This window comes from Phodopus roborovskii, unplaced genomic scaffold (assembly GCF_943737965.1).
Source record: "Phodopus roborovskii unplaced genomic scaffold, PHOROB, whole genome shotgun sequence".
Lineage (NCBI taxonomy): Eukaryota > Metazoa > Chordata > Mammalia > Rodentia > Cricetidae > Phodopus > Phodopus roborovskii.
In genome coordinates this window covers 10,758,844-10,830,932 of record NW_026126567.1, presented here as the reverse complement: position 1 = coordinate 10,830,932, position 72,089 = coordinate 10,758,844, and positions in this window count along the sequence as shown.

Here is a 72,089-nt window from a genome sequence, read left to right as displayed (position 1 = left end):
TGTTAGACCAGCATCCTGCACCTGGCTCCCTGCCTTGTGATTATTCTTGCTCCTGTCAAAGCTGCATGAAGGTCACTTGCTATGTAAATTCTGAATTCCCATGGTCATCTTTCTGATAGAAAGTTGTCCTCAAGCTCAACTAGAGGAAGCAAAGGATGATTGGCTTTTGAGTAACCCTGTCCACATTGGTGTTTTCTAAAATAGTAATGCTATATAAAATAGAAATAGTAAGACAATATATTCCATTAGAAGACGTCATGGTGTCCGGAAATAATATTTCAGAGGTTAGGGAAGTTAGGGAAGTGCCTCACTTTGTAAAATGCTTGCCTTACAGGCATGAAGACCTGCATTTAGTACCTAGAACCTACAAAAAAAAAAAAAAAGCTGAATGTGGTGGCATACACTTGTAATCTCAGCGCTAGAGAAGTACACACAGGTGGCTTCCTGAGGCTCACTAATGAACAGCCTAGACTGCTTGATATAAAAAACGATAAGAGGACAATATAGAAACATGAATGGTGCCTGAAAAACCATGCCAGAGATTGTTTTCTAACCTCCACACACATGGGCACACAACGGCCCTTACACTTACACGTGAACACATATGAGTATTTGCACACACACACACACACACACACACACACACACACACACACATTTCAGAAGGATTTAACTTTCTTAGAGGCATTGCAAGATGTCCTGTAGTTCCCAAATAGGGATGGTGTAACTGTATCTTAATACTGGAAGGCTGAAGAAAAAACATGAGTCAATGATTTGGAAGGAATGAAGTGAATGAGGTGTGTAAGAAGGGGAGAAGTGATTAGACATTAAACTCCATTTCTTTTTTCTCCCAAATCATCATAACACACTAATTTTTATTTTATTTTAATGTAAAATTTCTAATTTTTCCTTTAAGCTTGTCGTTTTGTTATTACTATTTGAACCAACTCCTCAAATACCTTTGTTTAAAAATATTTTATTTGTATAAAAGTATTATTTGTTCTTACCCCTTCCTTTTCAGAGCCAGTAATGGCAATTTCACTTTCAAGAGAAACAATCTTTTTCTCATTAAGTTGACTCAGGCCTCCACTGAAAATGCTAATACCCACGGGATCCCACTGACTGAGCATAAAGGAAGCAGGTGCCTGGCCCCACCAGCTGAAGGTCCAGGTTAATAAGCCATGGTTAAGGTTAATGCCTGTTCTTACCTGGTCATCAATCCTCTTTAGAAAAGGCCAGTGCAATGGGATTTACCACACCTGTCAGTCAGTTAGACTTCAGGCACCAACAAGGGGCAAGAACAAAAGCTAACACCAGAGAGAAGATAAAGGTCAGAGTAGTTTGACAGTTCAATGTACATGAGTCAGAATTCTGTATTAGCCCACATGAAGTCGCTGCTATTTTTCTTCCCATTCCTATGCGCATATCCACTGGAAGCATACTTCTTCCTGGCTTATGTTACAGCTATAATGAATTAGCTGTTATTAGAAGTTGATGTTATTACCCTTAATAAGGTATGTGTTAACACTAAATTAATACCAAAGTATTTCACATATTTTCATATATCCAAATAGTTCTCCTTACAGTGTCAACATAACAACCACTTTTAACATCATTATCATCTATGTGGATAATCTCCATCTCCAAACCAACCTCCCTTGCTCTTACTCATCCCATTCATATTTGGTGAGAACCTGTAATTGTACTCAACTCTTATCTGCCTAGTACTCTGCTAGACTCTGAGGACAAGACTAGCATTCAGTCTCAGGGAACTTAACTGAGTGGAAAGTGAGCCATGCACTTAAATGAGTGAGAAGCGAACCAAGCATATTGTTCTTTTATTTGTTTTAATCAACGCTATTAACAAACACAGAGCACTCAGAATAAAGTGCACAATGTGTGAAAGTTGTAGAAAACATTGAAAGCATTAAAAAGACGTCTAGATCTTTTCAGTAGGAAGCCAGGCATGATTCAGTCACCCTTTCTAGGTTAATGTGATTGAGTTGAGTATTTCATGGCCTCTATGTCATTATATAACTGTCAGTTGTAGTTATAACTGATAGCAATACAAATGGTGCTCTTCTACAGGAATGGAACTCATTTTTCTAGGGGAAATACAATGAATTCTTCCACACACATTCCATTCCCTGCTACTCAACCCTACCCACAAATCCTCTCATTCCCATGTTTCCTCACCAAGGCTTACGTTGTGTATTAGACTTCTTTTCAGCCTTTACTTGGCTCCCATGACCAATTTCCAGTGCCTTTTGTGTGCCAGATTGAAATATCTTACAGAGTCTATATCACCGTTATCTATTCTGTTTGTGCATGCATCATACAAATTCTTTCCACTTTAGGCTTTAAAGATTTTTTTTTCACACATTTGAAAGTTAGCTCAAACCTGGTTTTTTAACGAATATCTGCCTATTGTCTTAATTCAGATGAAATCTCTAGTTCTCTTGTCCCTGACTGTGAAGTCCCACTAGTCCACTATCCACCACACTGATGTATATGTGGCTATGTCTATGACATGTTAAGTATGAATTGAATGGTAAGCTACCAAGATACAAGACTTGTTCATTTTTTCATCTACATTACTGTCTTAGACACTGGCCCACAATGATGCCCTTACATGCTTATTATTGGTTGAAGGATTGAATGAATGAACTGCTAGCCTTCTTACCACCATAGTAATAGTTTTAACCCTCCATGTTCACTGAGCTCAACTAGTAGCCTGTGATACATAGTTTCTATTGGAAGTAAGACATCAGTAAGTGTAAGAATATAGAGTTCTGAGTACCATCAAGTAGAGGAGTAGCCAGTAATTTTTTAAAAAAGCTTAATATTTAAAAATAAACATGAAGTTCCAAGCTAGTGAACATTTGTTTTAGCTTTAAGATTAATTTTTAGATAAGTTGAGTAGAATGTTCAGATAGTAGTGACACTAGAAACATAATGTTATGTGTAATTTTCCAGCCCTGCCAACAATGGTGTTTTTAATCACTAGCATATTTGAGAATAGATGTATGTAGAATGAAGTAGATCACAAGTGTAAGAGATAACCCCCAAGTTTCCTGGCAATAGCTCGTTATGACCACTCTGATAATTAATATTTAAAGAAAATAATCATGGGTAGACTTATGCCTATAATGTTATCACTTAACAGGAAGAGTTATGCCATCTGTTGAGGTAACTGGTCTACATGGGGAGTTTCAGGCCACGTTGGACTATGTTGAGATATCAAAGACAAAAACAAAACATCTAATTAATTGAAGTGTTACTTCTTTATTATTTTGAATATAATTAATTGAATGAAGATGATGGCTTTCATCAAGTAAGGGGTAGATCTAATGAATAATTTAGTGCTTCTGTGTGTGTATACATCTGAGTTTTCAGAAAACATGATTCTCAACTACTTCCAAATCCATTAAGTAATTTTCATTACTGGCAATTATTCTCAACACAATTTTACCTGTATCTTAAAATTCTAGTTGATTTCTACAGTTTAAAAGCTGTTTGAGTTGCCAGGTGGTGGTGGCACATGTCTTTAATCCCAGAAAGGTAGAGACAGGTTGATCTCTGTGAGTTTGAAGCCAACCTGGTCTATAGAGTGAGTTTCAAGACAGCCTCCAAAGCTACAGAGAAATCATGTTTCTAAAATAAAACAAAACAAAACTAGAAAACATGGTTTGAGTTAAGAGGATACTGAAGATTCTTGATTTTAGTGTGGTTGTCAAGGTTTCTCAGAAAAGAAGACAGGAAAAATAAAGCAGAAACAAAGGAAAAGGAAAGAAACTTGAAATTCCTGAAAAAGAGGTGAACAGAAGCAGAAGCTCCCACACAGCTGAGGGGCTCTTTTGGCCTCCATTGGCATTGCTTGCCAACTTCCTTGGTGTTCATTATGTCTGATTTCATATATCTACAATAACAACAACATCCCAGGCACCTAAATGAAAAGAGAAGACTCTGGTTGACACTTAAAATCTACCACAGCTTCCTTGTTGAGTCACTGTCCAAATACCACTGAGGAAGAAGAGCAAGGAAAGAGGGAGCCAAGGAGGGAAGAAGTAAAAGGAGCAATGAAGAGTGAATATATGTGGGATTTAAGAAAAGAGTGAGCTGAGGGCTGGGGTTGGGATAGATGCTTTGTGAATTTCCAAGCTGATGGAGGAAGAGCCCAAGTCAGGTCAGGCTTCTCTTTCTTGGCATCCAGAATTAGCACAAACTTCATTCTAATTTGGTAGAAAGATCTTCCAGAAGGCTGCGGTTGCTATGAGCCACACTGCTCCCATGAGAAACTGAGTGTCTCTTTGGAAGCAGACACTCAGAATATGTAGATATTCCTCAAGAAGTTCCACAAACAGATTTAAAAAGTCCTACTGTATCTTAATTTATATAAAATTTACCCAAGGATCTCAATGAACTGATGACTCCAGGGCAGTGTAGACCTGAGTTCCAACTTTGAAAGCTCCCAGGTGGTGCGGATGCTACAGATGTCTGGATCACAGTTTGAGATTCAAGGCTCTTTAGACGAGCCTATGAATCCTGTCATGTCTTGTGTGACCAATGTAAAGATCAGGGCAAGTTTGATGTACACTTTGGGCTCTAAACATTACAATCTTACCCTTGGAGACTTTAATCAGACTGTAGACTGCAACGGTGATTATCTCCCCTCCAAACTCCTAGTTCTGTGCTGCTGGCTTCTTCGCACCAGTAATGAAGTTCTCTTCCTTTCACATCATCATAAATGTAAATCCTTATACAAATACCTCATCTTTGCTTTTCTGTCCTGACAGCTAGACTGCTTACCCAACAAGTTCAGTTTAAAGTTTTACTTTTCATCCCTTAAAAATAAAAAATTAAAAAAAAAAACCCATCCTCCCAGGATCTTATTCCTTTTTTTAGATCAGGAGACTGAAGAGGTTTCAGGGAAAATCCCTCCTCCTGAAAAGGCTTGTTTGAGATAGCTTCCTACCAGCCTCAGCCCGCAGCAGCTCTTCACGCTTTTGTTTTTTAGCCCACTTCAAAATATTGCCTTCCTTTACTCTGCTTCATATTCCCCAACTGGAATATAGGCAGCTTATGAAAAGGAAAGCACACTGCAATCAAGCCAAGCCTCCAAAGGGGGAAAAACCCACAAGTGTCTTAGTTCCTCTTCCATTGTTGTGAAATAACACCATGACCATGGCAACATAGAAAGAAAAGCATTTAATTGGGGCGTTGCTTATAGTTTCAGAGGGTGAGTGGGAAGCATAGTGGTGGGCAGGCTGGCACCATGGTGTAGTGGTAGCTGATTTGTAAGTTGCAGGTTGTGAGAGAGAGACAGAGTCTTGGCTGGTAGACCCTTTTAAAACCTTACCACCCTTCCCAGTGACATGACTCCTCTAACAATTTTTCCCAACCAGTTCCACTAACTGGAGAATAAGTATTCAAATATGTGAGGCTGTGGGTGCTATTCTCATTCAAATTGATACTCCAAGGAAGCAGGAAAATTAGGTCAATTGCCTTCCTAGTCCGCTAGGTGACATTAGCATCTGTAGATTATAAGCCATGGCTTTAGGACAACTATGGAGAACCTCTTGAGTGCCAAGAATTCCCACTTATTGTGTGCTTGTGAGTGATGCTTCTTTTTCCTCTTTAAAAGAGACTTCTAATACTATAATCTTAACCTCAAAGCACAGGGCTGTGAAAGGAAGAAAGAGCATAGGATTTCAAGTTAGATATAGCTGGCATTAAGTACCAAATCCATCACTTAGTGGCTCTGGCTGTGTCCTTAGACAAATGACTCAAACATTCTGTCTTCCATGGAGTCTGTATATCAGGAACAGTATGAAGTCTTACATCATAAAATGCTTAAAAAGATTGAAGTACCTAATGGTTAAGAAATATCTTACACACAATAGACATTTCATTGATGTTAGTTATTTCTTGCACTTTGATGTTAGGAAACAGAATGACTTTTCATGCTGGAAATCTCAAACACAGTGAATAGCTGATTTTTTTAAAGAGTAACAACTCCTTAAAGAATCAAATCACCTTCAGTCTTGCCATGAAATAAACACACTGCCCCCATATAGAGATTTAGTTTAACAGTTATATGGTTGTATAAAATTTTCCATAAAAGCTCTTATTTTTTTTCCATTTTGGTTGCTCCATTTATGCCTAGAAGACTTCATTTTCATTTTTACTATTTTTTCTATGATTGGCTTTTTAATTAGCAAAGTCTTTATTGTTCACAATGTAATAATACCTTGATATGGCACTTTGATAAAGTATTAGATTTAGATTTTTCTTTCATTTAGACTCATATCAATCATAGCAAGATACCAGATTAGATATCACATCCATTCCATGATGAAATATAGTATCCTTAAACTACCAAAGATTATATGAAAACAGTGGTTATCCTTGTATTCAGAGGTAGACTGACTTTTAGAAAAGTCAGAAACCTATGCAAAGACTGATGGACAGGTGTGCCTGGACAGCGATTTCAGAGATACCTTCTTTTAGAGCTCATATTTGCTTCCATGGTCACAATATGAGGGTTTTTTTTTTTCTGAAGATGCTTTATCTAGGACCACATTAGTGGGGGCATTTACATGTTACCTGGCTAAAAACCTTACACTTACAGCAGGTATATGGAATGAGAAAAGATATTTGCCATAATAATTTTAATTTTAGAAATTCAAATTGAGGTTTGGTTAGCAAACACCTGCTAAGACTGGGCTGCAAACTGTAGATGGAAGTCACAGTACCATGAAGAGCCTACATATGTTAACATTTTAAATACAACTCTCAAAGCTGAGAAAATAATCATATTCCTCACGCAGACATCTTTCTGTAGATGCTGCTACCTTGGAACATACGATTATTGGCCCCTAGAACTGTGATCTGGTATCTAAATGGCTTTAACTTGTAAACTGAACTTACTTCTCTTGGAGAAGCTCTTCTTATTTGCTAATGAATCAAAATAAATAAATAAGTAGAATCAGGGTAAAATAAAGATTATTTTAACAGTAGTGCCTGAGAACCTAACCTAACTAAAACAGGCAGCTTGCAAATTATTCCCAATCGATTGGATTTCCAGGGAGAGAGATGATAAAAAGACAATCAAGCCAGCCCCCTACCCTGGTCTAGCCAGTGGGACACATCTTTCATGTCTCAAACTCAGTACGTATTATTTATAAATAGTGCTGAACCCCATGATGCCAAATAAATCCTGTGCTATTTTTGTAGCATGTGAGGAGAACCAAGACAAATTTCAAGCCTAAAGTTTGCATTTGTGGTTTCCAAAAGCTCCCTGAGCATCATTCTCTAGCCTCCTAGCTGGCGACCTTAAGATAGTATTGGGGTGTGCTGGACCAATGACAGTTGCTAGAGACAAGCAAGCTGAGCAAGAATGCTGGGGAACCATAATGGATGTGTCAGATACAGATGCCCAGTCAGATCCACAACTTCAACGCTGTCGCTCACAGCAAAATGGAGAAGTAGAACTCCTTTGTTTGCAGCAGAGGGGTGAGGAGCAGAGCCCTACCTGATAAACCTGATATGGTTTATTATGATAGCCGTACATACTTAGTGTTGCAATCCAGGAAAAACCTGGTCCTGCCTCTCACCCATTTGCACATGGCAGGTGTATGTACCTCATCTCTTCAAAAGAAAAAGTTCACCCACTTCCGTTCTCTTTTTCTGGCTGCTCCTCTGGGGGACAGACAGGACTTTTCCTGTCTCCACCTCCCCTTCCCTTCTGTCCTCTCTCTGTCTCTTTACCCTGTTCTCTTACCCCCCTCAATAAAACGCTCAATCTGAGTCCTGTCTACAGGTCTCTGTTTCTCCATCCACCCCAACCCCTGCGTTCATCACCCGTTACACCCAGGGACCTCGCTGCTGGGACTGCCATCTAGAGTCTCAACCCTCAATGCTGTATTCCTAACACTTAGTGCAGAGTTTGATGTTGATGGAAGGCTATCCAGAGCAACAAAGAAAGGACTGTGCCAGGTAGTCCACTAAAGGGCACTTAATATGAGGCCCCTGGTTTTTAATATATTGAAATGGCTAAAATGCCAAATGAGATGTCACTCTGTTCATTTAGATCCCCAATAAAGCATATCAAAATGTGGCTGGCTGTTGAAGGGATGTCATATGGAGAGATATGTGAAGAATATAGCAAATGTAGAGAGCTAAAACATTTTGTGGGTCTGCTTGTGTGGTAGTTTAAAGGAAAATGCCCCCCAAAGGGACTGGCACTATTAGGAGGTGTGTGGTCTTTTTGGAGGAAGTGTGTCACTGTGGAGGTGGGTTGTGGGAGGTCGCATTGATATATATATATCATGTCCATGATACAGGACACATCCTGTTGCCTGTGCAAGATGTAGAACCATCTTCTACAGCACCATGTCTTCCTGCACACTGCCATGTCCCACCATGATGATAATGGACTGAACTTCTCAATTGTTATTTTTGGTTGTGAGCCTAGCCTTTAATGGTTTAGCCATCTCTCCAGCCCACACCTCTGAATTGTAAGCCACCCAATTTAATGTTTTCCTTTATACGAGCTGCCGTGGTCATGGTGTCTCTTTATACCAAATAGAAACCCTAACTAAGAGGAATGGGTATGAGACTTATGAAAAGTACTGGTCTCAGTTCTGAATTAACCAGGTGGAGTCCGGATCTAGTTTTCCCTGCCATAGTGAGAGCAGCCTCAGGGAAGACGGGCTTTTCAACGTCAAACATGTCCATGGAGTTATAAAGCAGCTGGGACCATCAGTCACTAGTAATGCTTGTAATTAGAGAACATCTACACAGCAGTCAGCCATAGCTTTCCCAGTGAGGAACCAGGAGATTAGAAGCAGCAAGAAGCCGCTACCATCTCCAGTACCTGGGACACAAGGGGGAGGAAAATGAGATTGTGGTGTCAGAGATGCCATTGCCATGCACATGCTTTTTGAAATGAGGAACATTGATTTCCAACTTTGCAAAGTCAAAGTGCAAAATTTGCAGCTCAGGGTCAGGTTAGCAGATTTAGGGGAAACTACCCTGTCTGCCAGTGCAGACCTTCATCAACTTGCTCTGAGCTCTGACTTGTATGTCATTGCAAGGGCATCAACAGAGCATGGGTTCTCCAGAGAAACTGGAAATGCACATGTGTGTATTGGGGCAGTGGAGAGGAATTGCTTCACACACTTTGAATTCTGGAAAGTCTTAGATCTGGCAAAGGAGCTGAAGAACCAGACGAGTTGATGATTAGTTTCAGTTGGTGTCTACACTTGTAGGGGCCAAGAGAACCCATGTTGTAGCTTCTCTTCTAACTTTGAGTATGTGAAAACAGGCAATGATTAATATTGCTACTCAATGATGGGGAGAAAAAGTCATCACTTATGTAACCTTTTCGACCTAGTTTCATTTCTGTTGTGATAGAATACACTGACAAAGCAACATATAGGAGAACACGTTTATTTGGCCTATAATTCCAGGTTTTAGTCCATCCTTACAGGGAAATAAAGGCAGAAACTTTAAACAGCTAGTCATATCACAAAGATTAGTATTCAAACATCTATACTGGTCTGTCCTTGGGGTTCTGACAGGATACACCCTCAGCTGCAGCCACTAAGAGCACCACCTGTGCACATTCACTATGTTCCCTATTCAAAAGGGCCCTGCCCACCTCCCATTCCCCTTGCCCTTCCTCTCTCTTCTATTCTGCCACTCCTGTACCCAGAGGCTGGTATCCCTCTTTTTTCTCACCTTTCCTATTCACTCCCCCCCCAAACACACACACACAAATCTTCTCTGTGGCATGGCATCTTTCTCTCACCTACTGCTTTTTAAAAATTACAACAACAACCACAGTCAATCACAGTCAATAACAGTGATACATTAATCCTTACATGCTCACTTTCTTGTGTTCAGTTTGATTTCTCTACTCTTGCACAGTTCAGGATGACTTGCCTTGGGAATTGTGCCACCCACAGTTGGCAGGATCTTCCCTGTGTCACTTAATGAGCAATGTCCCACAGACATACCAAAGGCCCACTCAATATAGACAATCCCTCATTGAGACTCTCCTGTCAGGTGGTTCTAGGTTGTGTGAACTTAACACAAAACCAACCATCATACTTTATCCTATTTGGGACATTGGCACATTGAAAAGGGCTCCACCCTCATCAGAGAAAGCTATCTTCGTCCCTCTGTTTACTCTTTTTAATTATTTATAAATCAAAAATGCAATTATAGGTGTACCCAAAAATAAAGTTTAACCAAGTATCAAACGGTGAAGTCAAATTGAGACATGAAATTAGCCTTCACAACATCGAGAATAATGAAAACAGCATCTGTCCACTACAAACTTCCTTTTCAAGTCACCGTTAAGTATTATATTTATATAATGTTGGTTCTATGTAGCCAGCATCTCTTCATGTTTTTGTTTTTGCCATCTTGGGACCATTTTCTAGTCGCCCCTCCACACCCTTGATCCTTCTTGTTGGTAATTTGTCATTGTCATTGATTCTTTACTGCCAGACAGGGTTTCTGAACCTCTACTGATTGACAAACTAGAATACTATCCAGGTCCTCCATTAAAACCCACCAAATTTCAGGAAAAAGATGTGTGTGAGTGACAAATTATCCAACAGGCTATTGTAAGTATTGGATATTGGCTGGGAAGTGGTCGATTGGTAAAGTGTTTGCCAAGCATTTGGAAGATGCTGAGTTCCATTGCCAATAGCACCACCATAAATAACGGATGCAAAAGATGTTCCCAAGTATGCAGAATCTTTACTGAGGCTGCCCACGTGTACAGCATATAAACAGTGCAAGCTTTGGTGTGATCTGAAGAGATTCTATCTCCCTCCACAAACTCTGACCAGCTCATGACATCTGCAAAGTAGATAAGGATATTTGGAAAGGACTCTGTCTTTAAGATGCTTTTAAATTTTAAGATTTTTGAAATCAAAATATAGTTACATAATTTCCCCCTTTCCTTTATTACCTCCAATCCCTCACTGTAATTTCCCTCTCTGTTTGAAATTCATAGACTCTTTTTATTTAATTCTTGTTGCATATGTGTGTATATGTATTCCTAAAACTATAACTACAGCCTGCTCAGTTTCAATGTACCCTGTATGTGTACAATTTCAGGACCACTTAATACTGGATGACCAACTGGGGTGCACTTCCCTGAGGGAAATTATTTCTCCTACTCTCAGCATTCCATAATTGCCTGGAGTTCTTGGTCTCAGGTTGAGGTTCCATGAGATTTCTCTCCTTCCACACATGTTAGTGTGTTTGTTGGTATTGTCCTTGTTCAGGTCTGATTTAGGCAGCCGTGTTGATGAGACTTCATGAGTGTAACTTCTCTGACATTTCTACAAAAATTATTCCAAAGCCAAATTCCTCTTCCTCTGGTTCTTGTTGTTTTTCTACCTCTCTTCTGAAATGATTCCTGAGTCTTAGGTGTAGGAGTTGTATTGTACATGTCCCAGTTTGGGCGGGGCCCCATACAATCCTTTGTTCTCTTTATCTAGACTAGTTATGATTTTCTGTAATGATCTCTGTCAGGAAGGCCTCTTTGGTAAGAGGTGAAAAATTCACTTACCTGTGGATATGAAGATAATATTTATGCTAGTTTAGTAAATCCGCAGTTGTGGATTCTCCTCTGAAATTCATGATTTCACTAATCCTGTTGGAGATTGTTTTAGTCTATTTAGGGGCTTATTACTTCTGGAAATATCCCTACAACTACCGCTTTGTTTCTAGTTCACTGTTTCCAGGACACAAATCAGCCACTGATTATCCAGAATTAAATCTTTCATCATTATCCATTTCTGAGGGGAAAAGCTTCCTTCCTTAGCCTTGCAATCAAGAGAACTCAAGTTTTTATCCATTGTTTTGTTCTCTTAAACTTCTAGACACACCTGGAAGCTGTTGTAATTGCTCAGTATTCCACACTCATTTGTTTTTTGATAAGATTTTCTTTTTGATTCTGTTCACCTACTTCAAATATAGTATCAGATGTCATCTCTTCTGGAAATCACTTTGAATTTCTGTAATAATCCTGATATACAGAATTTCTAATATGGAAAATTCATTTAATAATAATACAACAAAATTTTGAACATTGATTCACAGAATGAGTGGTGTGTGTGTGTGTGTGTGTGTGTGTGTGTGTGTGTGTGTGTGTGCATGAGTGCATATGTTCATTTAGTCAAGGCCTGAACCATCTCTGGATCTGGTGTCTCTCAAATCCAACTCATGCTCATTTACAAAGCCCCTAAACCTGCTAACTGTAGCTCATGTGTTTTCATCTTGGGATAGTTGCACCTGCATGAATGTATAAGTATTCATGGACACATGTGTATCTATTTATTATCAATTTATCTATCTTTATATGTAAGAATATGCAAATGTTCCATTTATATGCCATTGAGGTATATGAAAACTGTGTGACAGCATGCTTAGGAACACATAACCATTATTCTTAACTCTTATACAACTCACTATGTTGTGTGAGTATACCCATATGATATAAGTAGTTTGCCTCTTATGGCCTCTGTGAACCCTCACTCTGCCTTCCTGGGGTCACAAAAAGCTACAGATACGTAGCTTTGGTTTCCCTTGGATGCCCTGCAGTTCTCAATTTGATGTAAATTTAAATGAACTGAAATGGAGCATGAGATCAGGGCAGGATGGCTAAGATTCTGTCTCTACTCCCAGCTGGGCCACAAATGGAGCCCAGCAATTCATCCCTGCCTGCTCCCCAGGGCAGTTTTCAAGGTCTTTTCCCATTACCCTTTTTGGACACCCTTGCATGTTTTTTGAGGCTGTGGCCTTGCTTCCTGATGAGTTCGGCAACAATCGTTTGACAAGTGCAATCTTCAGGCTCTCCTACTGTATCACTCACATGAGGTCAGACAGAGAACATTCCTCTGGCTTCTCCCCCCTTGGAGGTACTCACATTTCCCTCTAATGGACTCTTATAAGTGACAAGCTTCCAGCTGTTGTCATGGTTTGTCTGGCAATGTAGTTTGAGGCACTGGAGCAGGTTTTGAGCTCAGAGGCTACGTATGAAGTGAACCCTGAATTCCACTGTCAACGCTTGTGTTGAGAACACTATTAATAGGCACCCCAGCGGTGAGGATTTAGCAGATGGATATTAAAACCACGGGTGAGATCTGAGTTCCTCTTGTTAATGTCTTCCTTACAAGTTAGGTGCTTGTGCTCTCTTACTGAGCATAATAGAGAAAAGTGAATCCAAGCCAAATAGTTCTCTTTGCTTTGAATCTCTGTTCCCATCTGGACTCCAATACGTTTCTCACTTGAAAGGGTTTGAGTCTGTTACTTCTGTGATCACATTGAGTGACTCACAGCTAATTTAGCCAGTGCACTACGCTCTGATGTCTGTCGTCTATGACAGTCCTCAACAAAGCATGTTTCCAGGCGCCATTCTTAGGACAATTTCTGTTTCTCCATACATAGTGCTCAGAGTGATGCATCAAAATTCAGGTCTGATCATGTCACTTTATTCTTAAAACTGTTCAATGTATTCCCATTGCCCCTCAAATTAAAGTTAAAAAAATCTAATTAATGCTTAACAGGTCCTATGTCCTGCCAGTGCCACAGTCTCAGCCTCATCTCATAGCGCACTCCTCCTGGACTCTCTTGCACGGGGACACACTGGTCCTCTTCCACTCTCCCTGATTTTCACTGCTCCAGTCCCTGCTCTCTCTTGTTTCTTCCATTCAGCAAATGAATACACGAATGATCAGACCTCAGCTCCGATCTCAAGTCCTAACTCTCAGCTCAGGCAGGTGTATCCTTTTATCAGATTTCCTCTTTGACCCATCCCCATTTCTAATTGAATGGATCTTCCAGTGGCTTCCTGAAAGTCCCCAGCACAACACAGCACCCACAGAAGGGAGCCTCAGTGCCATATTCTCGGTACTGAGTGTTGGTCATTGCTACGTAGTGGGCACTCGATACAAATCCTTGGATGAATAAAATTAATAATCTGCACACAGGTGCTTCACCCCAATTACAGCAGTGCCTGAACTTTGGTGTGTGAGCTGTGTCCAGTTCTAATGGCATGCACTAAAAATAACTACCTTCTAAGGGCTTATTTATGGTGCTTGGCTGAGCTGCTTTCCTGAGAAGGAAGAAAAATGCTCCCATAGCCTTCAAGCTGCCTTTCTGAGATAAGAGAACACTGCTTATGAGTCTTTCATAAGGTTTGGCTATTTTTGATTTAAATATTTACCATGACTTCAGTGATCACGTTTACCATGAATATGCAGTGCAAGGAATATGGTAATAAAGAGTATAATAGAACTCAGTGGTGCCATGAGAGCCCAAAAGGTGAGTAATGTCTAGTGAAGGAATCTGAACACAGACGTTTCCTACTGGGCTTTGAAGCTGAGTAGGGCATCGGGCTGTGGCCAGTCTGTTCACTTGACCAGCAGCTTGGCTAGTTCTCACCACCTCTACAGTTAAACTTAAACGTCACTTCCTTTAGTAACTTTCTCTGACAAGTCTCATGCTCTTAGGCCCCTTCCCCGCTCCCCATCATGTGTCCAGCTACCTTGAAACCCTCTAAGTACCCTAAAACGTAACACCAACGCTGCTTTCCTCACTAAAACAGAGCCTGCTTCGAGGCAATGTTTTGCTAAGTACCCAGTGACAGGTTGAGTGAATGATGAAAAATCCAGAGAACAGAAGTGGAAATGCTTAAAATTACTCTCAAAAAATAGATACCTAAAAAAAAATCTTTAGAAGAGAGGGAATAAAATGTGGAGACTTGAACACAGGTAGAGTGAACCAACATGAGAATACAAAAGGGGAAATAACCCTGAGTGCGCTGAGAGTACATAAGAGGAGAGTGTTTGGTGTGGTTAAATGCGCATTGCAAACAGGGGTTGTGATATAAAAGGGGCACTTAAAAGACTAGTGGGAACCAAGCTTTGAATAGCCTTGACTCATAATGGAGAGTTTGGACCTTTTTGTCATCAAGAGGAATTGCAAGGCAGGTAAGTAGGAGGAGGCTTGTAGCTTTGGGTTTGTACTTCATAAAAATCACTTCAGTTCCCAGGTAATGGGAAGTTTGTGGGAAGGGATGAGAATGGAGGGAAGTGTTTGGAACTTACTACAACTGGCATGGCTGACATTTAGAAGGGACACATTCTAATGTCGGTGGGTGGCTTTTCTATGCATTTGCAAAATGACTATCAGGGTGATCGATTGTTAGGCCGACAATGAGTCATCCACCAACACACCAAATGAAAGTGAATTAGGACAGTGAACAATTGTTTCTTCATTGTGCGGTCATGGACTTGGGTGCTCCAGAAGAGGCACGTTCAAAAGGTGTTGCTACCTATAAGCCGCAAGGTCAGCCACGGTGTACATATTGTCATCCATCATACTGGATTAACATTCAAGAAGTTACTGTATGCTCCCCTTTGGGAGAATTTCTTCTGTTCACAGTCTGTGACATTCTGGTCCCCATCACAGAATAGGGAAGGGATCGAGCCCAGCAGATACAGTAGGTGAAAGAAAGTTAACGGAGAAAGTCTGGAGGAGATAGAGAAGACTCAAAGATGTGTTCTGGCATTCCATTGTGCTTGAAGCTGTATGCTCCTAAGACTTTTCATTTTAATAAACCATGAATTTGTGTTCTTACTTAAGCCAGTTTGTTTTGTATTATTTGAAGGAGAATAGCACCCATCTAAAAAAAAAAAAAAAATCTAAGTGGCACCATTATATACCATGTAATGGGTACCTATTTGCAGTGTTCCTTCTATGGCTACAAACAGTCTTTAAAAAAACAAAAAACAAAAAAATCATCACTCTTCTCATTTTACATGACAATCCCAGTTGTCCCCTCCCTCCCCTCCACCTTCTCTCTTCACCTACCCCCACCCCACCCCCTAACAACTCCTCAGAGAGGGTAAGGCTTCCCATGGGAAGTCGAGGAAGTCTGGCACATCACTTTGAGGCAGGACCAAGGTCCTACCCCCACATCTAGGATGAAAAAGGTATGCCTCCAAAGAGAACGGGCTCCAAAAAGCCAGTTCATATACTAGGGATAAAACCTGGTCCCCCTGCTGGTGGCCCCACAGACTGCCCAAGCCACACTACTGTCATACATTCAGAGGGCCAAGTTTGGTCTTATGCAGGTTCCCCAGCAGACAGTCCAGAGACAGTGAGCTCCCACTTTCTCTGGTCAGCTGTTTCTGTGAGTTTCCCCAAAATGGTCTTGACACCTTTGCTCACGTTATCAATCCTCCCTCTCTTAGACTGAACTCTGGGAACTCAACCCAGTGCTTAGCTATGGATCTCTGCATCCACCTTCATCAGTTACTGGGTGAAGGTTTTATGATGATCACACAGGTAGTCATCACTCTGACTACAGGGGAAGGCCAGTTCACGTACCCTCTCCACTGATGCTTAGGGTCTTCTCTGGGATCATCCTTGTGGATTCCTGGGGATTAGCCTAGTGTCAGGTTTCTCACTCACCCTAGAAAGACCCCCTCTCTCCTTGCTCTCCCACTTTGTCCTCCCATTCTCTAATGTTGTCCCCTCTCCTCCCTTCCTCCTACTTTCCTTTCTCCCCCTCCCCCATGCTCCCAATTTTCTCAGAGATCTTGTATATTTCCCCTTCCCAGGGGCATGCCTGTATGTCTCTCTAGGGTTCTCCTTATTGCCTAGCTTCTCTGGGGTCATGGACTATAGCCTGGTTATCCTTTGCTCTACATCTACTATCTACTTATGAGAAAGTACACACCATTTGTCTGTCTAGGTCTGGGTTACCTCACTCAGGGTGGTTTTTTCCTAGTTCCATCTATTTGCCTGAAGATTTCATGGTGTCATGGTATTGTGTAAATTACTACATTTTCTTTATCCATTCTTTGTTTGAGGGACATCTAGATTGGTTCCTGGTTCTGGCTATTAAGAATGATGCTGCTATGGACACAGTTGAGCTGATGTCCTTGGCCCACAAAGCATTGTTTTGTCTATTCATAGATCAGACTTTCCCAGTACTTTTCATCAGTTCTTTTTGTATACCAAGTAATGAACCAGACACTCATGCAATGATAGAGAATGAACTTAACTGTGGTTGGCATGGGCTGTCATGCTTACCTGGTGGTTGGTATTGCAGATTGCACACAGGGAAGTTTAGTTTTTAATTTCTGCCAGATCAGTTAAATAAAAGCTTACTAGAGATAATACTAGTCAGATCTTTGTGTTCATTGAGGCACAGTGAGATTGCATAGGTTGTTTAATAATATACTACTTGTAAGAAACAAACGTAAGGTTGGATCCAGGCAGGGTCCAGATTTTACACTGCTCTCAACACATAAAGAACATTGTAACCTGGAAGCCACAGTAATAATAGCCTGGTGAATTTAATGTCACACCATTGGGGATGAGCTTAGATTGTTTTCAGAATTCATGGCTTTTTTTTTTTTTACCATCCTTGTTCTTATTTCATGAATTTTAAGCTCATATACATATGCCTTCCTCGTTTATAGGACGAACAGACTCTTTTTTTCTATCTAATGTGAATGAATTATTCTTTGCAGAAACCCCTGCCACCTCTCCAGTCTTTGTGTGTCCTTATCTGGCTGGAATTATACCTGTGCATTGCTGGGGATGGGTCTTTGCAGATCTCAGTGTAGTCACTTTAACTTAACCAGCTCTGCAGTGTCTCATAAATTGCACGACTTCTCTGATCCCCAGTGTCTCATATCTGATGTGAAAATCAGGTCTCCCTTATTATGCAGTTAGGAAGATTAAATTGAAATCCACTTTCAGCTCTTAGAATAGCACCTAAAATATAGAAGGCATTCAATTAGTGTTAACTATTGTTCTTGAGGTTTCCCTGGATTCATATCTATGCAATGTGGCCAATGCAGTAAGAAAATTTATAACTCTAATTAGAATACATGATGCTTTCTGTTGCTTATGACACCCCTGGCTTCAGTGGTCTCTTTGCTTTCACTTCCTCGTCAGTTTCTAAAAATAGCCGTGCAGTATAAACACTTTGATTATTCACATTTTGCAGATTAAAAAGAAAAAAGCAAAGAGATACCACTTAGCTATCCCAATAAATGGAGAAAGACTGGAACAAATATTAACATTGTTTGTACTAGATGTCTGACTTTTATAGTCACTGATGATTATGTTATTTAATTTAAACTTTGCAATAAGCTCGTTCTATGAATAAGAAAATGGAGGCTAAGATTCTATCAGTTGAATAGATATGTATAGAAACTTGGTCTGGGAGTTGAGATCTCGGTGGTTAAATGCATGAGTGTGCTTAAGCATCCTTTGCTTTGTTGATATCTAGTTTCTTCAGTTCTTTATGTACTTTGAAAATCAGCCCTCTGTCAGGTGTGGGGTTGGTGAGTTTCTTTTTGGCTGCATTTTTGTATTATTGATGATGTCCTTTGCCTTACAGAAGCTTCTCGATTTCATGAGGTCCCATTCATTAATTGTTGATCTTAGTGTCTGTGCTGTTGGTGTTTTGTTTCGGAAGTCGTCTCCTGTGCTGAGGAGTTTGAGATTATTTCCCATTCTCTCTTCTATCTTGTTCACATGAGGAAATTTGAAGGAAAAAGTGGATGGAACTAAAAATATCATCATCAGTGATGATGTAACCCAGACAAAGACAAGCATGGTGTGTACTCACTCATAAGTGGATATTAACTATAAAATGAAGGACAGTCATAATACAATCCACACACCCAGAGAGACTAGGAAATGAGAGTTCATGGGGGGATACTCAGCTCTCCCTGGGAAGGGGAAATGGAAGAGATTTTTATGAGTAGATTGAGGGCAGGTTGGGATGGGAAAATGAGCATTCATGTTATAGGAGGAGGGTACTGAAAGAGACTACTGGAAAAGCAGGGTACTTTAGGGCCAGGTAAAAATCTAGCACAAAGGAATGTTCCAGGAATCTACATGGATGACCATATCTAAGGCTCATATCAATAACAAATAAGTGGCCTCAACTGGCCATTTTCTCTAGTCATCAGAGAGGTGTCATCTAGCAACTAATAGAAATCCTCCAGAAGAGAATGAGGACAGATTGTAGGAGCCAGAGGTGCCAAGGACACCACAAGAAAACTCACAGAATCAACTAACCTGGGTTCACAGAAGTTCACAGAGGCGGAATGAACAACCAGGGAGCCTGCATGGGACTGACCTAGGCACTTTGCATGTATGTTACAGTTGTGTAGCATGATCCTCTCGTGGGATTCCTAACAGTGGGTCTCTGACATTTTTCCAGGCATTTGGAACCTTACTCCTCGTACTGGGTCACCTTACTGAGCCTTAATACATGTGGAGGTGCTCAGTCTTACTGCAACTTAACATGCCATGCTTTGTTGATACTCGTGGGAGACCTGTCCTTTCCTAAACAGAAATGCAGGAGGAGTGGATTGGGGGTGAGGACAAAGTGGGGATGGAGGAGGGACTTGGTGGACAGGAAGGAGGGAAAACTGCAGCTCGGATATAAAATAAACAAACAAATGTCTTTTTAAAAAGCACTTTTTGTTTCTGAAGAGGACCCAAGTTCAATTCCCAATACTCATATTGGTGCTTTCAATCATTCGTTAGTTAATTCTATATGATCCAATACCCTCTTCTAAACAACTTGGGAACCATACATCATGTGTTGCACTATATTTAAGGTGCTATGTGAGTAAAACATTCATATACATAAATCAAAATAAGTACATATCAAAAAAGAAAGCAAAAATTAAAAAATAATTATTAAAGGCAAAATAAAGAAACCTGGCCAAATCTAGTCAGAATCAAAGATAATGTTTTAATTTCTTCTAGAAATAAAGGATAATTAAGACCAACTAATTGAAATAAGACAAAATGTTTCATTTGCAGATTCATAGACAATAACAGGAGTGTAATAGGAGCCTAATGGATTTCTATTTCCGTGTTCACTGGGTTGTGAACTTCTAAGCCCCTTCCCCGTTTTTGCTTGGCTGGACATCGATACCCTTTCATCCACAATGCCTCCACCTTTTGGGAGTACAGATTTTCATCTGCTTTCCAAGTCCAGCCCTCCCTTTAAGCTCAGCTGTTCTCCTCTCTTCTGTGTTGGAAAGAATTCTGTGTGTTTAATCCTGGAAAACGCCAGTGCTTTCCAAGAGAAATCCTGGAAGGACATTCCAGCAGGGCTCTCGGCTCATGTCTATCACATTAAATTAGTGGTGAGGATGGTTACCATGACTTCATTAACTTTCCCATTATCAGCATTATGCTATCCAAGTGAGATTCATTTGCATATTCCTGTAGAGTGTCATGATTTAAGTTCAAAGGCAAGTAAAACCCAGTCACATAATGGTTATAGGGACCAGAATCTATATAGGCTGTTCATAGGAGAAACCCTGACCACAGTGAATGAATGGGAGGCACAACTTATTGATGCCTGCTCTATTTATGGCTGTGCTCCTACAGGTCTCAATACAGTCCCACTAAGTGCAAGATAGTAAATAGTGTGGCTGCCATTGTTAAACAGAGAAAACCAGACATTGAAAGTAATGCAATCATTGAAGTTTTGATCATTGTATGTACTTCCTCATCACAGGCAGACTCCATATAAGGACACCTGGCTACAAATTAGACAGTTCAATTATTCAGCACCAAGAGGGTATATCTGTTTTCTGGGAACTGAGTAATTGACTCATAGTTGGCAACCTACAGACACAGCTCAGGGCTAGTTTGACAAAGACAGAATGAAGAGATAGATTGTTCTTAAGCTAAGAAAATATCTTTGCAGCCATGCTTGACAATATTCAGGAGCCACTGAAATACCCAAATTCAGAGATGCAACTTGGTTACATTGTCATTCTGTATAAATGAGCTGATTAACACAGCAGTGTAAAAGCAAAGCAAAACTTCTACAAAAGTATTGGCATAACTTGCATGTGATAAACCTCATAGTCATTGGATGGCCCATGTTTAAAAAGGCTCTGGAAGGTGGTGATTGGACAGGGATAGAGAGTATCACACACATATGTAGACTGTAGACAACAGTGATGTGAATTATAAAACTCTTAGTTCCAAATTGAAGTGGAGAAATTTTGCAGTTAGTCTAAATCTCTGAAATTGAAGAGCTGAAGTGAATTCATGACCAATTTGAGATTTTAAAAAAAAAATTATTAATTTCACCCGATCCTTAGTCTCTCCAGAGCCCTACAGTACGAGGAGGTAGTTTCTCTATGCATGTAGTGAGGGAAGAAGGAAGATTGTGTAGAGTGAGATATAGCCTTATGTATTTACTATTTATTATTACTGATTAATTATTGTTATTACTATTATTTATTTACTATTGCTGTGAAGAGACACCATGACTATGGCACCTCTTATAAAGAAAACATTTAATTGAAGGGACATCCTTACAGTTTCAGAGGTTCAGTCCATTGTTGTCATGGTAAGGAGCATGGCAGAGGTGGCGCTGGAGTTGAGGCTGCTGCATCTTGAAGGCAACAGGAAATCAACTGATTGTCACCCTGAAGGAAGCTTGAGAAAAAAAAAATGACCTCAAAACCCACCCCCACAGTGACATACTTCCTCCAGAAGATGTGGCCCAGCCTCAAGGTCTGAGTTAAAGTCATGTGTCTTCCATCCAGCCTCCTCCAACAAGACCGCACCTCCTCAGAGTGCCATTCCCTATGAGTTTATGGGGCCAAGTAATTCAAACTACTACATTTATAGATGTTATTAATGTTATGTAATACAATTATAGTGAGGTAACACATCGACAAATCAGTTCAGTGCTTAAATTGCATGTAAATAAGGTTTCGTAATACAGACACAATGATGCCAAAAGCTTGGACCATCAAGAATGTAAGGTGACCCCGTATTTCCCAATAGTCAGCTATATTCAAGGTGGTGGATGCCTTTACAAAACAAGACTGGTCAGAATAAAACTATCAATTCTTAAGTACTAGGCAAGAGTGTCCAATGTTTTAAAATGAAACTTTTCCCTTCACACATAAGTATAGAGCCAGTTGAATGATGGGCATAAATGTCCATTTAAAATATATATATAGTTAAGTCTGGGCAAGTTTATGTGCTAACACTTTCTTTCCTGAATCACAAAATCCTTCAGAATTGCAAGCTGTGCTAGCAACATGACTAAACGTGAGAGTGGACTCATGCCCACTCTGTTGCCGAGCCCAACAATCAGAAGGGACGCTGTTCCCCAAGATGGCTACACAACTACACACAGGGAATTTCTGACACTGAAACAGAGGCATTGGACAGCTGTTCCCCACTAACAAAGGATCCCCAATTCTAAGTCAGGTAATTTATTCCCTCTAATACAATGGGAATATGGCACTGATGAATCTTGCTTGTGCCTAGAAGATTGTTAGATGAGTTCTCTGTAACTGTGCCTCCTCCCAACCAGGGGACAGCAGCATACAGCTTCTTGGTGGCTTTAGGAATGCTGGTAGAAATGCAAAGAGTGTCCAGTGTGATAAATACTTGAATGGGTCTTGGCTTCAGTCATAAGGTGCAGAGGACCAGGGAATATGAAATAAAGCTGCTTACAATTCTGCTGACTAGTCTGGGCAGAGTCTGTGCTGGCGGATGTTCACCCTCTGTCAGGGCCTGGGAAGCTCAAATGGATTGTTCTGGAACAATTTCAAAGTAGCTATAAATTTATGGTCACAAGTATTCCATTGTCACTGTGCAATTCTGGCTGAAGTTTTAGAATTATGTATTTCAATTTAATTAGGAAAAAAGATGACAAAGTCTAAGGATGCATATTAATCTTTTATAGTATAATTATATAGTCTTTTCTGACTTTGTTCTAGGCCTCCAAAGTGACATGTGAACATTTATAATTTTTATTTAAGAATTTATGTGTCTCTATAAACATATGTTGTCAACTATTAGAGGTTTCTAACATATATTATCCAAGAAAGTATGTCTATTTAATTATCAAAACTTCTTTGATATTAAATGGTATACATGTAAGAAATTTCACTGTATATTTTCTGACCTATTCAATGAAGATTCTGAAAGAAAATGAATTTTTTTTCTTGATTTCTTTGTCATTCCTATGAACACAGGTGACTACAGGATGAAGTTGGGTTACTGAAATATTTGGAAGTTTCCCTCCCGTGTAGTAACCCAGGCTATGCATACTGTTTTTCTGTTTCAATCAGTAATTAGATATTTTGAAGATGCAATGTACACATTAGGAAATATTTGGATTTTAAGTGTATAGTTAGATGAGATTTGATACTAAAACTGTGTAATCCAATCAAGACTTGGGGCATTTTCAAAAGTGAAGAAAAGTTCCCTTATGTCCTTCACTTCCTCCATGGGTAACCACTGTACTGATATATGATATCGATGTTCTACTTAGGGCTGAACACTCAACAATCTCCTTTCCTTGGCATTTTGATCAGGTTACAAGTCTCTGCACTTGACATCGCTCAAAACAGACAGAAACTTCTCTGAGCAAGGGGGAGAACAGCACTATTGTTAGGAAATGAAGAGAGACAGAAGGCTCTTTGACACCATCTCCACTTAGCAAAACAACAACAGCGCATCCCCCATACACAAAGGACATTTGACCTCCTAAATAAACCCTTCCATGATAAAGTCAAATTTAAATAATATCTATCTACAAATCTTGCCCTACAGAAGATGCTAGAAGGGAAACTCCAACACAAGGAGGTTAAAGACACCTATGAAACAACAGGGAATAAATAGTCTCACACCAGCAAAACCAAAAGGATGGAAACATAAGTGTGCACACACACACGCACGCATACACACACACACACACACACACATACACACTACCACACTTCCACAACCACCATCACCACCAACAAAATAACAGGAATTAAGAATCATTGGTTGATATCTCTCAATATCGATGGTGTCAATTACCTAATAAAAATACACAACTTTATAGAATGGATTTGAAAACAGGATTTATGCTTCTGCTACATCCGATATATACCCCAACTTCAAAGGTAGACATTATCTCAGGGCAAACGGTTAGGAAAGGATATTTTAAGCAATGAATCTAAGAAGCAAGCTGGTATATCCATTTTAATATTTAACAAATAGAGTTCAAACCAAAACTACTCAAAAGAGATAGAGAAGGACACTCCATACTCATGGAAGGAAAATGTCTCTGCCCCAAGTACAAGGGCACCCAAGTTTGTGAAAGAAACACTGCAGTAGCTTAAATCACATATTGATAATGGGAGACTTCAATACCTCACTTTCCCAATGGTCAAGTCATACATTCAAAAATTAAACAGAGAAATACTGGAACTAATAGATGTTATAAACCAAATGGTCGTAACAAATACTTACAGAGCATTTCACTCAAACACGAAAGAATATACCAGCTTCTCTGCACTGTATGAAACTTTCTCCAAAATTGACCACATACTCAGACACAAGCAAGTCTCAACAGATTTTTAAAAATTGAAATAACTCTCTGCATCATATCATACCACCAAGGATTAAGCTAGATATCAACAACAAAAACAACAGAAAGTTTACAAGCTCACAGAAAGTGAACAAATCTTTATTCAGTGAAAAATAGGTCAAGACAGAAATAAAGAAATTATATACTTTCTAGAATTCAATGAGGAATGAATACACAGCATACCCAGAGTTTTGGAACACAATGGAAGCAGTGCTTAGAGGAAAATTCATATCACTAAACGACTTCATTTTTTAAAAAAAATCAAATACCTGTAGAGCAACTTAACAGCATATCTGAATGTTTTAGCACATACAAGTAAGCACATACAAGAGGAGTAGATGGTAAGAAATAACGAACCAAGGACTGAAGTCAATAAAATAGAACCGAAGAGAACATACAAAGAATCAATTAAACAAAGAGTTGATTCTATGAGAAAATCAACAAGATAGACAAACTCTTATCCAAACTAACTAAAAGACAGAGAAAGAATACCAAATTAGCAAAATTGGTAACAAAAATGGGGACAAAACAACAGACTCTGAGGAAATCCAGAGATTCATAAGGACATACTTTACAAATCTTAAAACAAAAACAAAAACAAACAACAGATAATAATTTTCTTGGTAGGTACCACTTACTAAAGTTAAATCAAGAGCAGACAATTTTAATAGACCTATAACCCCCAGTGAAATGGAAGCAGTCATTAAAATCCCCTCTCTGCCCCCTTCCCTGCAAAATAAATAAAAGGCCAGGGCCAGTGCCTACCGGACTTTCAAAGAGATTTAATACCAATACTCCTCAAATTATTTCACAAAATAGAATAGAAGGAACATTGCACAGGACATTTTTTTTTTGAGGCCATAGTTATTCTGATACCCAAATCACATAAAAACTCAACAAAGAAAAAGAATTGCAGACCAATTTCCATTTGTAAAAATACTCAATAATGTATTTGAAAATTGATTCCAAGAACATATCATGCACTATGATCAAGCATACTTCCTCCCAGAGATGCAGGGGTAGTTCAATATATAAAAACCTGTAAATCTAACCCTGAATATAACAAAATGAAAGAAAAAACCCTTGTGGTCATCTCATTAGATAAAGAAAAGGCCTTTGACAATACCCAATATTCTATCATGATAAAAGTCCTGGAGAGGTAGTGTATAAAGAACATATCTAACATTAATAAAGGTGATTTATAGGAAACCTATAATTAACATCAAATTAAATGGAGAGAAACCCAAAGTAATTCCACTAAAATCAGGAATAAGGCAAGATTGTACACTCTCTCGATATCTATACCTGAAACTCTAGCTAAAGCAAAAAGACAACTGAAGGAGATCAAGGGAATACAAAATGGAAAGGAGGAATTCAAATGTCATTATTTGCTCATGGAATGCTAGTCTATATAAGTGACCCTAAAAATTCCACCAGAGAACTCCTATACCTGATAAAAGCTTTCCACAAAGTGGCTGGATTCAAGATTAAAAGAAAAAAATGAATCAGTAACCTTCTTATATACAAATGACAACTGGATTGAGAAAGGAATCAGGGAAACAACATTCTAGAGTTTATATATTATCCTTCTGTGGTCTTTGATGGAGTTCAAGACAGATAGTTATGGTTATAGTTTTTCTTAGTTAGGATTAAAGATAAGTTACATATAAGACTTTAGACTCACAAAGATAGGATAGATGATAGAATGTTTTCTTTAATTCTTGATAATGTTAATAGACTTAATATTGTTAACTATAGTTCTTATTTGATAACTGTTTTGTCATATATTTTACTATGTTATAGTTAAAACCCTTCTTTTTATTTAGACAGAAAAGAGGAGATGATGGGAGATGTCATTCTGTAAATATGTTTCTCTTATTGGTTAATGAATAAAGCACTGTTGGCAAATAGGAAAACAAGACAGGTGGGACTAGGAGACAAGGAGGATTCTGGAAGATGTAGTAGGAGATTCAAGATGTAGAGACTTGAGATAGGAAGAGGTCTGGACCCTCTCTCCAGTAAGATAAGACCACTTGGAAACACTTAGATTAATAAAAATGGGTTAATATTTAAGAGAGAGCTAGCCAATAAGAAATGCTAGTAATAGGCCAACAGCTTTTTACCTTGTACAGGTTTTGTGTGTGTTATTTGGGGCTGACACTGCTCTGGGACCAGGCTGGCAGGAAAACTGCTTGTAACAAAAGGGAGGAAAAAAGGGAAGAGCAAGAGAAGAAAGAGGAAAGGAACAAAGAGAAAGAAGGAGAGAGAGAGAGAGACAGAGAGAGAGAGAGATTAACAAGATACATTGAAGAACAATCCTTCAGTAATCTACTTCCTTTCACTAGTCTTCCAAAGTTTCCACAGCCTCCCAAACTGATACCACCATCAACACATGAGCACATGGAGGATATTTCTTATTTAAAGGTAACAGTTACTAATAGGAAAAAAACGTCCAGTCTCTTCACTGTCCTATAGATTGTGCCATAGAAGTCTCACATTTATTGTCTGAACTAGAAAGAAAGAAAGGAGAAACATTTATTCTTCCTTTTCTCTAAGTGCTTTTTTCAGAGAACTCAATTGTTGAAAACAATTTTCTCAAAGGATGCATTTGAGAACATGAATGGATGCATGGCAGTATTAGAAGTGGCCATTTTGTTACTCACAGTGATGAATTCCCTGTCAGGGAATGTGTTTTTCTTGACAGTGATTATCACTGGCTGATGACTTCTCAGACAACTCTGGCTTGCTTGTGGAAGTGTAAAACACCACCTCTGAAGAATTCTTGACAAGAATCAAATAAACCTGAAAAAAAATAAGTTACTCTAAATCAAATTTCTAATTTGAAGCTAATGCACAGAGCAGAATGTGTTAAATACAAAAATCCAAAATGAAGAAAGCCCAGAGATTGGTGAACTAGCTTTTGTAAGGACAGAACTAAGAACACACATCAGAGAAGGGAGATTCTGTTCCATGAATGGCACTGAACAAATTTGACCGCCACAATCAGAACAAAAATCAACTGAAACAGGTTAAAGAGCTAAGAGGAAGACATGAACTTTTGGAGCTACTTGAAGAAAACAGAGTAATGCATCAGGGCATGGATAAGGAGTTCTAGAGACAATTCTCAAAGCATAAGAAAGAAAAGCAAAATTAGGACCAGTGGGATCACACCAAGTTTAACCTCTTCTGCCCAGCAAAAAAAAAAAAAAAAAAAAAAAAAAAAAACCCAGCAGAGTAAAAAACATAGCATGATAACAAATAGAAGAAGGATTCCAAACCTCACCAGAGTTAAAAGGTAACTCTTGGAGGAAGTTGTTAAACTTTTCCTAGTTTAAACATTAAGTAATGCATGTGTATATTGAAGCATCACATGCTTTAATATGTATTTTGATGTGTCTTACATATCTTTAAACAAATTTAGTTTTAAGCAGATAAATTGTGAAAATGAAGAATGTTAAAATTATAAGCTATAGGGAGTAAGAAAGGAAAAGATACTCACAGTAGAGCAATAAGATATTAAATATGGATTTGTGGTTTTAAAATATACAAGTGAAATACAATTGAGTTGCACTTATGCACTGAATGTATTATTCTTATTTTGGTCTTCACTCAAACAAGTTAACTATTAAAGTTCAGACAAGGGAATCTTAACTGTTTAATTTTCTATCTTTTATTTTCATTCTTGGGATGGTGGTGATGTTAGGAATATGTTCTTAGAGCTTGTAGATTTGGAGAAAAACACTGTTAATGAAAATATAAGACTTTAAACTGTCTGGGGACATAGGTGTAGCACACTTGGAATAACTTCATAACTAAGTGAAGATTAAGAGGGTAATTAAGCTACTTTCTCAATTGTATATATGTTAAAATTTATCCATAGCAAAAGTTTTGAAGTGTCATCCAGGATGAGGGGTGTCCCTTTTATGGATATAAGGACTCTGAGACAGGTGATGTTGAACTAAAAGCAGAAGAAAAAAAATCTTTAGAAAGGGATATATGTCAAGATATATTTGATACACACGCATTATATATATATACATATATATATATATATATATATTTATTTATATCAGAATGGAGTGGGACAGAAACAAGTAATCACAACTCTAAGCCTCACAGAGCAGACAATGAGCCAGGCAGATATTAAAGGGTATAAATAATATGGTTGAATATAGGTAAATACTTTTCAAAGGCAAAAATGATTCTATATTATATTGGGAGGTACATAAAGGAGGTAGATCAAAAAGATAAAGAAAAATCTAGAGACTGGAATATTCAAAACACTGAAATTCTGAGCTCTCTGTTGGGGAAGGAGCAGTTTGTGACAAACGAATGCAGAGATCAGTGTGCTGGGATCTGCCATCACTCAACCATGAATGGAACTAAAAGAAAATTCTTGCCAAATAAAGTAAATCTAGGCAGGAAGGAGCAGGGGTTCATAAACAGTGATATTACTGAAAGTTTTCTTTATCCAACCTGGTCCCATAGCCCTTGAGCCCCAAATAAGCACACAGATGCTATATTAGTTATAAGGCTGTTGGATGATGACTATGCCTTCTTATTGGCTAGCTCTGTCTTAATTGTTAACCCATTTCTATTAATCTAAGTATTTCCATGTGGTCTTATCTTACCAAAGAATGCCTGGTGCATCATATTTTCCCTGGATCTACATGGCCACTCCATGGTGGGCTCTGTCTGCCTACCTTTCTCAGAATTCTCCTTGTTTCCTACTCCCACCTATCTCCCTGCCTATATTGGCCATGGTGGTTTACTCACCGACCATTAAAAGAAACATATATAAAGAAGGACAAATCCCACCTCAGGGATGTGGAATAAAGGAATTCCCACACTCTCAGCTGTAGTTCTGTATTCAGTTCAGAGGACTGCATAGGGACAGAAACATCAGGAGCCAGTCTAGGGAAGTGAGTTCTTCACCAGTGAGAAATCCAGACATAACTGTAGTCCAGAAGGGCAGTGACAAATGGACATTTTTTTTTCATTTGGGATGTTAGAAAGGACAGGACAGAGAAATAGCTTCATGGCAACCAGTTCTCAAAGTTCTGAAGGAATTGAGCATGAATGATTTGGGTGTCTAAATTAGTATGGACCTAACCATTTCTGTTGGTACCCATTTCTACCAACCTCTTCAGCCATGCTCCATCTGAGGTGAAGCCACCAAGGTTTAAAACAATCTAGCATCCACCAGTCCCACATGAATGAACTGCTTCTATTTTTCTCCCCTCTCTGTTTATGGTAAGATCATCTCTGCCATCAACACCCTGGGTTCTCCAGAACCCAGATCTTCTGGGCCTGACTCTCACAACAGAAGAAGAAACCAAGGGTCAAGGAAGTGAAGGGCATAGCCAGCATCCCACTAACAAAGTAGACACTCCCTACAAGTGGTTCAGGAATACTTGTGATGAGGGTTATCTAATTTAAATGTGCTGGTAGTGTACAGTCTACATATTTCAATAACCTAGAGAGAACACAGCATTACCTCAATATGTCTGGATTACAAACAGTGACATCATAGACATACCATGTTAAAAATGTGCTACTAAAATTAAAAGTGCTCAATTATTATTTTCATGTGCCTACTAGAAAAAAAATTGTTCCAGTTTTTTGCTGTTGTTGTTTTGTGTTTTTGTTTTGTTTTGTTTTGAGACAGGATTTCTCTGTACTCCTGGCTGTCCTGGAACTCACTCTGTAGACCAAGTTGGCCTCAAACTAACAGAGACCTACCTGTGTCTCCCTCCTAGTGCTAGGATTAAAGATGTGTGCCACCACTGCTGGACTAGAATTCTTTTTTTCTGTTAAGAAAATTTAAGTGTCATATGCATGACCATATTTCTATAATAAAGTAGAACTTGGAGCAGATATGGTGTTTACCTATAGTGGTGAAGGGGCATTGAGTGTGTCAGGAGTTAGCCAGAGACAAGGACACTAGGTAGGAGGTACCAGCAACAAGTGATGGCTTTGGACACTTACTAGTCACCTTCTGAACAAGTCCCTGTAATGGGGAACATTGGTGAACAACAAATGTGATTGAACAGTCTGTGCGTGAAGGATCTAGTTCCTCTCTGCATCTTCCTGGGGCACAATTTTTCAAAGTGCTAAATGGGACTTGTCTTCATCCCTCTGTTTCTCTGCTAACGGTCCAGTGTCTTGAAGTTTGTTTGCGCATCCCAACCCCGGTCCTCCCCATAGATCTATTCCCATCAACTTGGTAGGCATGCAGCTGTCACTTTCCACCCTCGCTATGTCCCGTCACCTCCTAACATAAGCTCTGGCTGCTGCTCCACGAAATGCTCTGACCTGCAGAAGCAATTTTAGAACATTTCACTCTGAAAAAAAATACTAGAGTGAACATTCAATTCACTGAAAGAATGAAAAGCTGCTTTCCATTCCCAGCCTTGTAATATCATAACCTCAGCTGCCCAAATGGGGATTCAAAGATAAATAAATACAACCAGAGGAGTTTGTGGAACAAACCATCATGTTGCTTGGGGAACACTACTGAACATCAAGTGTGATTGTTCACAGAGGCTCTGCTTCCTCTCTGCATCCTTTTGGGGGACACAATATTTCAAAGGCTCCCTGTGTGTGTGAGGAGTAACGGTGAAGGGCAAGTAAAAGACAGGACATTACTACATACATGCATGAAAATGTCAAAGCAAAACCTATTATTTTGTATAACAAGCATATGGTGTTTTTTCAAAGTTAGAAAGAAAGGGTTTCTTCATTTGTTCACCCATCTTTTCAGCACAGCAATCTTCATTGCTTGTCAGTATTACCAGCAAAGTTTTTTTCCACTGTAATAGTTCCCACCTCTTACCAAGGCTGTCTGTTTTAAACTGCACTACACACGTTGCTGGTTTCAAGCTTGAAAGACTATAGAGTATGCACACATGTAAATCCCATATTGTAGCCATTGTCTTGCAATAGCAAGCATGTCATAAATATTAGCCTGGCTGTGACGGTCAAGAGTGTGACTTTGTATTTCAAAGCCCATCTTCAGCGTCTTCGTTCGGGCCACAGAAGCTACAGAATCACCCATTAAATTACAAGAATGACCAGGTGCTACTAAGAAGGCAATCAAAAGTTTTATAAGCAGGCTATCTGAAGACCTTACAAATACTGGATATTAACATTCTGCAGGTCCTTAAGAACCTAATGGAAATTAATTAGCAGTAAGATGTTCATTTACAGATCTACCTGGACCATGCCTCCTAAACATCTGCTAAGCACTGAACAGGGTTCCAGGTTCAGCCGAGGACTCATGCAACCACACTTCCTAGCCCCTGCCTAAGAGGCATGTATTACCTCCATGGGCAAACGTGTGTGACAACGTAATAGAAAGTATGTCTCAGGGTTTTCATTGCTGCGAACAGACACCATGGCCATGGCAACTCTTTTTTATGTTGCTTGTTTGTTTGTTTGTTTGTTTGTTTGAGACAGGGTTTCTCTGTGTAGCTTTGTAGATCAGATTCACAAAGATTAGTCTGCCTCTGCCTCCCAAGTGCTGGGAGTAAAGACCTGTGCCACCACCACCTGGTGTCCACAGCAACTCTTATAAAGAAAATATTTAATTTAGGTAGCTCACTTTCCGTTTCAGAGGTTCAGTCCATTACCATCATGATGGGGGCATACAGATAGACAGAGCCCTGGAATAACTAAAAGTCTTGATATGCAGGTCACAGGAAGTTGAATAATTAACTGGGTGGTATTCCAAGCATAGGAAACCTCAAAGCCTGCCCTGACAGTGCCATACTTTCTCCAATAAAACCACACCTCCTAATAGCGACACTCCCTGTAAGATTATGAGGGCTAATTACATTTAAACTACCACATTCCCCTTCCTGGCCCACATAAACTTGTAACAATATCATAATGCAAAATTTCATTTAGTCCAACTTCAAAAGGTATCATAGTCTATCACAGTATTGACAATGTCTTAAAGTTCGAAGTTCAAAGTCTCTTTGGAGATTCATGCAATCTCTTAAGTGTAATTGCCTGTAAAAACCAAAATCACAAAGCAGATCACACACTCCCAACATATAATGGCACAGGATATACATTACCATTCCAAAAGGAAAAAAAGGGAGCATAGCAAGGAAATACTGGGACAAAGTAAGACTGAAAGCCATCTGGGCAAACTCCAAACCGCATCTCCATGTCTGACTCAAAACTCTCTCCTCATCTCCAACTCCATTCAGCTTTGTTGACTGGAACACACGTGTGTCTCTTGGGCTCATTCCACCCCTGGTGACAGCAGCTGTCCTCTTAGATGCCTTATGACTCTGCATCTCCAACATCTTGAATTCTTCAAGACAATCCAGGTTCCAACTTGATAGCTTCACACAATGTCCTCTCCACTAAACCTCCATTTAGGGACACCTCTGACATATGCCTGGCCTCAGTCAGGAGCTTTATTCCATAAGTTCTTTCTTCTGTCCTTATCTCTAAAGCCAGAACCATGTGGCTGAAGCTGCCAAGTTCTGCTGCTTGCTGTGGCTGGAACATGGCCCCCTCATTCAATTACATCTTCATCAGCTTTCTATCTTTCACTGCCTAAGTTGACTGTCCTGAAACTTGCTCTGTAGACCGAGCTGGCCTCAGACTCAGAGATCTGCCAGCCTCTGCCTTCTCAGTGCTGGGATTAAAGGTGTGTCCCACTACACCAGGCTGTAAGCCGTTTAGTTTCTTTCTACAAGTTGGAAACTCAGCTGGATGGGATCTTGCCCATCCACTCCCTTTATTTCATTTCTTAATCACTGATTTAGCTCCATTACACTTCCTGGTGTTCTTTTTCTCCTCAAAATTTACTTTTTGTAGTTTACTCTGATCAGCTTGCTCCTTTTCATTGTAAGTGTTTATTAGCGGCACCACTAATATCCACATGACAGAGTCTATGCTAGGCTATTTTGAGATTTTTTTTTTCTGCCAATGGAATTAATCCATAACTTCTCTTTAGCCTTGGGCAAACTCTTCAGACAATGGCAAAAGGCAATAGTCACTTTCTTTACCAAAATATCACAAGAACAATTTCCAGGTAGCATACTAAAATTCTTCTTGAAACCTCTTTCATGAGCCCCTGACATTTAACACAACTCTTAGCACTTCTGTTTTCCATGCTCCTGAACAAAGGGCAGATTGAGAAAGCCTGGAGACAGAACCTTTCTTGTCCTCCTGTTTGCTTGTTAGGGATCTGAGAGGCTACATTCTAGGTTCAAACATGAGTATTAAAGGAAGGGAGAGAAAGAGGCTGGAAATGCCCCAGATTTGGAACAAAGGGAATCTAAAGTCATCATCTAAATAGGGACAGAAGCCTCCACTGGCTGAAATACTGTCCCCAAAAAGACAGTCCCTGGAGGCTGGCATTTGTTACAGAGGAACAGGGAAGTCTATATCTGGCCCTAGCATTCAGGGGCTGTGCAGCTATGAAGCCAGAGAAACACAGAAGTCTCCATATGGAGTAAATAAACCCCTGAGCTAATGATCCAGAACCTTCCCTAATATCAGGTTTGTCTGAGGTCTCACTTATAAATCCTGGAAACTCCTCTATAGCCACAGTGGAGGAGGGTGGAAGACAACTGAAATTAGAAGGCATCAGATGGGTGTGTCTCAGGTAGACCACACAGTGTAATCTCAGAATAAAAATCTTTCAGATGGTGAAAGATTGATTGGATCTGAACTAGGATCTACCAATCTGTTATCAATCTATTCTATTATCTATCATCTATTTGTCTATTTTACCTACCAACCTACCTATTATCTATCAATCTATCCAATTATCTTCCTATTCTATTATCTATCACCTATCAATTCTATTATCTACATATTCCTATCACCAATCTATTCCATCACCTATTTATTCTATTATCTGTCATCCATCATCTATCTACCCACTTCACTACTTACCAACTATCTAGTCTATTATCCATCATGTGTGTATGTATGTATATATGCATCATCCATCTATCTATCTCCCTATCACCTTTCTATCTTTTCTATTATCTATTACCAATGTATATATGTGTGTATATATCACCAATCTATCTATTGCTCTAGCTTTCTCTATCTATCTATCTATCTCTATCTCTATTTGTGCATGTACATGGTTAATGTTCTGTGTTCTTTGTTGCTCTCCACCTTTTGAGGATGGGTTTTTCACTGATGTTGTCATTGACTTGACAAAGCTGGCTGGCGAGTAAATCCCCAGAATCTTTATGTCTGCTACTGCTAGGTTACAAAGGCATGATGTCGCACCTAGTTTGTCAGTGAGCTCTGGGGATCAGAATTTGGGTCCTCATGCTTGCGTATCAAGCACTTCATTCACTTCATCATTTTTCCCAGCCTCAGGACAGGTGTATGACTATGCCTCTTCACCTTGAAGTCTAGAGTATACTCACCTCTCTTCTCTGTGCCTGGGTCACACAGGCCCTTATTTCACAATGACTCTCCCTAAAACTGCTTTCTTCCCAGCCAAAATATACAGTAGGTAAGAACTCAGCCACGTTCGTTTTAAAGTTCACATTCCCAGTGCTTGCCTAGTGCAAAGTGAATGGAAAGAAGGGAAGAAAGAAAGAAGAGGCAGGGGGAGGTGCCCTGATCTGCATGTCTTATGAATTTCCCCATCTAGGGTGACAGAGAACGAAGAAAAGACAGACACCCAGGCAAAATTACAATGAAGTGAGGCATGTGCTGTGATGGAGACACACCCACCAATTGCAGAAGGAATCATGAAACTCAGAGCATTTGCTGTATATGTCTAAATTGAGGATGTTGGTATATGTTTATTATAAAGATGATGGAGGAGACAGGGGTTGACTGATCACATTAGGGGGTCTCTGTAGGTGAGCAATCATCCTAGAGGAGGAAGTAGAGGGTAACACTTTCTGTACATTTCCAACTACAAGGACCATCATGGAATGGTTTCTTATTTCCCTGAGTCTCACCTCTGGAAGGCGTTGCCATGTCCATGGGTCTGAGGCATTGAGGTCTTTAGCATATGTGCTCATGCCAACAAACTATGTTCTCTCTGGACTTTACCCATGTTAGTCCAGGAACACATGTGGTGGTGCTTTGCATTAAGTACCCAGGGTCTCCTGCAGCCAGGCACATCAACTTGCTGCCAGTACTGAGGACAGATCACATTCTTGTGGCATTGCACCTTCCAGAGGCGAAATCTTTAGCAGGCAGAAAAAAATGCAAATCAGGAAATATGTGGCTTTTGAAATGATTTTATCACTTCCCAGACTAGCATGCTCCAAGCTGTCTAGGAGACTTGAGCAAATGAAAAGGGAAATAAAAAGAAGAGGAAGATGAAAGCCCTGTAAATCCATACCAGAATTTGTGTGAGTCACAACCGACAGCCATCTCATTTCAAATAAGGTAGGAACTGGTTGAGTAAAGAAAGAAAATTTCTGTCCATGTCTTACAGGGTGATGTTAGGCTCTAGAAAGAGGAAAACGGGGGTCCCAGAGGCAGGAAACCACAGTTCAGATATCCTGTTCCTGCTTTTTCCCCCCTTCTCTAAATAATTGGGGACAGAGAGGAATTCTTTAAAAAGGATATACAGAAAAAAAAATGAATCGAGGAAATGGAGAATAATATTCAATTCCCAGTTTTTCTCCTTGTTGCTAGTTAACTCATTTCAGAGTGTTGAAAACAGAGTACTCCAATTCATTCACATTCCTCTATCAAACAGCAGAACCACTCTCAATACTCAATACTCTTGTTGCCTTGTTCCATGTCTAGTACATTTTTTTCCCTTCTATCCGAAGGGAAACCCGTGATATTCCACCAGTAGCCCCTTAGTAAGCCCCTCCTATATTCAATCGATCCTCAGCAGACACAAACAGCTGAGGAAAGTTGCCTGTCCTCAGAGGCTCATTGACTCACAAGTGGGAACAGATCTCAAAAACAAAAAGTTGACATTCAGTTCAACCAATGTGTAGAGAAAAGAGTGTGAGCTCTCTAGACGTGCTCTCCATGTTCTGTGGTAGTATTCCGTATAGCGTTGCCCTTCTAATCATACAGTGAAATGGGTAATACAATTTCAATTTTGCTAATGAAAAAAACACAAATAACAAGAGCTTATTTTTTTTTCTATACAAGACTGTCAAACCAGTAGCTGAGGTCACTGGGATGTACATTATGTTAGAAAGGCACAGCAAGGTATCCCACCATAGGGAATGAGCCCCAAAAGCCAGTTCATTTACCGGGGACAAGTCCTGGTCCTACTGCCATTCCTGTTCCCCAACAGATCAAGCCACATAACAGTTATACACATTCAGAGGGCCTAGTTTTGTCCCATGCAGGTTCCCCAGCTGTCATTCCAGAGTCTGCGAGCTCTCACTAGCTCAGGTCAGCTGTAGATTTCCCCATCATGCTCTTGCCCCTCCCCACCCCCCTTGTTCCTATGATCCCTCCTCCCACTCTGCAGCTGAACCCCAGGAGCTCATTCCAGTGCTTGGCTGAGGACCACTGCATCTGCTTCCATCAGTTACTGGATGTGGGTTCTATGATGACAGTACAGAGGGAAGGGGCTTGGTCCTGCCTCAACTTGGTATGCCAGACTTCGATGATTCCCCAAGGGAGGCCTTACCAGCTCTAAGGAGAAGATGTGGGGTGGAATGGGAGAGGGTTAGGGGCAGGAGAAGGAGAGGAAGAGGGAACTGATAAATGAAAAAAAAAAAAGAAGAAGAAGACAGCAGACATAAAGAAAAAGAAAAAGGAAGTTATCCTAGCACTGGGAACATAGTGGACACCCAATAATACAGGTTTGAGTCAAATTAGGTGGAGTTACAATAATTCTAATGTATGACCCAAAATGTTTTGATGAGAAACATAAATTGAAGTATTCTTCATGCTGAAAACACAAAGACACAGTAAAGGAATAAAGGGAGTGAATCCTTACCAAGAGCTCTGAAAGGCTCATAGTACCCTGCTTTGTAGGCCGCCAGAGCAAAGTTCCAGAGAACAAAAGAGCTCTGTACAGAGGAAGTAAGAGTTTTAGAGACAAGCCAGGAACGGCCAGAAATGGAACTGAGAATACAGGTAAGAGAAGGCTCTGAGGGCTTTTGTGAGCTAGCCTGGGGAACATGGGCATGAGTGAACAGCAGCTGTTAACCCGGTAAATAACAAGGCCCGATACTGTTAGAAACAAATCTCTGGAGATTGAAAAATAGAGCATAAATGGGAGCTAGAGAAGGTCTGTGGATGGTCTGAGTGAACTGAGAAAGGAGTAAGTCCTTACAAATGTGGGAATTAGTATGGAGTTCATTTTGTGTACGTACAAGTCTACGCAACTTGATGAAATGAAGGGATTTCTTTACTCTTAATTCCGGTTGTTGGAATGCCCAAATAGCTTGGTGCTATAGCCTTGGATAAGGTCTCTGAGAACATGAAAGAAAACCAGAAAAGTTGCGTGTCAATCACAGAAGAATCCAACAATAAGACAGGGCTGTTTCTGAAATAATGAATACAGTCACAAGACCTGACCTGACCCATTCCCATGAGAAAGCACTGATCCCACCTCTACAACTGAATGTCTTCTGCTAGACCCCACATGTTAAAGATTCACTATCTTACTTTTGGCACACCATGGGCCAAGATTTCATCACCTGAGAGCTGGAGAGAGAATTCGGCTGTTGAAGGCTCACAATTGAAACAGCCAAGTGTTTAACTCCCAGAAATTATGTCACTCTGAAATACCACTCATCTGTAAAGAGAAACGAGATTTGTAGGAGAGTGGATGGAACTATAGGGTATTTTGTTGAGTGAGGTAGGCTAGATGCAGAAAGATGAATGCTGAATGTTCTTTGTTATCTCTGGTTCCTAGTCCAAAACTTCAGATGTCTTTCTGCATTCTCTAAAGGCAACTATATCTGAACTGGGAGTTGTATGGCATGATTCTAAACGGAATGTCTATATCTTAGAATTTTGGCAGGAGCCCAGAATTCTGAACAATAAAATATATGTATTGAAAAATTGAAGAAAGAGTGAATATGAACAAAGTCCATGCTGAACATTGGCTAAAGCCCATCCAGAATACATTATGACATCCCTTACCTCCATGCTCTCTAAGAGTGGCCTGGAGACTTGTCCAGGGTTTCTTTCTGGAGCATTATTGTTTTCTTAGAGAACATAGGAAAATATTGTTCTTCTTTTCCAAGCCATAAAAAGGAACTTGGTGGCCTCCAAGATAATCAAGGGACCAGAGCTTGGAGGAAAATCCTCAGGAGATATGATGAAGACAGAAAATGTCCACACAAGGAGTACACCCTTGTGCCTCCTTGGGCTGAGGATTCCAAGAGATGCATTTCCAGAAGCATTCTCAGGGGGCTAGACCTGATGTGTTTATTTAATCGCATCTTGGGCAACAGTGCAGCACGAGAGAGGCCTGGAATTGGTGAGGCTATGCACAGAGCGACCACGGCACAGCAGTGGCTGTTATGTTCTGAAGGACTGTCTTGCAAGATTGCTGTTGTCTGCTCTCAGTGACTGTCCTGGAATGTGATGTGCTCCCACCATCCCTGGAACTGGTAAGAACACAGTCTCTTTTTAAAACTATTTATATAAACACTCTACATGATGTTTGATACCTGCATTCCATTTGGAAATCTGGAATTTTGGTGTATTCTGGGATGAAGTTGCCTATACACCAGCTCCCAATAGAAACCCTGAATGTTTCATCTCTCCTGAGCCTCTTAAGTTGGCCATGTGTCATACATGTTGCCACAACTTGTTGCCGGAAACTAATCATGTCTGTGTGACTATGTGGAGATGGATCCTTCAGCATTTGAGCTGCTTCTCCTACATTTTGTTTCATGTGTCTCTCCATTTTGCTGGGTTTTTTTTTTTTTTTCCTCTCCTTATCTTTTTCAAGTAAGAAGTCGTAGCAATGAGTATCATCCTTCACACTGGAGCTTGTGATGCTCAAACAGGACATCAGACCTAAGGTTGCCTCCAAAGAACCCGCCATTGCCACTAAGCAGCGATGCAGCATTTGGGTGCCTGCCACACGGGGAGAGCATACCCAGTATCTGACAGCATCCATCATGGAAAGCCATTTTTAGACTTTACTCTCTCAGTTTTCTCCTTGAGCTGATCCTTTAGAACTCAGCCTGGAGCGTGGGGGAAGAAGGAAGGAAGGAAGGAAGAGTAAGTGGGAAAAAGGAGAAGTAAGTGAGGATGTCAAATGAAGCATGAATACTCCTACCACTTTACAGATCAGGGAAGCATGCGTCTGACCTGAACTGGGGTGGGAGAAACACTGATCTGCATCAAATACACAATTTTGATCACTTTAACATCCCAAAGTGGGACTAGCATAATGGAAAGTGGCAAGAAAGAGGTTCACAAAGGCACATGGCCTGACTGGGGAGCGTGTCTGAAGGAAAGTTGGAGACGAACCGCCGTTTCTTAGTTGAATGCCACAAGGTACACGCAATTCAGGAAAAAAACGTTCACGCTCTAGACACAACCAGGTGCCTGAAGCACAGAGGTATGGATGTTCATTTGGAGCAAAACACTGACTTAGAAGCTCCCCTGAGATGTTTCCTGGTCATGCGATATTTTAAGGAATCTCCCCATCCTCAGAACCTCAGTTTCTGCCTTCTTAAGATGTGGCCTTAAATACTAATCTCAGTGCTGAGCATAGCAGGACGTGTCTGGCACATTCAGGGACCTCGGCATGATCTGCCTCTTTTGTTTCCTAGACATCCACTGCCGCTCACCTGCTTCAAAGCTAACACTGGGAAAAGATGTGACTTTGTGGGACCTAGGTTTGCACAACCTTTGACAGTGGGCCTGGGGATCTAATTCTTCATAATCTACAGTCTCCATTTGGTTTCTTTTGGATTCTTTCCCTCTAATTATTTTTCTAATTCCATAAGTATTTCATATAATACATTTCTGTCATATTCAGCTCCTCCCCCGATGCCTCCCAGATCCCTTGGTATTTGCTTTTGTTTGTTGTGTTTGGATGTTTTTTTAATCCATCAAGTAAAAATTGTGCTGTCCACACATTCTTGGATGGGTAAACTTTTCTGGAAACTGGTCAAATGACCAAGGGCCTCGGTGAGGCCTTTCTTTACTGGAGGGTAGTCAGCTGACCCAGGAACCTACAATAAAGAAAACAGACTCTACCTCTCTGAGAAGCTATCAGCTTCTAAGAGCTCCTTATGTAAGAGTGGAATGTCATGTCACCTCCCCTGGAATATTGTATAGCATGGGAATGTGTGGGATTTATGCATACTGTCTCAACTTCGATGAATTTATATGTGCAACTGCTTCACTATTCCAAAAAAATCAAAAGAGCTAAAGCAAACATATTGCTTCCATTGTCTGTGGTTCTTATAATATTTCCATTCTTTCCTCAGGAAAGGTTACTGAACCTTGGAGGAGAGGTGTGATATAGACGTCTCATTCAGGGCTGAACATCAACACTTTGTTATTCTCTGCTTCTTGACCAGCTGTGGATCTCTGTGTTAATCACCTTTTATTTAAAAAAGAAGCTTATCTAAGAAGGGGTTGAAAAATTTGTTTGAGGCAGGTGCTGTGACCAGCAAATATTTGGAATTGTCCAGACTGGGATGACAGGGAATGAAGAAGAAATGACAGACACACACAGAAAACACTAGGGTTGGGTGGGCTGTGTGTTCCGATGGAGACATACCAATGGGACCTCACAACTTACCTCTTATACACAGCAAGAATGAGTAGATGGTGTGTCACTAATTTTGGTAAGAGGTCTCTAGAGGATTGCAGTCCTCCTGGAGAAACCTCAGGTGATATTGTCTGCATACAGTGTCAGCTCCAGTATGTTGATCTGAGGAAAGCATTGCCTTTTCTTGGAGCCTTATAGGGGAAGGCCTTGGCATTCTCATAGGCCTGAGACATTGGGATTCCTGTGGTCATGCTCGTGTTACTAATACAAATTCCCCCAGAACTTCCTCAGCTTCATCTCATTTTGATGACTGTAACTGGTATGGAATTTGCTATGTGATAGGTGATGTTCTTCTGTATACCATGAATATATGGTTTTCTTATTGGTTGATGAATAAAGCTGTTTCTGCCAATGGACAGGTAGGATTTAGCCAGGCAAGAAATATGGTCAGGGATAGAGAAAGGGAGTAGGTGGGGTCAAGGGACCATCTGGAGATACACAGATTAATAGAAATGGGTTAATAATTAAGAGAGAGCTAGCCAATAAGAAGCCTGAGCCACCAGCCAAACATTTATAATTAATATAGGCCTCTGTGTTTATTTGGGAATGAATGGTTGCAGGACTGGGTGGGACAGAAACTTCCATCTACAACTATCTATCTTCATCTGGCCTTGAACTCACAGCAATTCTCTCTGCTCATCTTCCCGAGTGCTGAGATATAGTAGGCATTAGCCACCATGCATGACTCTGACCTGAGACTCAGATCCATGAGATTTGGCTTCTGTATTGTCTTCTACAGCATTGTTGTGAGGCCAGCAGTCAGTTGTGTTCAGCTCCTACCTCTACCCTAGTATGGTAGTAGGGCAACCACAGTATCTCCCACCACATGTCACTGGCTATCATCTTTCTCAACGAGAACTCAGTTTGAATATTAATTCTACTTATGATTACATATTTATTTTAGTTTTTTAATAAGAGCATAAATATTCACATCCCTCTAAAGCACAGTTCTATCATGTCTTGCATACCACAGATGTGCAAAATATTGGATTCAAACAAAGCAAGGAGGAGGAGGTGTTTTCTCAAGTTGGGGCAGCATCCCAAGCCTCTTACTAGAGGCCCAGGAGATTTATGTGCACTGGAGAGCTCATTGCAGCTACTTGGCTGCAAGACACAAGAGTGCCTGGCTCCCCCCAGAAACTGCCAGCCAGTCTTCCTGCCAACAAAAGTTGGAAACAACCATTCCCTACAGCTCTCGGGTTTCCCTCTTATATTTCCCACTGCATATGGAGTCTTAATTAGAGGCTCCAAAGCCAGTAGGAAAAAAAACACCGTTAGAAAATACACTTAGAGTGAACTTTCATTTTCTCAGAGATTCATTTTTCTCTACTGAGAGTGAGGAAGACAGACTCGATGAGAGGACCTCATTCTTGGATGCACCTAAAGTCATCTGGGAGCGTTTAAAAATACATATGCCCAATTAATTCAGACTCTCTCTGGGGAGATTTCCAAGGCTCCTTGGATGGTTCTAACAGGAAATTACCACCAAGTTGGATGATGCATGTGGCTTCCTCTATATCCAGCACTTAGCTAATGGTCCTCTATTTAAAGTATGGCCATAAAGCAGTTAGGCTGGCTTCCCATATCTCCCATCACAATCCAGTTAACTGGTAGTGTTTCTCTGTGTGTAGTATGTAGTATGGACCATACCAGCCAGAGTGTAGTTTTAGGAACTTCTCTAATGCTAAAACCGCTAGAACATATAACGCAAATCTAATCCAGGTGTAAATGCAGACATCTAATGTGGTGGGGGAGGTTGAGGGGTGAAAATATGATTTCTACTCTTAAATATTCAGATAACCTCTTTCCTTCCCTCCCTTTTTCCTTCCTTCCTGTGTTCCTTCATTAGCAAACATTGGGTTGGTCAAGTAAAAGATTAACCTCTTGATTAATTCATCCTTTAGTTACCTGCTCAAGACTCCTACCCAAAATATTCTAAATCACGATGAAAAACATAAAATTATAAATGTCCTTTCTCTTGAGATCTTCAAAAGACACCATCTCTGGAGGTAAGCCCCTTGTCTGAAGACCACATACTTTAGACAAAGGACTTGGGGGGAGTAAGCTGTATCTGACTTGGAACCCTCCTCTCTGAGGATTAACTCTCATAATCTTGGAAGATGCTGTGCAAGCTGCCAAAAGAGAAAAGTAATCAATAGTTCTATCCAGTTCAGATACCTAAGAACATCCACAGTGAACAGAATGGCAAATTATTGCAAAAGTACAGTAATGGCAATTATATCTTAAGGTTAACAAGCAGCTTTCTGACTGTACTTAAGGTCCATTCTTTAGGAGAGAATTCTTGCCTAGTGTGGTAAAGCTATCCAACTAGTACTGTAAAACTAGCTGGTGAGGCCATGGACCCTAGAAGAGAATTGGCTACTACCACTTTCCTAAACAAGTATAACTTTAACTTCATTCTACTTGCTTATCCTTATACCCATAGGTAGGCATAGTTCTTACTCTTCATCAAAGAAACACCTTTTTGCAACAAACAGAGAATTTTATAGAAATACACAACTGCTTACAAAGAAGAGGACATTTGACTACAGGGTGTCCAGCCACACTAGATAAATCTACAACACAACCCCTACATCTAAGGCTCAAGGAACATAACAGAAAAGGACATAAGGATTGTAAGAGCCAAAGGACCGGGACACCTGTTGCAAGACTGAGTCATCTAAATATGCCAAGGAAGCTGCACCTGTGATATCTCAACAATATGGTAACCTAACGAAGACCTACACAATGACAACACCGGCTGACATGCCAATGTGGATGGGGGCATCTCACAATGCCTTACCCCTGGGTGGGATGAAGAGTTAGAAGAAACTGATGACTTCTGAGAGAGGGAGAATAATTCTCTCCAAGGGTGAAAGCTCCTAATTGTCACCTAGTCCCAAGTTGGGCATCCTAAAACATATACATACAAGTAACACTAAATGAACTCATTATGTTGTATTTTAAAATTCACATATATGTTATACATTCATAAGTAAAGAAAAAGAGGCCAAGAATATGGGAGGGAATAGAAGGCACAGGAGGAGTTGGAGGGAGGGCAAATGACGTAGATACAATAAGCATATGTAAAATTCTCAAAACTAATAAAATTCTTAAAAAAAGAATTCATCATCATAAACAACAGAAAGACACCCTTTCCTCTACATTCTACATCACAGTGAACAATAACATTGAAGATGGACTAGGACAAGAGCAGACCCTCTGCAAACACACTCAGCTATTTCTTTCACACACCTCCATGATGTTACATGTTAGCATCCATCATTGCGTATCCTGTGTCTGCCTAACTGTTATTTTGATCTCCCTGAACTGTTCTATATTTCCCCTTGGGTTTAATGAACCACTCTCCCACACATAATTTTGAGAAATATGCTCTTCTGCTGACAATGCATCCTACAGCTCCTGGAAGGGGACTTTATCCTCCCAGTACTAGAAGAAGCTCTCAATCTGTTGGCCTCTAACTCAGCATGCTAACCCCCACATTGCTGACCTTTGGAGATCAAAAATTATCTGGAAGCCAGGACTTGACCTGTACATTGTAAAAATATTTACAAAAGCTCTGAGCTCTGCTCTTTAGAGGGTAGTAAACGACCACCCCAATACACACACAAACACATACATATGACAATCAAAATGTCTTCAAATACTGCCAAGGATCTTCTGGGAGAAAAATCACCCTGGATGAAGTTTCATTGCTTTAATGGAACACAATATCCCTTGGACCACCAGGAAATAGTACAGTAAGCTCCACTAGTTTGGGACCTAGCCAGTATTATAACCCAACATCCAAAGGAGAAGCCCCAGCTGAAAGGAAGCAGGCTTTGGGAAGATCAGCTGTGTCAGTTCCATTTAATTGTAAATTTGGACAGGCTCTGCCTAGTGGAGTACAGAATGCTTCTCGCCTCAGGCACTGATATTGTATTAGAATAATAGCAACTGAGAGGCATCTGGGTTTTGTGGTGTGTGTGTGTGTGTGTGTGTGTGTGTGTGTGTGTGTGTGTGTGCATGGGCAAATCTCTGCTCACTGGATTGTTTTGAATTAATGTGGAAGCTATAAATAAAGTGTTCTCTCTAGGGGGAACTGGCTTTGATCTATTGTTATCCTCCCTTTTTAGTATTCCTTAAAGGCAATTTTCATTCAGATCCTTCGTCAGCAAAGCTGGTGGACCTCAATAATTCCACTCAAAAGCTTCCCCTACTTTTTGCTCACAGCCTCATGTCAATCAGCTGAGCCACCCTCTCTCCTCAGTGGCTGTCCCATGAATGCCCCTGGAGAATAGAAGATGGATGGACGAGGCTGAGGTAACCAGGACAGACATGTAATTCAAGGAGAGGGAGTTTGACTGACACTCCCCTCCTGTTTTGAGGTTATTGAATAATTGTGAAATAATGGCTGCAATCACAATTCATCATATCCTTGAGGAAGTAGCACAGCAGAGATGTCTCCTGTTGCGGGAAGAGGCAAGATCCAGAATCTTCGCCTCTAGTTTGGTTATTAATAATGAAGCTCCATGTCAGCAGTCTGATCTTTGCAGTTGTTAAAATCCATACATGAAAGATAACATGAGCTTCCACTGTTACAGACACTTATGAATCCAAAGTCATTGAGTATTAGTGCATCATACAGCCATGACAGCAAGAGAATGAGTTTCTTCAGAAATCATCGCAGTCCTGTCTCTTTCTTGTTTTGGAGAATGCATCTGTGTAAGACTCGGTTTTCTCATAGATACAAGGGGAATAATCATGTTCTATTGCAACATTACCAGAAGCTTTGAAAATCTGCTATGAAGAATGCCTGTCATAATGACTGATCCATGCAAAATGCTTGTCTCTCCCCGTCTCTCCTCTCCCCTTCCCTCCTCTTCCCTTACCTCTCCTCATCTCTCCTCCCACTGTCCCTTTCTTTTTTATACATGGTTTTTCTAGGTAGCATAGCCTGGCCATATACATACAATCTCCCACCCTTGGCCTCTGAAATTCTTGAATTTACTTATCATCATGTTTGTGGTCCTCCTTTTCCTCCTCTTCCTCCTCTGCAGCACCAGCAGCAGCAGCATCAACAGCAGTAGCATTTGTTAGAAAGATAAACAGGTTAGTGACTGTGGGTGGTACTCATCTTTACTCATGGTAACAAAGGTTTGGGGATCTTTTCCATCAGACATTGAAAGCAGAGACTCTTTCCTAAGTTTATCCATGCTAGAGACCAGAGGGGAATTCCGCAGTGGTCCAGTTTCTTGCAGACTTTCCATGGCTGACTCACATGACTTAATCCAAAGATTCTGAAGGATTGTGGAAGCACAGTAGACATCCCACCCCTGCCCTTCTTCTATTGCAGAGACTGAAAGTTGAATTCATGGAAGCTGAAGACTTAGGGTGGTTTCAAAAACACTGTGGACTCACGGGTCAGCCATAGCCAATGAAGGCAGGTGTGTATCATCTCTGAGCCTCATAGTCTTACTCTGAATCCATGGACCAAATGTTGTAATTTCAGAGGTGATTATATTCTGGGTTAGTTTTCAGAAGAATTTGTGGCCCGGCCCTCAAGCAGAAGGATGTGTTTGTAAGAGGAGTTTATCATTTAGAAATGCTCTCCAAACTAGAGCTCTAAAGTGCTGTGGGTCAGAAGAATTGTCTCACCTCAGGAAAGAATGAGACAGCAGGGAGAGTGGGTGCCTTCCCTTTCTTTCATCTCAAGTGAGTGGGGGTGGACCCGAGCGAAGACCTCACTAAAGGTATGAGTCGAAGATGGGACGTCTTCTAGGCACAAAGATGAAAGTCTCACAGGGTAGAGAGAAAGGTAATTCAGAAGGGGGAATGTAATCAGGGGAAGCAGTTCATTACACATAATACAGGACCAGTCTTCTGGAAGAAGACTTTGAGGGTAAATGTTGAGTCAGAACAATCCTCTAATGGCCAAGCTGACATGTCCATGGGAGTCAAAGTTATATATGGAATTGCAATGTATTCATCTTTGGCTCAGAAAGAAAATAGGCAATGCTGGTTTTGTTTGAAGGGCAGAAATACTGGGAAGGGGGCGCTACTTACACAGAAATGAACAGTTTCATTCAAAGATCCAGCCCTGCTTCAAATGTGCTGTAGAGGGGTATTGTAAAGCCTTGATCTATTTAGGCCCCTCTGTGGAGTCCAGTTACTACCAGATTCTGGTAGTAACCCTGAAGTTGTTCCATCAGCAACTTGGGAAAGCTAAGTCTATGCAAAGCCCTTGTGATACTATGAGGGGCTTCAATCCTTCTGGTAGTCATCATGCATCTAAGATGCATGGCAATTAACTCAAAATACTCAAGGAATACATTTTATTTCATCATAAAATTGGGGATGCTTTGTCTGCTCAACCAAGTACAATTAATGTGTCCATCTTCCCTGGGGAAAATAAAACATACTGTAGGGAAAGCCAATGTTAGCCCCGAAATGATACATGTGCCTCTGAATACTGTTCTGCCTCTACAGAAGGTGGTCTGCTTGTCCCATCATATACACTTGAGATGTTCACTGAAGGCTCTTGGGCACCCAGGGGAATTAAAAATAACAATAACTTCACTTTTCAGAGATTTTGGAGACTTTTGCTCATTTGGAGAAGGCATGGGAAGGAATTTTAAACTCCAATCTGTACTTACTGAGTTTGAAGCAAATTGGAATCTTGACCACCAGCAATGAAGGTGACTAATCTAATTTCAAGACTGTGCAGGCAAATAAGGGCATGTGAGCTTCTGTGGACCCCTGTTTTAATGTTACCAAAACCCAAGGGAGAGGAATGATGGATTTACCTTCAGGGCAGGACTGGTCTTCAAGAAATGCCAGCAGTTGTCTCCAGTTTTATAATGATGTTACACTATGGGTCTATAGCCTTGTAACCCTTAAAAATTACTTGATGAAATATAAACACATAATGGCAGACCTGCAAATAGTAGGAATAGAAGTTATCTAAGCTAACCTTTCTTTGGTGGTCTGCCAGGGTGCGCTGGCCCCATTTACAGTTCTCAGGATTGGAAGCAGAGCTTTTTGTTTGATTAATTCCAATCTCAGCATAATATGGGGGCTATGGGTCTGCCCCATGGGGAGGCAAGTAAGACAAAATAGAACAATCCTAGTCATAGGGCCATGACAGTCTTATCCTTAGTTTGACAGATGACCTGGTAACAACCCATCCATTGTCCTTTGTAACCCTTTCAGCTGAGTTTGGTAGATCCACAAGGGTAACACTGACAACTTTGATTGTTGTAGGGTGATGAGGATAAAACAATAAGAGCCTTTACACATTGGTTCCAGGTTCTGGTTTGGAATCCACTTTACCTCCATAAAGTTGCCAGTCTGGAACTTGTGGGCAAATTCAGACAGGGGTAAGAGCATGCCTCTTGAACTGTCTGATGAATAGTCCTCTGGACTTGTAGCAAGGCCTTTAAGGATAGAGGAACATGTGGTTAGTAATTTGTGGCTTACAGATGTCTCTTAGCTTAGGAAGGAGAGGGAGGGGCCTCCCAAACATAATTTCAATTGGGGAGAAACACTCCCGATATGGGATGAACCTGGCCCCTTGGAAAGCAAATGGTAGGAGGTTGGATCAATTTTTGACAGTTTCAAAGACATATTTAGTTACAGTTTCCATCAATTTCCTATTCATCTTTTCTAGCTGTCTTGAGCTTTGTGCCCTATAGAAAAAATATGGTTGCCAATTAACATTTAGGACCTTTCCAAGATTTTGTGAAACTTTAGCCATGAAGAAGGGCCATTGTCACATCTCAAGGAGAGGGGCAATCCATACCTAGAAATCAACTCTTGGGGGAGTTTCTTGGTGACCACTGAGGCTGTCTGAAGAAGGTATCTATCAAAACTAACAAATATAGATACTCATAGAAGAACTTATAGGGTTTTATCTTTGTAAAGTTTCCCTATGGTCTCTGGGTGAGGATTCCTTCCATGGCTTTTCCTTCCTTGATGGGGTTCACTTGTACACAATTGGTACATCTGGACACACTGTTTTTGACAAGATTGTCTAATTGAGGGCCTGAGTAACTCACAAGTTTTGGATTCTCGTAGGAGGATGGCTTGGTGGAGTTTGGTGAGCATTTTTCTTCTGATAGAAGCATGGAATATGAGTTTCTTCCATGGCAAGAACCCCCATCCACTTGCCTCCTGTTCAGCATCTTCCCTTTTCCATCTGATTTATTTTCCTATGTATAATTTGGGTGCTGGAGCAATTCAGATTTGGGCATGATAACCAAGATCTAAAGTGCGTTCTAAGGCTTCCTTCTGGGTGGCCAAGTCTGTTGTGATGGTTCCTTGGGCTTCTGAGGAATTCCCCTTTATGCTACTTACACAATGGCCATCTCTTTGGGCAACCATATGACCTCTAGCAGAGCCAGGATTTCTTTTCTTCCTACTCTCAATCTTGATCTTACCCTGCTCCTCAGCCATGAAGAGGTTGTCCAGGAACTGTTCCCAGTTATCTCAGGTCAGTTGGTGGGTATGAGAGACAGTGTTGAGGAGACAATTGAGAACCTGAGATTTTCTTCAGAGAATGGTGGGTTCTGAGTTTTCCAAATACATGGGTCATTGGTTGAAAAGATGACATAACCCATGAAAGGAATAGAGAGGGGAGCCTTTGGGTCCCGGGCTTCCTGGAGGTGACTTTCCTAGGAGAATTTCCTAGAGAAATTCTATAAAGAACTCCAATAACTATAGCAACTCCATGTGTGTGAAGGAGAAAGGAGGCTTGAGGTAGAAGAGACTATCCCCCATGCCCAAGTGTGGCAGGGGGAACTACTTTCCCCTCCCCATGCATGGTCATAGACCATGGTGGCACATGAGGATTGGATAGCTCAAATTCCTCCAGTGGGACTGAGAAAACAGTCAGAGTTTTGGGTTTCTGTGGGGAATTTGGCTGAACCAAGATAATTAAGGACCCTAACAAGAAGACACTAGAAGCAGGAGAAGTTCTTGGGGACCTTAGAATGTCTCAGTGGGCACATCCCCTAGAAACTGTTCATTTTCCATGCTATCACCCCAGAGGGGATCCAAGACCACCAGTGTCCTGGAGTCTCAGTCCCTGGGGATCTTTCCTGTACTTCCAGAATATTGTGAAACAAACCATTATTAAATCCAAAAAACAAAAAAATAAATAAAACAAATATTTATTGGCTATCAGTGGTGGCGGCACATGGAACTCACCTAAGCCATGCATCCCTGTGCCTTACAGCACTTTTTCATTTTTCTGTTTTTGTACAAGAAAACATGTCCTTGTTAACACCTCACCTAGCAAGAAGCTTATCTGCAGAAGCCAATAAGAAAGGTTATATTTAAGAACTTTCCTGAAACTATGGACTAGGTTTTTGTTCCCATTTTGGCAGGTTTTGAAACCTACATGCTGGGTGTTAAGGTCATAATGATGCCTCTAACATGGCATTAATGGTGCTAAGGTATAGAGACCTGTTAAATAACAGCCCCCAGAAACATCCATGCACATACACAATCCTAGGAAAGCTATGTGCTGTGACTCACAGTGCTTTTCTTTGTTTATAGAGGGATATGGCTTTTAGGAAAATGCCAACATTTATTGAAAACTGACTCTCAGACACTGTAACAAGCACAATAAATTTATCATTTTATTTAATTCATATAATAACTGAAAATAGGCCAATGGTTAGCCATATTTTACAGAGAGAGAAATAGAAGTTTGTGGAGATCAATGACAACTTCAAAGTCACACAGGTGCAAAGTCATGAGTCTGGGGTTCAAACCTAAGTAGTACATTTTACTGCCTCCCTAGTACCAACAAAATAACATTTCAAAAATTTCCATAAAGCCTTGTGCTTCAGGGAACCTGTGAGCTCCATGGTATGGACAGCAACCTCACTGAACACTATTGCATCCTATTTTTTCTTGTCAGAAGGCAACTTATCTCTAAATACCTATAATATTTATGGATGAGCTAACAAAGGAATTGAGCCCAATGATTGAACAGTGTCAATAATAATGTTACAAAAAGACACTAAGTACATCCTATCCTAATATATGTACATAGACACACAGCATCATAATTCAAATGTTTCTGTCCCTGACCTCAAAAAAAAAAAAAAAAAAAAAGTTCAACTCGGATCAAATCAAAAAGCTGGCATACACAATTGAGAGTCCAACTTGCCTGTACTCTTCAAAATTGCCAGTTTCATAAGAGGAAAATTAAGGTGGGAAACATCATGTACAATAAAGGAAACAAAATAGACATGCCAATACAATGTAACATATAATCCAATCCAATCAATTGGATCCTGAATAGGGTTGCTGGGCATAGACGTGGCTATAAAAGTGATTGCTAGAACCAGTGGGGATATCTGTATGTGAACTGCCTGATATTAAGTTGTAGAATTATGCTGCAGTTAAATCATCAAGTCAACTGGGGGTTGAGGTTTACTGGAGACCTCCTTTATTCTTAGGAGATACATGCTAAAGATCTATGGGTTTGCACACCATTTATACATACAATTGGGTGTGGCTCCAGGTTAATTTATGTATCCAGATCAGATAAATGTGTTACTCTATTTTTTTTTCAACTTTTTAAGTTTGAAACTTCAAAATCAGTGACTGAGGAGAAACCAGTTTGTGTTGATTCAATGTTATTTCAATACATACCTCCCCAACCTTTTTCCAGAAAAGGCACAGGGTAGTATGAGATGGGGAGAAGGCACAGGCAAGAGAGGATAAAAGCAAGATGGGCTTGGAAGACAAAGGATTGCCAACAGCCTCCATGAGGTAGAGGTATATTTGAGTGTCCCCTGCTTGCATCTAACAGTGGGGAAGAGAAGAAGATATTTCAATTTATAGATTATAAATTTTAACTTCCATGTGGTAGGTCTGCTCTGTTTTGTTAGCTACAGCAAGGAGTTGACCCTAGAGCCACAGGAGCGCTGATACCCATTGTATAGAATCAACTATCCTAAGCAGCTTCCTGCCTTTGCCCAAAAAAAAATGTCTTGGGAGATTTCTCAGTACCTTCTCACTAACTCTTTTGTTGAGGAATATTCTTAGCCATTTTTAACCCTCTTCACTCTCACATTTACCCTAAGTTATGGAACTAGAAGAAACCATCCTGAGTGAGGTAACCCAGTCACAAAAAGACATATATGGATTTTAGACATAGAGTAAAGGGTTACCAGCCTACAATAATCCACACTGCCAGAAAAGCTAGGAAACAAGGAAGACCCTAAGAGAGGGAGAGAAGGACATACATGTTCCCCCAGAGAAGGGGAAAGGGACAAAATCTCCCAAGCAAATTGGGATGGTGGGGGCAGGGAGTTAGAGGGAATAAAAGGGGAGAAGAGGAGGGGAGAGGAGAACATGAGGAAGATTGAGTCTGGGGAAGAACAGAGGAGAGCAAGAAAAGAGATACCATAATACAGGGAGCCATTCTAGGTTTAAAGAGAAAGTTGGCACTAGGAAAATTTCCAGAGATGTACAAGGATGACCCCAACTAAGAATCTAAGCAATAGTGGAGAGGCTACCTTAAATTCCCTTCCCCTATAATGAGATTGATGACTATCTTATAGTCATCCTAGAGCCTTCATCCAGTAGTGAATGGCAGCTCAGCTAAGCAAGCACTAAGCCGAACTCCTAGAATCCAGTTGCGAAGAGGGAAGAGTGATGAGCAAAGGGGTCAAGACCAAGCCAGAGAAACACACAGAGACAGCTGACCTGAACAAGGGGGAGCTCATGGACCCCCAGTCTTTTATTGGGAAACCAGCCTAGGACTGACCCAGACCCCCTGAACATGAGTGTTTTTTTTTAGGAGGACTTGGCAGTCTATGGGGCCTCTGGCAGTGGATCAGTATCTATCCCTAGTAAACAAATGGACTGTGGGAGCTCATCCCACATAGAGGATGCTCTCTCAGCCTAGAGACATGGGGGAGGGCCTAGGCCCTGCTCCAAGTGATATGACAGACTTTGAAATTCCCCCCATGGAAGGCCTCGCCCTTCTTGAGGAGCAGAATGGGGATGGGACAGGGGTCAGTGGGGGGCATGGGAAGAGGAGAGTGAGAGGGAACTGGGATTGACATGTAAGACAAGATTGCTACTCACTTAAATTTAAAAAATGTGTATCGAAGGATAAAAAAGGAAAACAACAACAATGTAAAACCAAAACCTGCTCAGATGTGCACAGCACATTCTTGATCATACCTGCCCCACCCTATTCTGTTTCCCTCCCTGCTTCTAGTGGCCCGGTTTCCTTCACAAACAGCCACCCTTCTACCTTCATGTCTTATTACTTAAAATGAATAATAAAAAAAATCTACCTAGAATCTGCACATGGGGTGGGGGAGGTGGGAGGAGACTGGGCACATGAGGGGCCTGGAGAGATAAGTCACTGGATAAAATATTTGCCACACAAGCATGAAGCCCTTCATTGAGATCCTTTAGAACACATATTTAAAAAAAAAAAAAACAATCAAGCATGGTAATATATCCCAGCAGCCACAGTAGGATGTGAGATGATGGAGACAGGAATAGTCCCAGAATTCTGTGGACCAGTTTGCCTGGCATTTACAGCTGTGTAAATAAATAAATAAATAAAAAGCTCAAAGTGGAAAACTAAGAGTGACATCTAAGATTATCCTAGGACCTTCATATGTGTTTCACATTTTTCATGTCCATGTCACATACATGACAGCACTCTCATGAACATACACACAATTAGACATGAATTTTTTCTCTCAGAAATATGCATGGTTGAAAAAAATTGAGTTCAACCTGATAAGGGGGTTGTGTTGACAGTACATGTTGAACCAGAATATATTCAGTCAAAAGCAAGCTGAGGTCTTGAAAGAGTTGAAAAGAGTGTGCTAAACCAAGTTGTTTGCAAAGTAAATTCTGGAGCAGATAAACAAAGAAAAGTGGAGGTGAGGGATGGAGAGTTTCTAGAGTCAAAAGCAGGACACAGTTGTTTCATCAAAGCATCCTTACCTCCTCCTAGTCTGACTCAAGTGGCTGTTATGACTCTCATTGACACATCTCTGATTACTGGGTCCAGCCCAACAGCCGAGAACCCCTAAGGAACTAAACTTCAAGTCACATGCTTACCACACTGGCCATTAACTCACCAGTGTCTTCTATCCCCAAGACCGTAAAACCACCTTCTGTTCCTCTTAACTTATGAACCATATCTACACCCCAGATACTGTGAATGGCGGTGTGATTTATTTTACTGTTTCTTAGGTTACTGAGTCAACTGATAAGATTGTCGTTATTTTTGGCATAGTGTTTGCCTTGTGGATTCTGGGAACCATGAATAGAGGGTATACTTTTTACAGTTTTATTTTACAAATAATATATGTTCATAGCACAACTGTGGATACATGAGAGGAGAGGGTTAAACTACTGGAAACAGTTCCAAGGTTCAGATACAAGTGCCGTATTAATCTTCTGGGCTCCTTTTTATTTCTGAGTCTGAATATACTAGTCAGATTATTTACCATATGTGAATTATAAACACTCTTTTTTATTAAATAAAAATCATCTCATTGAATTTTAAATGTTCTTTTCAACCACATGCTTAACACAAGTGTGATATAAAATATCATATTTGTAAAAAAATGTGAGTAGATAAAACAGCTAAGAGTACTACTTAGATTTTACATGTGGTTTCCACTGTTTGGTAATATAACCAACTAAAAATCTCTGTGTGTTTTAGGTTCCTAATACAAACTGACAAATTTGATTTCACAAATGCCCTTTTTATTTGCTTTGTGCTTCCTTTATTGGCAAGGAAGGTCCCTGCTGTCATTGTCATTTCAATGTTGACAAATCCAATCACTGAAAAACCATAGGCTCCTGTGTGTATTTATGGAGAGTAGTAAGGTTGTGTTTTTCACCTGTGATTAGATTTGAAGCAGGAAATGAAATGAGCACTGTGTTTTCTTTTGCTGGATGGTGGTCACTTGTGGATTTCTACAATGGAGTCATGTCTTCAGCTAGCCAGGAACGTGGAATTTTATATTAAATTCCACTCCTCAACGTAAAGCAAATGTGAGTGCTATGCATAGAGTGTTAACATCTCAGAGTTTGTCTAAGTCCCTCAAACACGGCTAAGCTTGAGCAGTTCCATAACTAAATTGGGGGTGGGCGATTAAATAACATACGAATGATGATTGTAACTGAAGAGGAAAATAATTAGAATGTCTTTCATAATGCCTAGTGGCTGATCATATCTACTTTGAATTAGGCACTGTTAGAACACGGTAGACTTGGATTGGACAGGGAAAGAACTTTAATAGCCTGTGGCTTAAAAGATAGAAACTGCATTTCTTAGAACATGTGGTGCAATTCTAGTGATAAAAGAGGCTCTAACCCTGCAAAGATCGGGGTCTGTCTCAGCTTTGAAGATGTCCAGAAACACAGACACACCAACCACCACTTAGCACGGTTTCACAGCTGCCTTATAACTTGCATTCCAAAAACCCTTCTGGTATCTGGTCAGCCCCTATCCTGCTGAACTGTCTGTCCCTCCAAGGGATAATTCTGACCTCACTGAGACGTTCTCCCTCTATAAACAAGGGACATGTCTAATGACTTCTTAAAAGTTGCTTTGTGTTAAGAGATTTTGTTTTTATTCCTTTTGAAAATGAGATAAATCCATTGTTTAACTGACCCCTACTTATCCTCAAAGCATATTCTCAAAATTTAAGTCACTCTTAATCTTTTGTTCTTTATCTCCTAAATGTTCAGCTTGAGAGGCTATCACTTTATATTGTAATAGTTAATAGTAGAAATCACTTTATGTATTGACACTCTCCCCCCCCCCCAGCACAATGGTATGCCAGAGGTAGCTCATCTATGACCTCAAGAAAGCCAATTGTTGGATCTTCATGGTAAGGCTCATTTTAAGTGATATCATATTAAATACACTAACTTTAATCACAAAGGTAATACATACTCCCGACTCTTTACTTCCTGGTTGTGTTTTATTGTTATCGGTTATTCACAGGTATTATTATAGGAAGGGAGAGATTCTGTGGGATTATACACCATGGAACATCTGGTTTTTCTTTTGGGTTGTATCTAAACAGATTTACAGGTTGAAACTGGTGTTAGCTGGAATATTTACTCTGCTGAGAAGGTAGACGCTACAGAACAGGGCTCCCTGTGCAATGTCCAGCAAAAGGGAAAAACCAGTTAAACACAGTTCCAGCTTGTGCAATGGCACAAGCAGTGTATTTATTGTTGATGTAGGGCTTGAATTTTGGCATCACAGAAGCTTGTATTCATTGCTGACTGTGTCATTTACCAGGCCTATAGCTCTCAGCAAGTGATTTGTTTTCTGCTATCCAACTTTCTCATCCACAAAAAGGAAAGAGTATTTGTCCTTTAAGGCTATCCTGTTTCAATTAGGGAACTGACAATAAAATACAAGCCAAGTAGTTTTCCAAGTGCTCTGTCATGTGAGGAAAGTTTTAATAAATGCTAACCATATGATTTTACTATTAAAATATTATGCTTATTGTGAGTTTGACACATAACATGCAATGCTGACAGTTCATTGTGTCTGATAAGGAGAGGAAAAAATCTTCCCTTTCTGTAAATAATAGTAAGAAGACTGTGAACCATCCACCCGATATTAAGTATATAAAGAAAGGAGGAGGTGTGAGACAGCAGGGAGAGGCAAGAGCTATGGGAAACCTTTGTGTCCCCGTGAAAACTGAAGCCGAATTCTCACACTAATTATCAAGTATTGGGTGTTTTCAAACAAAAGATTGCTATAGTCAAATCTGTGGTTTAGCTAGATCTGGCATTCATATGGAGGTGAAATGGAAACACCAAAGCTAATGAGGAAAACTAACTGGGAAGCAACCATATGCTCCGAGAGAGAGAGGATGGAGGTTTAAATTAAGGTCGTGTGAACTGGAGTCGGGGATAAAGAGCAGCAAATAGTAGGAAGCGTTCAGGAATGCTCTGCCCTCAGAGAGGGCACCCAATCCAGCCCCAACCTGCTGCCCTGCAGAAAGAGTGGCTGAAGTCAATCCTGGGAATACGGCAACATACTGTGGGGCTTGAGAAATAAATTCCACTCCTTGCTGAATTCTTCTTCAAAATGGCGTTCACTGAGCAATGCTAAGAGAGATATGAACATCAGAAACATCGTATGAAGCCAAACAGTAAGTAAAATTAGAATATAATGCCTGAAGCTCTCTTCAACTGGGGTTGACTGACTTCTTAGAATAAATGTTTAGGTTGTTGAATGTAATTATTAGTGTTTGTCATGGCTGCTCAATTTGGTGTTTAAATTGTATGAAAGCAGACATTGTTAATATTGAAATGAGTGAGAATAAATATCTACTAATAAACCTTAATTTGTGGATCTGGAAATTTAAATTTCTCTTTAAGTTCAGCTTTCAAAAACTGTTATTTCTAATTTTTTTTACACATTTAAAATTTAAAAGAATAACAAAACCAAATAAAAACCCAACAACCATAGCTCCTAGCCCTACAAAGCCAGGTAGCCCCAAGGTTGTCCCCTGCTGTATGTGCTTATTGCTGGGCTGGAGCATGGGGATCTGTGTAATCACTAGAAAGTCACAGTTTCATACAAGATAAACATTAAAAGGACACCAAATTTTTAAAAAAGAGCAATAGATATGGATCTATGTTTAGTCTCCTACACACCGATATCCAGTTTTGCCAGCACCATTTGTTGAAGATGTTTTCTTTCTTCCATTGCATAACTTTAGTTTCTTTGTCAAAAATCAGGTGTTAAACCCATAGATAACAGCCTTGATGTGGGGATGTGGGATGTCCCTCTGTATGTTGTGAATATGTTTCATTACTATTGGTTAATAAAAAAGATGATTTGTCCAAACAGAGACATGGAAAGAAATAAGACAGAGTCAAGGAGCCAGCATGTAGTTGCCAGAGGTGTAAGATACCTGAACATTATTGGTCAGCCACAGCCATGTGGTGATACACAGATTAGTAAAACTGGGTTAATTTAATTGTAAGAGCTAGTTAATAATATGCCTGCGTCATTGGCCAAGCAATTGTAATCAATAGAAGACTCTGAATGTTTATTCAGGAACTGGCTGGCAGGAGATGAATCTCCATTTATGATGTAGAGTGTCATGGCTTCAAGTGTGGTTAGAGAATAACCCCAAAGGTTTGTGTGCTGAAAGTCTGGGTCTCACTGAAGTGGCGTTACCATTAAAAGATTTGACTGTTGAAGGGTCACACTTGAAAGACACTAATGTAGGTTTTACAGGACTAATTTAATTCAGAATGGAAGAGGCTACCATAAAAGTGCCAGCTGGACCTTCCCACACCAACTTACTTCCCAACTTGTCATGGGGTCTTCCCACCATTCACTATGTTGTCACGGGGCCAGAAGGCCTGGGTCAGGGGCTGAACATGATGGAACTGCCCAATCTTGAATTCTCAGCCTCCAAAGCCATATGACAAATAAAACTCTTCTTATTATGGAGTATAAAGCCCAAGTGTTTTATTATAACACAAAATGCCTAAGACTTCTGGAAAACATATAGGAAAATAACAAAACACTGTGGTTAGTCTTCGAGGAACCAGCTCCAGGAGACTGGCAAGCTCTGGGATAAGCGATTTTACTTTGATTTTCAAAAAAAGTAATGTGCGTATCTTATAAATGAAAGAATTGTCTCTTACAACTGATGTGTGAGGAGACCTAATGATGGTCTGTACGGAAATCCATATACTAATGATTAAGTGGTATGATTCTGTGTCCAAGGAAAAATTATTTCCAGGTAGAAACCAGAGTGTAAAGCTGAATCATCTCATTTTATTTATTGATTTTTCTAGCTCAGGAAAGTACCACGAGTGAATTAAGATAGGATTTGTGAAGATAGAACCAGGAGCCCTCTTGGTGTTATTGAGATGCAGGCAATGTGGGAATATGAATTTGATGAAAGTGTCTGTGTTATTTCGGGTAGGAATGAGTAGAGTAGTTTTTCTGATTACTCCCTAAAGTTTTATCCTCTGAGAAGCAGGAGAAGAGGTTGGGGATAAGAGGAGAGATTGATGGGAAGAAAGAAGAAAGAAAGGGAGGAAGAGCAAGGAAAAACTCCATTTGGGAAACACGGGTGACTTTACTGACTGCAAAGGTAGACAGTTTTAGACACTTATCTGTTGTTTGTGGCTTGCTTGCTTTTGCTTATAACACTCTAGACTTTGTAACCATTGCTGAGATCCAGCTGAGAGAATTGTCTCCAGCATTTTCAGGACCCTATCTTTCAATGAACAGAGACAAGTCCAGTGGAGGGTCTGACCAAGTACAGTTCTGCCCCCTGACAAGACTGCTCGGAAGTCTTTTTATCTCCCACCCATGAGTTTTGCAACTTCTTTTACTGCATTATTTGAAAAATAAATAAAACTCAGGAGGTAAACATTAGGGAAATAAACCTGAGAGATCCACGGAGCAATGGAGAAATGATCACCAGTTCTCTTCTCCGCCTTCCCCTGATTTAAAAAAACAAAAACAAAAAACAAAAAAAAGCATGCATGTCCTTAGACTCCTCTTCCTTCTGTGTGTCTCTCTAGCTTCATGACAGTCTGCCAGAAAAGTCTATGGTCCACTCCGGCCAGCTTCACCCTTTGAACCAAGTCCCCCTTCCGTTGGCAATCTAGTAGCAGCAACACAAGCAATCTGTTTGTGCCACAGATACGAGTTTGCCGCAGGACTCCTTGGGAAGGACTTGTCAGTACACTGGCATAGTGGTGATTGACAAAAGTCCTGGCTTGTTATCTTCTGATTCTTTTAGATAAGTTGCATTTTTTGGGGAGCAACAAAACTGTATCTAGACCCATACTGTATCCCCTCATGGGACATTTAATGGCTCTCATCTTCGAAGTGATGCTTCGTGGCCGGGAGATGTAAGCATCAAGTGAGGACAGATGCTCACAGGCTGCTTTGTTGACTGTTTTCAATTCCTCTTCCAGGCTCCTGTAGCAAAATTTTTTACATTCATAGATATGTGTGATTAATCTGCACATCATGCTCTATTAGATTCTCTTAGTCCTCACAGACTTGAGAAGATGAAGAGGAGACAGAAACACATGAAGTAAAGGGCTTGAACAGTAGGCATCTCATCCTCACTATATCAGTTTTATGGGTCTGAATAAATAACACCGCACCTTGAGATTTCACATCTGTACAATGGGTGGTTAGGGTAAGTTGCTGCAAAAATAATCAGTGCCCATTTATTTCTTTGTCTTTGGTTTGAGCTCTCTCTCACTTCTATTTTGTGATGGATGCCTTTTTACCTTGGCGTTTTTTTTTTTTTTTTTTAGCATATAGTCATCAATTACTCAAGCAGAACCATTAGTAATACAGGAACCTGGGCCAACCTTGATCACAATATTGTTGTTTCATTTTTCCTAAGTGGTTATATCCTTGTTTGGGCAGACCCTTCAGGTCCTTTGTGGCTACTTGGTTGTGCAAAGATCAATGACTACACTCCAAGAGGATAGGACAAATTTATCTTTATTATTTTTATACTCTAAGAACATAGTATAGACTCTAGCATGCAAAGGACATCTGGTGTGCTTCTCAACAGATTCCGTTAGCAAAGTTATGAACGAACTCTGAGTCTATCATTATATTTCTTTTTCCCATTGGAAATGGTTACCCATCCTCTCAGAACCTTGCTGGCTGCTGGGATTTGACAAGGAAAGCCAACAATCATGATGGTAGCTACTGAATTATGGAGGGCCCAAGTGGAATTCTAAAGATAGTTTTTACCAGGAAGTCCCAGGTAGGGAAGGATCTCTGAACAGGAGAGGATTTTGGTGCCTTTGTCAGGTCATCTGAGAAATCGACATAATTCAGTGTCTACAGTCACATCTTCAGCTATCCATGACTAGAGCCTAGTGGTACCCTAAGGCACCAAGACCCCATGTGGCATTCATGGCACTGCCAAAACTTAACTTGCCCACTCTGAACCAGGTGTTCATTCTTTTGCCTGTGATAAGATGAACATTTTCTATATTGAATCAAACTTCCACTATTCCATCTAATGTTATTTTTAGGATTTTGTCCTTTAAATTAATTTTATATATCTTCCAGTTTTTCAGTTGATCTAAGCTCTTATCACTCGGTCCATTTTCCTCATCCCACCAGTCTTTTGCTAAAAACCAATGTTATTTATTCATTATTTGTTTGTTTGTATTGATGATCTGCCAGATAGCTGCACTGTAATAAGTGCTCACAGGAAAAGAAGAATAAACAGTTGCCAACGTTTAAATACTATACAGTGCAATAAAGAAAAAAGGTTAATTGTGAGATTATTTCATTCACACATGGGTGAATATAGATACAACATAGGAGAGTTGAGGTCTAGCAGGAAGTAAGAGCCCTAATTTGCACTGCCTCAGACATCTGCCCACTCATTCTGTCACAGAATTTAATGAATATCTATGGTCCCGATGCTCCTGTCTCACCAACATTCATACATTCATATTTCATCCTCAATGGGATGACAAGAAAGGGCGTGGCTTTTAAGAGGTTAGATAATAAGGGTGGGGGCCTCATGAATGGGATCTGGTCCTGTGGTGAAGCAGACCCATTGCTCTTTTTACCATGTGAAGACACAGTGAGAAGAGAGCTGTTAGTCACACAGGTCCTAACCGAGCACGGATCTGTCAGAACCTTGCTTTTAGATTTTCCAGCTCTTACAGCTGAGTTGTGTTTTGTTTGTTTTTGTTTACAAGCTATCCAGTTCTGCGGTCTTTTGTTACAGCATCTCAAATGAGCTAAGACATCCAAGTGATGATTGCATCTTGGAATTTCTGGAGACACAGCCTTTTAAACGTTCTGAAACTTGAGTTGGTCCCATAAGTGGAAAAGGAGCAGGACGTGAAGGCGTTATCAGTGGAGGGTAGTGAAGGCACAGAGACAAACACTAACAGATCATGCACTGTTTAATAATCCCCCTTACCTGCACTTTGAGTTAGCTGTGGTCAGCTTTGCTCTGCAACATAACATAGAAAAGCCCAGACAAACACAGTTTGTGGGTTCTATACTACAAGTCATTCTGAGCAGCATGATGAAGCCTTGTGTCATCTGAAGCACTCTGCTCTGCCGGGACATGAGTGATTGCTTTGTCCAGCGTATCCCTGCTGCAGATGCTACCCACCCATTAGTCACTGACCACTCATGGCTGTTATCAGATTGACTGTCACAGTACCAACACGCTCCTCTTCGGGAAATCATTATCTCACTTTAAAATGGTGACGAACACAATGATGAGATCTGGATACGATAAAGAGGGTCCCTGGAGTTCTCCCTGTGAGTCACAAGGCAAAGACACTTCATGTAATTTTATGTGCAGGGAGTGAGTATGGTAAATAGCCATATTCTCAGCCCAGGTGAATATTCTTGAGTGAAAAAAAAACCTCATATTTCATATTTCGTTACCATATATCATTATGCTTGCTCTATCTCATTAGTAGTTAGTATAGTAACCTTTTAATGTGGCTGGTTTATAAATTAAACCTTATACTAGGGATGTATGGTTATATATATATTTTTACAAACATACATGTGATTCTGCAGTTTCACAATGCAGTTACCACAGGTAAGTAAGGACAACTGTTACTTCTCCCCCCACCCCCATCTCATTTCTTTCTACAATGTAGCAGCCCCTCTTCTGTGTGGCTTGTCTCTGTTGCTTAAGAAACAGCACAATCCTGTTCTTTTGCAACTTCTGTGTAGAGTTTCATTAGACTATAATGACTTTGCAAATGAAATCAAGGGCAGTTAAGGCCACCTGTAGGGAGCATGAATCTGTGATGAAGTCACAGAACTACCAGCCCACCTGCCTAGGTTTTCTTTCTCTGTCCTACATTTTCACCTAGCTTGGGCTTTTGTTTTTATGCGTTATTTTCACTGAACAGATTTATGGAATGTGGTGATGTCATTTAGCACATGTATGTAAGAGGTAGGTTACCAAATAAGCACAGCTAGCATTACCACCTCTATTGAATTTTTAAAATGTGTCTCATTGTGAGGAAACTCAGCAGGTGGCAATTTAAGAGAGGAAGGGATGGCTTGGGGCTGCAGTTTGAGGGAATACAACTATGCTGAAAGAGCAGTTGTGTTTGCATGGTGGGAAGACACTAGTTGCATTGCATTCACAGTCAGGAAGTGAAGAGAGATGGATGCTTTGGCTCAGCTCACTGTCTCCTTTTCACTCAGCCCATGGATTGGGTGGGATGAGGGAATGGGAGGATGGGGGAGGGTGAGATGGGGGTAGGGCGGGATAGAGGTGTGGGGAGTGGGTGGGCTGGGGGATGAGAGAGTGGGGATTGGTGGGATGGGTGAGAAGGGAAGGAGGGATGAGGGGAGGGGATCGGTGGAACGGGGGATGAGGGGATGGGGGTGGCGGTAGGGGGTAAGGGATGGGAGATGGGGGATTGGTGGGTTGAGCGATGAGGGTGGGGATGGGGGATAGAAGGATGAGGCATGGGGGATGAGAGAACTCCCATTCAGAGTGGCTCTTTCCTCTTCAGTTAAACCTTTCTGGAAACACTGTCATAGATGCACACAGATGTAACCATGATGAGTCTACACTGGCCCTTAGCTCGAAGAGCAGGAAACAATCTATGATCGTCCCAAAGCCAAACAACAGCGATTAGCTGCCACATGTGTAGTAACTGTCACACATGTAGTAACCAAGTACAGTTGGAAGTGGTGAGACCTGGGCTGCCCTGGGGCTACTTCCAGAAGGGTAAGTCCTGAAATGTCCAGGCTTTGGGTAACCCATCTGGTCCCCAAGACACTAACAGAGCTATGGAACTGCTCAGTTCCTTAGACATGAGCGTGGTTCCCTTTCTCAGAGGCTCATAAGAAATAAACTTGTTCCTAGTCAGAAGTGTCTTTTGCTGTTAGAAGTTTCCCGAACAGAAGAGAGGGTAGGCTAGATGGAGAGGGGTTTAACAGCAGAACAGATTGGCCAGGCTTTTAAAATCCTTCTGAGCTTCTTTTTAGTGATTTAGACACGACGAAAGAGTGACTTTGCTGCATTCCAATATGTGTTTGTCACCCTCCTGCCTGGAGAAGGGTTTCTACCCTTCCTCCTTCAGCCCCTTCTGACAATTTGTAGCTGGCACTGAGTGTTTGGAACGTGGCGTTTTGATTTGGATGATGACAAGATATTTCTTGAAACTGATTTACTCTATGCCAAATACAAAATTGGATTTGCAATGGTTGGAGCAGATGGAAAAGCCATGGGAAAGAAAAAAAAAAATCCAGAGAAGCTGCATCTTAGGCCCAGGGGCTGTGAAATTCGGCTGCTTTCAAATGAGGATGGGAGGAACCTTCGGGCTCTAACTCAGGAGAAAATGAAAGGAATGTTAAATGCAAGGTGGCGCATTGGCCAGGTAATGAGTGGCATTCAATCTGTTGTCCGGTTCTGAGTTTCTCACGGAATGGTCTAGAGAATCTTTACAGACACACCCAGGCTATTTCCCATCAGTAGACTCTCTCTCTGTCTTGTCTTCCTCCTAGGTCTCAAAACTCCCCTAAGTATATGGCAAGCATTTACTTTCTATCATAAAACCTTAACTGAACTGTGCATGCCTTTAATGCCAGCATTCAGAAGGACAAAATGGGGCCAAGATTTTGAAGCCATCCTACTCTACATGGGTGAGTTTCAGCCCAGCAAGGGTGACACAGTGAGGCCTGAGCATGAAGGCTTATTCCCCTGCTTTCCTGCCTGCCTACCTCTCTTCTTCTTCCCTTCCTTTGCCCTTTCCTTCAGCTCTGTTCTCCTCCCCTCCCCTCTCCTCTCCTCCCCTTCCCCTTTCCTGTCCTCTCCTCCCCTCCCCTCTCCTCTCCTCCCCTCCCCTCCCCTCCCCTCCCCTCTCCTCCCCTCCCCTCCCCTCCCCTCTCCTCCCCTCCCCTCCCCTCCTCTCCCCTCCTCTCCTCTACTGCCCTCTTCTCTCCTCTTTTCTGTTCTTTCTCTTCTCTGTTACCTATGTCCACTTTCCTGTACTTTCCTTTGTCTCCTTCTGCCTCTTAATCATCATAAACATGTTCGAATGCCTGGGATTTCCTTCAAGATGACTGCTCTATGCTAAAAAGGAACAAATGAGTGTTGATGACAACAGAGAAGGGAGTTCTTATTCCATTCTGCCTGTCTGTGAGGCAATTTGCTGACAGAAGGCAGGTCCGTGGGAATGAACCCCACAGCACTCCTGGGGTACTATACAGCAGTTCAGGCCAGGATCCAGGCATGAACATCTCTGCATGGTCCCCTGAGTTTCAATATTAAACTCCCCCAGGAATGCCTTTCTTTATTCTGCTACCTATCTGCATGTACATCCTGTAGAGTACAAGCATACACTCTTCCCTGAACACATAAATATCACACCCATACAACACATGTAACACATACATACAAAAACTAATACACTCGTACAATTTATGCATAATTCCACTTATGCATAGATTAACTTCTTTGACCTACAGAACAGCAATTTCAATATTATATTTATAGGTATGTATCTTTCCCACTTCTGCCCACAAATACATACTCATTTCCAAATATACATTCTCTATTGCTCAGCACAAAGGCCCAAATACTCCTTAGTAAACGTGCACTCAACATTTCTACTATATTATACTGCTCCAACAAGCTAGACAACAACTTTCTCATCTTCTACTTTAGAAAGATGTGTGTTGTCCCCCCCAAGGCCCCTGATGCTTAGAGGGGTTAATTAAAAGACACCTAGAATAAAATTCTCTAGGGTCCTTAATAATCCACTCAGTGTAAAGTTGAATATCCTTTATGACAGTTTTCTTCGTGATAAAAATTGCTCAATGCCAGTGCAGAAGGTGTCAGAGGCACAGGATGCAGACAATGAAATCTGGTACTCCAAGTATTGAGGATGTGTTATGTATCAGTATTGTGGGCTTGACTGCACAACATTCGACATTCTATGGTAAAGCTAACTCCCTAGTGCATTTGGAAATGAGGTTTATACAGAGAGAGTCTCAAGGAGGTCAGAAATATTGTAAAAAGAGAAGCAAAGCTCCAGGCATTTCTCTCTCTTTTCATTTGCTGGATGAGAAAAAACCAGTCTGACCTGGCAACCCATGAGGAGATGTTTCCCTAGAAACCACCCTAGAGGCACATTGAGCTTGGACTTTAACCTCTAGAACTGTGTGAAACTATTCACTCTTTTTGTGTATGTGTGCAATATTGGGGTTTGAACCCAATGCTTTACACATGCTAGACAGTAACCCTACCATTGAGGTATAGGCCCAGCCCATCTTGCAGTTTTGGCTTTGAACTCACTCTGTAGCTGAAAACGAACTTGGACCTTTGATACACCTGCTTCCACCTCCCAAGTGCTGGGATGAGAAGCCACTGTATCCATCTGGTATGTTTCAATTGTTGCTGTTTTTAGCAGAAGCCTAAACAGACTAATACATTAAAGTGTTATAAATACATAATAATAATACAATAAAGTATAAGAGGACAGAAATCAAACTAACGCAGTCTTCCCCTCACATAGATTAAATGCTAAAGCATACTAGGCGGAACAAACATACTTGTTCCCCTGTTCCTTCCACCAAAGGATAGTAGTAACTTCTTGGTTTTCTGGAAGGGAGGGGCTAATTTCTGGTTTCTTCACTCTTGGTCTAGTAGACTCTTCCTTCCATGCACCATCCATTCTGTGTAGCTAACTACCTCTATTGAGAACACTTTGGATACTTTCTGTTGCTCAGCCAGGTCTAAGTAACAAAGCCTGTGTTCCAATGTGATTTTTGAGCGTCACAAAATTATTCTGATTACCACGTAAGAATATAAATGGGACTGACTTCATTCTTGATGCCTTAACATACACAGCCACAACCCCTTCTGTCCTGCTGTCACACACCTCATTTGCTCTGAACCTTCATAACCTTCCTCTGCAGATAACTTAGATGATGCCACTACAGCAAACTGAAGACATTGTGTTGGTAGCTGACTCCAGTTCAACTGTCTCTGGCAAGGACTTTTAAGCCAAGGTGAATATCAACCTATGCATACAATGATGTTCTGCTCTGAAGGCCATGCTGTTTGCTGGCCCGCTCACTCTTGTTTTGTAGCCTCACTGGGAGCATGTGGACATGCTGATTTTGTGTTCTCATCATTAGAGGATTTCTGGTCTTCCACATGGCAGTAACAGATGAAGGTCTTTGTGATTCATAAACAGTCCGTTATTGTCTCTTCTTGGAACTGTGGTTTTGATCATACTGGGGCTGAGCTCGGGATGAACTGAATGAATATTATTAGGCAGGCCTTTTCAAACAGAAGTTGCCAGCTGGAGGCCCTTAGGTCTATTGCAATGAGCAGAAAGACTTTGCCTGGCCTCCATATGCTTTTATTTTTTAAATTAGAATGTGTTACCAAAATATCAAAGTTAGACATTTTAGAATCAAAAGCTCTTAACTTCTACTGTCTACTGAAAGGTTGGGAAATGTTCAGAGACACTGCCTGCCTATGATATAATGTATCACTTAGTATCCTATATTGATACAATGTAACAGCAGCTTCCTAATTCAGAATAAAGCATTTGCTCTCCAGCTTGCTGCAATGGCACACTCCATCACTTACTGTATCTATTTGATCCTTCAGTTCACTGAGTTTGTCTGCCCTGTGACAGATGTGACATTAGGAAGAACTAAGTCTACATGAATTACCACTAAGACATTGGGATGTATTTGTTACCATGGCATAGCTGACCTACCTGACCATTACACCTGGGTTTTCTGTTGCCACTAATACAATCAAGTTGACAATAGCATTTACTTTTGAATGCTGGGTAGTCATAATTCTCTAGAAAAACAAACCAGTAGGAGAAAAATTTTAAAGATGGTATAAATGTGATCTTTGCAAATCTGACATCTAGTCTATTGGGAAGGCCAGCAAGATGGAGATTAAAGTTAGAGTTATATTGTAGGATTTTTTTCTGAAGGCTAGGGACTGGGGAATAATTTTGACATTGTTACTAGAAGAATCACTTGTGTTATAGATGCCTCTAAAATGTCCTTGATCTTCAGTTGGTGGTGTTGGTTCTGAAAGCTGCAGAGCCATTCAGAAGTAAGAATTGGCTGGGGGAGAGCTTTGAACACATGCTCACCCAACCCCAGTTCTGACTGGATGAGAGCCTTTGATGGAATGCTCAGCCCCCCCCCCACCCGTGCACACACACATGCACACACACTTCTGCCCAGAAATGTGATGCCTCTTTAAGAATCTGGCTTTCCCAAATCTTGGAATCCAGTTGCAGAGAGAGAGGAGTGATGATCAGAGGGGTCAAAATCAGTCTGGGGAAACCCACAGAAACAGCTGACCAGAACAAGGACAGCTCATGGACTCCAGACTGCTTGTAACATACTGACTTAGTCTAGACACATAGGGGAGGGCCTAGGCCCTGCCCCAAATAATGTGACAGACTTTGATGATTCCCCCATGGAAGGCCTCACCCTTTCTATGGAGCAGAAGAGAGATGGGATAGGGGTCAGTGGGGGTCATGGGAGGATGGGAGGGAGAAGGAACTGGGATTGATATGTAAAATAAGATTGTTTCTAATTTAAATAATAATAAGAAAAAAAAGAATCTGGCTCTCAAGTTTAGGCCTGTACTGAGCCCTTCTGTCCTCAGTCCAATATGTAAGATCCCAGCGATTGGAAGCTAAGGGTAGCACCTCACTGAGAGACCTTACATTTGCAACTGACTCTGTTGATGCCTTCATCCCAGGACAACTGGGAACCAGGCATCCAAATCTCACTCATGAACTCACAATATTATGGCCTATCTGTGATTACCTTTGATCTACTTCTCAAGTTACATTTCTCTTCTCCAATACATGTAGCAATTTGTCACTTGAACTGGTATTGCCAGACGGGTTTCTCTTTCTTAGACAAACATTGAAAAATGAATCTGTAAGTAAACGAAACTTAAAAACTTTAGTGTGAGCCAGGTTCTGTCTGTAACAGATGAGAAAACTGGGGTCCAGGTAGTGACTTAACCTTTCCATCTTAACGATGATGATGACAATTAAACAGTGTGGAATCCTGGCAGGAGACAAAGAAGACTCCAATGGGGAAATTCATGAAATTTTGTTTTGTTTCATTTTTTTGTTGTTGTTTATCCAGACAGGGTTTCTCTGTGCAGCTTTGGAGCCTGTCCTGGAACTCCCTCTGTAGAACATGCTGGCTTTGAACTCACAGAGATCCTCCTGCTTCAACCTCCTGAGTGATGAGATTAAAGATGTGCCACCACCAACCCTGGAAATTTTGTTAGGGTCTTTAGCTAACTGTATTGCGCTGAATCAATATTAAAGTCTTCCGACAGATACATCACAGTGGTGTAAGATATTAATATTAGGGGAAGCTGGGTGAATACTATATAGGAACACCTTCCATTCTATATGCACTGTGTAAATTTTCAGTGAATTATGAATTTTTAAAAAAGTGTTAACAATAACAAACTCTCAGCTAACAGTTATCGAGAGCTTTCCATGAACCCCGTTGTTCTGTGCTCCAGTGGCTTTATCTCAGCAAAATTTTAAAGCAACAAACCTGTGAGCAATTGCATTTCCCCTGACCACAACCACCACCCCCTCAAAAAACATACAGATGAGAAGTTATCCTTCACAGAAATTAAATACAAAGTGCAAGTAGGCCAAGCCTGTGCTGCTATCAAACACACATGGTTTGAGACTGGACCCATGCTTGACTGCTTAATGTTTTCCTAACATAACATTTAAGACCAAATGATTAGCATGGGAAGGAAATAGATGTTTGCAGTTTTAGAGGCTGGCAAGCCCAGTATCAAGGTGAAGCATCTGGGTAAGGCTTCCTTGCAACATCACGGCCGAATAGAAGGTATCATAAAGTGAGATTAGGAATGTGTAACATCACATTTGTCTTCCCATTTTTATAAAAGCATTAACTCAGTGATGGGACACCTGCCCTCATCATCTAAGTGTCCTGGCTAGCTTTATGTCAAACTGACACAAGCTAGAGTCATCTGGAAGAGGGAACCACAATGGAGATAATACATCCATAAGATCCAGCTGTAATGGGTGTTGGAAAGATGGCTCAGTTGCTAACTGTCTATAGCTCCAATTCCAAGAGATCTGGCACTCTCACACAGAGATACATGTAGGCAAACACCAATCCACATAAAAATAAATAGATCTTAAGAGATCCAGCAGTAGGACATTTTCTTAAATAGTGATTGTTGGGGGAGGGTCCAGCCCACTGTGAGTGGTGCCATACTTGGTCTGGTGGTCCTAGGTTCTATAAGAAAGCAGGCTGAACAAGCATGATGAGAAAGCCAGTAAGCAGCACCCATTCATGGCCTCTGTATGAGCTCCTGCCTCCAGGCTCCTGCCCTGCTTGAGTCCCTGTCCTGATTTCCTTTAATGAGAGACTACAATGTAGAGGTGTAAGGCAAATAAACCATTTCCTCCCAACTTGATTTTAGTCTTGGTGTTTCACCAACTAAGACACTAAAATCTGTGTGACAGAAACAAAACTAATAAAGAAAACAGAACCAAGTCCTGAGTCCTTTGCCATCTGTAGGTACACCACAAATAAGAGAACTTGTAATTAACAGTTTCCTGCAAAACAATTTTAGAACACAACAACCACCGCATCATTCATGTGAACATGCATAGTGTCTATGTGCGCGCGGGTGTGTGTGTGTGTGTGTGTGTGTGTGTGTGTGTGTGTGTGTGTGTGTGTATGCATGTACCCCCATTCATATGTACAATTAGAAGCCAGAGGTTGATATCAGCCATCTTCCACCACTAGCTCTATCTTTATACTTGTGTACTGTGTAGTAATTTAATGGGTCTTACTCACTTCCTACTCTCCACCCCCAGTTCCTCTCAGATCACCTCTGTGTCCCATGTCCCACTTGCAACTTCGTGACCTCTTCTTTTAAAATCAATTCCAGGACTCATCTGTCTCTGCTCCTTCCCTCCCAGTGACAGGGTGATAGAGTTACAGATATGCATCACTAGGCTGGCCTCGACTCAGAGTTCCATCTGAGAGCCAGGATTAAAGGCATGTGCCACTACCACCTGGCAAGAATTTTTTTTTTTTTTTTAAGAAAAGGAGATTGATAAAGGGAAGGGGATTGTCTTGGTTACTAGGCTGTGAAGAGATACTATTACAAGGCAACTCTAATAAAAAAGAAAGCATTTGCCAGGAAGTGGTGGAACACACCTTTATTCCTAGTACTCAGGAGGCAGATGCAGGCAAATGTCTGAGTGGGATGCCAGCCTAAGCTACAGAGAGACCCAGGACAGCAAGAGTTACATGGAGAAACCTTGTCTTGAAAAATCAAAACCAACCAAACAAACAAACAAAATTGTCTTTGCCCATATTCCCAGCCAGCATTCAGAAAGCAGAGACAAGAAGGATCTTTGTGAATTCGAGGTCAGCCTGCTCTACAAAGAGAATTTCAGGACAACCAGAATCCACACAAAGAAATCCTGCCTCAAAAAAAAAAAAAAAAAAAAAAATCTAAAAAAACTAAACAAATAAAACAGTCACAACAACAATAATAATGATAAAAGGAAGCATTTAATTGGGGGCTTGCTTAGAGTTTCGCCATCACCATCACTGGGCCTGGTGTAGGCTTTTGCAATCTCAAAGCCAACCACATACCAACAAGGCTACACCTGCTAATCCTCCCTAGTCTATCACCTAGGGTCTAAGGATGCAAATATATAAGTCTCTATGGGGATTATTCTCATTCCAACCATCCCAATAGGACAAACCCAGAAAAGGGGACTAGTCTCCCCTCTGGTTCTAATTTAACTTTAGGCTAA